We start from the raw sequence: 72,089 nt of genomic DNA, 5'->3' as shown, positions 1-72,089 counted from the left end.
TGAAGGTGGGAGGGAGAGAAGAATGGAAAGATGTAAGTGATAAGATAACTGTAGAGTTGTAATCTGAATAAATTAATTAAATTTAATTTAAACTTTAAAAAAAACACAAAATAAAAAAACAATTCTGAGATTCCATCTTACACCTGTCAGAATGGGTAAGTTGAAAATCTGAAGTGACAACACACACTAAGGAAGCTGTGGAGGAATGGCAAGACTCCTCCAATGCTGGTGTCAGTGCAAATTTGTGCAAAAACTTTGGAAATCAATCTGATGCTTTCTTATAAAACTGGGAATAGTTCTACCTCAGGACCCAGTTATGCCACTTTTGGATTTATACCCATAAGCTGCTCCAACTTACCCCAAGGACATTTGCGCAACTATGTTCATAGCAGATTTATTCATAATATTCAGAATGTAGAAACAACCTAGATGTTTCAAAATTGGAGAATGGATAAGGAAACTGTGATACATTAACTCAATGAAATACTACTCAGCTATTCAAAACAAAGAATCCATGAAATTTGCAGGCAAATGGATGGAACTTGAAATGACCATCCTGAGTAAAGTAATCCAGACCAAGAAAGACACAGTTTGTATGTACTCACTTATAAGTGGATTCTAATATACCATAAGGATTGCATACAATTCTGATTTTTGAGCAAAGGTATGTGGACTTTTGATCAACTTGCTTGTTTTGTCTGACTTACACCGTGTCGTACTCATCTTGTTTGCATCAGTATAGGCCTATTGTATACTTACATACCTCAACAAAAAGGTAAATCTAATACCAGCTGTAAAAGACACATTGATTGAATTACTCTGTTCACTGCTCTTACATCCTTTATCATCCTCCATTTCCCTAACTTTTTTATTTAATTAATTAATTCAGATTGCATCTCAATTGTTATCCACTTACTTGTATCCTCCCATTCCTCCGTTCCTCCTTCTTTCACCCTACTCACCCCCCCTGTGGCTGTGACAGAAGGGGACCTGCCCCTTCACTATATGGTCACAGCCTGTCATATCTCATCCTGGTATCCTGCTTTTCTTTTCTCTGAGTGCAGCCAGACTTCCTGACCAAGGGGAAGTGGTCAAATATGAGGCACCAGAGTTCTTGTCAGAGTCAGTCCACACTCTCCACACAGCTTTGGAGAATGTCCTGTCTATTGACTAGATCTGAATAGGGGTTCAATGTGTACTGCATGCATTGTCCTTGGTTGGTACAGTAGATTGAGCAGACCCCCTGGTTCCAGATCTGCCCATTATGATGTACTTCTTGTAGGTTTCTAGGACCTTCTGGAACCTTCTATTTCCCCATTCTCCCATACTTCTCTCAACTAGAGTCCCAATAGGAAATCCTCGCATCTATTGCAAACTCCTGGTAAGTGAAGATTTTCATGGGACATCCCTTTTGGGCTAGTATCCAGTTATAAATGAGTATTTACCATGTGTGTCTTTCTGGGTTTGGGCTAACTCACTTAGGATGTTCACTTCTACATCCATCCATTTGCCAGCAAATTTCAAGGTTTCCTTGTTTTTAAAAGCTGAGTAGTATTCCATAGTGAACATGTATCACAGGTTTTAATCCATTCTTCAGCTGAGGGACATATTGATTGTTTTTATGTTCTGGCTATTACAAATAAGTCTTCTATGAACATGGTTAAGCATATGTTCTTTTTATGTGGTGGAGCACCTTCTAGGTATATTCCAAGAGGTGGAGTAGCTAGATCTTGAGGGAGCCCTATTCCCGGTTTTTGGAGAAAATGCCAGATTGACATCCAAAGTGTTTGTACAGAGTTGTATACCCACCAGCAATGAAGGACTGTTCCCCCCTTTGCCCCATCATCACCAACATGTGCTGTCACTTGAATTTTTAGTCTTATCCATTCTGATGGGTGTAAGAAGGAATCTCAAAGTCATTTTAATTTGCAATTCTCTGATGACTAAGGACATTGTGCATTTCTCTAAGTGTTTCACAGATATTCAATATTCTGCTGTTGAGAACTTTTTTTTGAGCACTTACAAATTTTATTTTATTTTATTTTATTTTATTTTTTTCCCTTTATTAAATTATTCTTGTTACATCTCAATGGTTATCCTATCTCTTGTATCCTCCCATTCTTCCCTCCCTCCCATTTTCCCCTATGACTGTTCCTGAGGGGGATTACCTCCCCCAGTATATGCTCATAGGGTATCAAGTCTCTTCTTGGTAACCTGCTGTCCTTCCTCTGAGTGCCACCAGGTCTCCCCCTCCAGGGGACATGGTCAAATGTGAGGCACCAGAGTATGTGAGAAAGGAATATCCCACTCTCTACTCTACTGTGGAGAATGTTCTGTCCATTGGCTAGATCTGGGTAGGGGTTTAAGGTTTACCGCCTGTATTGTCCTTGGCTGGTGCCTTAGTTTGAGCGGAGATTCCATCTTACACCCATCAGGATGACTAAGATCAAAAATTCAAGCGACACCACATGCTGGCGAGGATGTGGGGAGAGAGGAACACTCCTTCATTGCTGGTGGGAATGCAAACTAGTACAGCCACTTTGGAAATCTATCTGGTGCTATCTCAGAAAAATTGGAATAGGGCTTCCTCAAGACCCAGCTATTCCACTCCTTGGAATATACCCAGAAGATGGTCCAGCACACAACAAGAAAATTTGCTCAACCATGTTCATAGCAGCCTTATTCATAATAGCCAGAACATGGAAACAGCCTAAGTGTCCATTAGTAGAAGAATGGATAGAGAACTCTTTAATTCTGAGACCCATTTCTGAATTGGGTTATTTGGTTTAGTGGTGTTTAACTTCTAGAGTTCTTTATATATTGTGGATGTTAGCCCTTTGTCAGATATAGGGTTGGTGAAGATCTTTTCCCAGTCTGTAGGCTGTCTCTCTGTTATGTTCACAGTGTCTTCTGCCTTACAGGAGCTTGTCAGCTTCATAAGGTTGCATTTATTAATTATTGACTTTAAGGCCTGGGCTGTTGGAGTTCTGTTCTGGATGTTGTCTCTCCTGTGCCAATGAGTCCCAGGCTCTTCCCTCCTTTTTCTTCTAACTGATTTAGTGTCTCTGGTTTTATGTTGAAGTTTTTAATCCATGTGGATTTGAGTTTTGTGATGGTGATAAATATGGGTTTACTTGCATTTTTCTACATGTAGACATCCAGTTAGACCAGCAATATTTGTTGAATGAAGATCCTATCCTTTTTCCATTGAATGGGTTTGGCTTCTTTGTCAAATATCAAGTGCCCATATGCTTGTGGAGTTATTTCTGGATCTTCTATCTGATTCCATTGATCAACCGTCCTATTGCTATGTCAGTACCATGCTGTTTTAATTACTGTTGCTCTATAGTACAGCTTGAGATCAGGTGTGCAGATTCCTCAGGATGATCTTTTATTGTACAGGATTGTTTTTGCTATTCTGGGTTTTTTGCTTTTCTATATGAAGTTGAGAATTGATCTTTCAATGTCTTTTAAAAATTGTGTAAAAATTTTGATAGGGATTGCATTGAATCTTTAAATTGCTTTTGTTAAGATGGCCAATTTAACTACGTTAATTTTTCCTGATCCACAAAAAAATGGAGATCTTTTCATCTTATGATGTCATTTTTAATCTCTTTCTTCACAGCTTTGAAGATTTTTTCAAACATGTCATTCACTTTCTTGGTTAAAGGTACTCCTAGATACTATATAAAGTTTATGGCTTTATGGGTATAGTTTCCCTAATTTCTTTTTTCTGCATGGCTGTCATTTGTATATAGGAAGGCTACTGACTTTTTTGAGTTAATTTTATGTCCAGCCATTTTGTTGAAGGTGTTTTTCAGCTGTAGAAGTTCTCTGGTGGAATTTTGGGGGTCACTTATGAACATTATCATATCATCTGCAAATAGGGATAATTTTACTTCCTCCTTTCCCATTTGGATCCCCTTGTATTCTTTTTGTTATCTTACTGCTCTAGCTAAAACTTCAAGAAGTATATTGAAGAAATATGGAGAAAGTTTGCACCCTTGCCTGGTCTCTGATTGTAGAGCAATTTCCTTAAGTAAATTGGTTTAATTTGATGTTGACTATTGTCTTGCTGTATATAGCCTTTATTATGTTTAGTTATGTGCCTTTTATCCCTGATCTCACCAAAACTTTAAACAAGAAGGGTGTTGGATTTTGTCAAATGCTTTTTCTGCCTCAAACCTGATGATCATGTGCTTTTTTTCTCTCAGTTTGTTTATTTGGTAGATTACATTGATGAATTTCCATATATTAACCCATGCCTGCGTGCCTGGAATGATGCATACTTGGTCATGTTGAATGATATCTTTGATGTGTTCTTGTATTCAGTTTGTGAGTATTTTATTGAGTATTTTTGCTTCAATGTTCATAAGAGAAATTGGTCTGGAATTCCCTTTCTTCTTTGGGTCTTTATGAATTTTCCTCTTAGCATTGCTTTCAATACAATACATTTTCATTGTATTTCAGGAAGTCCTTAATTTCTTTCTTTATTTCTTCCCTGACCCAGTGTCATTATGTAGAGAGTTGTTTAGTTTTCATGCATGTGTAGGCTTTTTGCGATTTCTGTTGTTGTTGAAATCAGCTTTAAACCATGGTGATCTGATAGGATACAAGGTATTATTTCAATCTTCTTGTATCTGCTGAAGCTTGCTTTTTACCCACTATATGATCAATTTTGGAGAAGGTTCCATTGGGTGATGAGAAGAAGGTATAACATTATGTTTGAGTGAAAAGTTCTGTAGACATCTGTTAGATCCATTTGATTCAAAAAATTGGTTAGTGTCATTATTTCCTGGTTTAGTTTCTGTTTCAATGACCTATCCTTTGATAAAAGTGGGGTGTTGAAGTCTCCAACTATTAGTGTGTGGGGATCGATGTGTGGTTTAAGCTTTGTTGATATTTGTTCTACAAATTCGGATGGCCTTGTATTGGGAGCATAAATGTTCAGCATTGTGAAGTCATCTTGGTTGACTTTACATTTGATGAGTATGAAGTGTCTGTCTTCATATATTTTTATTAATTTTGGTTGAAAGTCTATTTTATTAGATATTAAAATGGCTACAATAGTTTGTTTCTTGTGTCTGTTTTCTTGGAATACCTTTTTCCAGGCTTTTACCCTGAAGAAATGTCTATCTTTGTGAGTGACATGTGATTCTTGAATGCAGAAGAGTGTTGTGTCTTGTTTATGCATCCGTTTAATTAGTCTGTGTCTTTTTATTGGAGAATTGAGACCATTAATGTTGAGGGATATTAATGACCAGTGACTGCTAAGGCCCTTGATTTTGATGTTGGTTGCTGTATACTAGTTGTGTGGATATGTTTTTTAACAGTGAAGTTACCTCTTTCTTGTGTTATTTTGGGTGTAGTTTGTCATTTTGGGTTGGAACTTTCCTTCTAGTAATTTTTGTAGGGTGGGTTTTGTGGATAGGTACAGGTTGAATTTGTTTTTGTCATGGAATATCTTGTTTTCTCCATCAATGCTTATTGAAAGTTTCACTGGGTATAGTAATGTGGACTGGCATCTCTTGTCTCTTAGAGTTTACAGGACCTCTACCGAGGCCCTCTGGTTTTTATGGTCTCTGCAGAAAAGTCGGGTGTAAGTCTGATAGGTTTGCCATTATATGTTACTTGGTCTTTTTACCTTGCTGTTTTTAATATTTTTCTTTGTACTGTAAAAATTTTTATTATTATTATGTGGTGGTAAGATTTTCTTTTCTGGTCTATTCTATTTGATGTTTTGTAGGCCTATATTATTTTTATATGCATCTCCTTCTTTGAATTGGGAAAATTTTCTCCTATGATTTTGCTGAAAAATTTTTGTGGGCCTTGGAGTTGGCATCTTCTCTTTTTTCAATGTCTATTATCCTTAGGTTTTGTCCATTCATGGTGTCCATGATTTCTTAGATGTTTTATGTCAGGAATTTTTCAGATTTATGAATTTCTTCAGTGGTTGCTTCAAGTTATACAATTGTCTCTACTAGTCCTGAGATTCATTCCTCTATCTCTTGAATTCTGTTGGAGAAATTTTTCTGTCTATTGCTTGCTTTCTTCTCTAAGTTCTCTCATTCCTGCCATTCTTCTGTCTGTGCTTTTATCATTGTTTCCCTTTTCATCTCCATGTCTGGAACTGTTTTATTGACTTCCTTCATCTGATTGTATTTTCCTGAATTTCTTCTAGTGCTTCTATATTGGCCTCTTTAATGGCTTCAATCTGTTTAGCTGCATCTTCCTACATTTGCTTGCAAGTTTTATTTGTTTCCTCTATTATCGTATTCATTACTAAGGATTTGAGGTAATTTTCTTGAACTTTGTTTTTGCATTGTCAGGGTTGGATTCTCTGGTATAGCTCGTGTCTGGAGATGCCATATTGTTTTGGTTTTTGTTGTTTGTATTTTTATGCTGGCCTTTAGTCATTTTGCTATCTTTGATTTTGAGAGGTAGTTTCTGGTTATGGAAGAGAGATTAGATGTTTATGAAGATCTCACATGTCAAAAAGAAAAGTCAAGAAGGACAGCTGGTCCAGGAGCAATGTGACAAGGGCAAGAAGTGAGAGTGTGGGAAAGGCTCTGGTGTTTGTGCTTCTTTGGAGCTCACTGCACAGAAAATCTGAGGTTTCAATGTGTGAGAGGCCATACGAGGCCATTTTTTAAGTTGAAGTCTCACTTGCAGTGGAAAAGAAAGAACTAAAGAAGGCAATGACATAAGCTGATCCTTGGCACCAAAACCTACAATAAAAAGCCCTGAGGAAATCTGAGAGGATGGTATTCGAAAAGGTACAGCCACATTGCTCTCATTATACTCCCCCAGTTAATTGGAGAGATGGCAACATGGTATAAGAAGGTTCATAGTGAACCTGGAGTGATCAATGAGACATCCATCTTTTGCTCCTGATGATAGAGCCAGGAGTGACTATGGATAGAAAGCTAATGACCAAATTCCCTCTATGGCCTCAGTATAAGTTCCTGCCTAGAATTCAACATAAAATGAGACAAAAACATTTCATCCAAAGTTATTTTAGGTCGTATTACTTCACCATATTACTAAGGTAGTTAGTCTTGTGCTTGGGGAAGACTTTCTTATGACAATTGTCAGGCAATCCTTTCAATCAAGTTTGCAAGTGAGCATGTTAGAATCAATAGTATGGGCATGGTTCAAGTGGTATTCATTCTGTAAGAACAAAACAAGGAAGGCCAGTGCAACAGCATTAAAAATTTTTTGAAGTGTAGTGATGACACTGGAAGTAAAGAGTAAGAGAATCTCAGCAGTCAAACAGATGAGCAATCAAATTATATACAGTTTGGACTGGGTGGCCCAAAAAACCACAGGACTCTGAGATTCATGCAAAAACTAGTAGGGAACGTGGGTGCAGGAACCGCACTACCAGGGTTACATCAAAGGCAGCTGGCAAAAGCAGGTGAGCTTCTTTGGAGATCACCAGGCATACTTGGTGCATAATAGAATCATTCACAGAGGCCTCAGACTTCTCAGATGGTTAAGTGATGCTTGTTTTTTAGGTCGTGCTGCAGGAGAAGCAAGTGTAGCTTGTGCTAGAGAGGAGCAGAAGAGCTTGGTATTGGAGTGTGGGGATGGTGCTCTCAGATAAGATTATTTGGATGACACAGCCTGTTTTGAGTTTTGTGCATTTAGTGCTGGATGTATAAACCAAAAGTATGGAGGCCACAGTACTAGGGAATATGCTACAGACTGTGATGCACTGATAAATCCTCTGAGCTTATTGCACTAGTATTTAAATGTATCCAGATGGTACAGGCATTCCTGTTTCTGAAGAAAAAACCAGAGGAATATAGGATCGAAATGATTTGGTCACAGTTACAATTAGGAGTGAGGTCATGATCTTGGACAGTGCAAATAGTTAAATATTATTAGCCAAATCCTATACTTGAACTGCTTATCAATATTAATGTATATCGGAAAAGGAATGGGTGCTTCCCTGGGGATCCTGAAGTGAATTCAAACCAAGAAGCTGTATGACAAACTATATCTTAGGCTGTGGGGATAACGTCAGGATGCAAGGTTCTGTTCAAATTATCTTTAAATTTTCTTGAAGCAATTAATTGGATCTAGTCTCACAAGAGTAGACATAGGCAAGGCAGTTGGTTATGGGAAGATTCAGGAAAACACTGTACAGGAATTGACTTGTCCTAGGCTTGTGCATGATAGGATGAACTCGTGAGAGAATTATAGGGAATACTACGAAATAAAGCTGTTGAGAGATGGACAGTTCCAGAACTAAGGCTAACACTGCCCATGTAAGAATTTTTTCAAAGAACTTCCCAGGAACTACAGAGCATGAGTTGGGTGACCAGAAATAACAGGAGTATGATTAGTCCCTGTAGGAGGAAGTTCTGTGTGTCTCACCAGATAAATCCAAAGAGATTTTGCTCTTTCTTAGACATTCATGACTTTTTGCAGTTATGTCATGCAGGCTGTTGTCTGACATGACAGGGGAGGGGAACACTAGGAAGAGATAATGCCTGAATGACAGGACTATGAATAAGCCTGATAGTGTAAAATTCACAGATAACATGTAAATCATAATGGAAATAAGAAAACAGCAAGGCCTGGATAGCCAGTCCTAAGCAGAGGAAGATGGAAATGGCAGGGGCTCAAAAAGTTCAAGTATCTGTGCACATTAAGTGTGTCTGACATGAAAATTGGGAGTTGTATCTGGATTATATATTTGTTATGAAGAGGAAATGTTCACAGTTTTTTGTAAGGAAAGGACACTGTAGGGCCTGCTGTGCTTGGGCTAGTTCCAGAGTGTGACAAAGCTTCTAGCACATAATGCTTTATAGAACTCAAGTGGAAAGATGTTGTGTGATCAGCATACCCAGAGTTAGAGCATTATACAAGAGTGTGACAGGTGCTAGGCAGTTCCATCAGGGCCAGCCAAAATGTTCTCTGTACATCTTGAGGTAGGCATTGGATAGTTGAGATGGTGCAGGATTCTTTCTGGAAACATAACCAGAGTAATCTGTTACTGACCTAAGTCTCCACACCTAGGCCAGAGAATATGAGGAAGGAATTGGAACACTAGCATTGGTTGAGTGCAATAGGCCAAACATCTATTATATTCCTGAAATTCAGTGTGGAATTGAACTGTATATATTGAGGTGGGTTTATGTTTGAAGATAATCAACGGTAAAATCTGGTGTAGGACTTACATAACTATAAAGAGGGTTGTAAGTGTGATTCTGAGCCTGTAGGATGCCATTCTTCATGAATCACCAAAAATACCCAGTGTGTAATCTGCCTATCCAGATTTGGCAAGTACAGAGTCATGTCATAAGGAAAAGTGGTGTTTAATTCTTCACCATTGTCTGAGCCCCTCGCTAAAGAGTGTATATGTGTGAGTAGATCCTGGGAGCATGGGAGTGGATGTGACAGCCTAGTGTTTTTGCAGGAGGAAAACTAGCTAAACTTTCTGTGCAGTTACATGTAGGTATCAGCAAATGCAAGGCCTGTGGCAGAATGGGTTCTCATGGTACATGACAGGGAAAGTCAGAGAAGATGTTTCACCTGAGCAAAGCCAGGGAGTATGGAAATGATACTGGGCAGAAGAAGTTATATGGAATGTGTGGCTCTGCTAGTTTAGGTCAAAGTCTGTCTTCTCCAGATATCACCTCCAGTCTAAGAAGAAAGGACTCCTTTTCTCAGGGGCCCCTCACTCAATCTGATTCCATATTTTGTAAAGGGTATAACATAGTCCTAAAGGAAAAATACTGGCCAGACTTTTCCTGATTACAAGCACAGGTAATTACAGGAAGTACCCCACATCATGTTGAGATCGTAGCCTCCAGCTATGACCGTTAATTATACCTCAGTGCCATCCCTTTGCAAATAGGCTAATTAAGTACAACTTTTTCCTTCCTGTAGTAATGGCCCTATGTTACTGAGGCATTCTATCACTGCATGTAGTTGAGGTATCGTGCCACCTTTAACCCTGGTGATTCAGACACAGCCATCCTCACTGCCCAGAGTCTATAAATCCTTAACTCAAAAGTAAAGTTGCTCTTGATTCCTCACTCCACCATGACTGCCTGAGACTCCATTTATTTTGGGAAGAACCACACCTAGATGCCTGTAGGTCAAGCAGCAATGGAGAAACTACCTATGTAGTCAATAGGGCCAGCACAAGCATTGCAGATAGCAATATGCTGAACCCCACAGAAGCACTCACCAAGGTTGACCCTCACTGGACTTGTCTTCTGGCATCCCCATCTTCCCTAGAGAGGCTGGGAACCAGGCTCTGTGCTAAAGCTCTCTAGCCATCCCTCAGAGTAGGACTAGGCCACTGATCTTGAAGTTCACCAATTTCATCCAGAAGCAAGCAGCAGCTAGACCAACCTGCCTACCTGTACCTAAAGACTCTGACTCAGACAGGACCTGTGGTGAAGAGCAGGATGCTGAATTATAGAAGGATGACCCAATGGTGCTCCTGGACATAGGAATACAAGGGATCATCATCATTTATCATCATCCACAGAGAGGACTTGAGAGAACAGAGATGACAACATCATGCTTGTTTCTGATGGAACTGACAGGGAAAGCTGGTACAGGAACAATATGTCCAGAGCTACTATTGCAAGGGTTCAGAGAGTGTAGTCAGGTAACATGTGGTTGTGGTCATCAGGGAAATGCGATGAATGACCTGCTCTTACACAGCCAGGCCTTGAAGTATATTGATTTTTCAGGTAGGCATGAAATTCATGGGAATGCTTATATTCCTTGGTGTTTCCCCATGGCCTTGATGGATAAAGTTCTCTGCATCTAACTAGGAAACCAAAAATCTTTAGTAGTGTATGCTGTTAAATGAGGTATATTGAGCAAGATCGTGCAGGATGCATGTCGCGAGAGCTCCTTAGGAATATCCGGTGTCTAATGTAAATGTTCTTTTTTTTTTTCTTTTTTTTAAAATTAATTTATTCATATTACATCTTGATTGTTAGCCCTTCCCCTGTTTCCTCCCATTCCTCCCTCCCTCCCATTTCCCCCCTTCTCCCCTCCCCTATGTCTGTGATTGAGGGAGACTTCTTCCCCCTATGTATGCTCTAAGATTATCGAGTCTCTTCTTGGTAACTTGCTATCCTTCTTCTGAGTGCCACCAGGCCTCCCCATCCAGGGGACATGGTCAGAAAAGGGGCACCAGAGTTCACGTGAGAATCAGAACCTCACTCTCCACTCAACAGTGGAGAATATCGTGTTCGTCGGCTAGGTCTTGGTAGGGGTTCGAAGTTTATTGCCTATTTCTCCTTGGCTGGTGCCTTAGTTTGAGGAGGACCCCAGGACCCAGATCTGCCTGTCATAAAGTTCTTCTTGTAGGTTTCCAGGACCCTGTGGGTCCTATTATTTCCCCATTCTTCCATGCTACTCTCGCCTAAAGACTCAATAGGATGTCCTCTCCTCTGACCCACTTTCTTGGTAAGTAAGGTTTTTCATGGGACATACCCCTGGGACTAGTGTTTTGATATAAGTGAGTATATACCGTTTGTCTCTTTTTGCTTCTGGGTGAACTCACTCATTATGATAATTTCTAGGTCAATCCATTTGTCCACAAATTTCGGGAATTCCTCGTTTTTAATAGCTGAGTAATACTCCATAGTGTAAATGTACCATAGTTTCTTAGTCCATTCTTCTACTGAGGGACATTTAGGCTGTTTCCATGTTCTGGCTATTGTGTATAAAGCAGCTATGAACATGGTTGAGCATATGTCCCTGTTGTGTGTTAGGGCATTTTCTGGGTATATTCCAAGGAGTGGGATAGCTGGGTCTTGAGGAAGCCCTATTCCCATTTTTCTGAGAAAACGCCAGATAGCTTTCCAAAGTGGTTGTACTAGTTTGCATTCCCACCAGCAGTGAAGGAGTGTTCCTCTCTCTCCACATCCTCGCCAACATGTGGTGTCATTTGAGTTTTTGATCTTAGCCATTCTGATGGGTGTAAGATGGAATCTTAGTGTCGTTTTGATTTCCATTTCTCTGATGCCTAACGAGGATGAGCATTTCTTTAAGTGTTTCTCAGCCATTTGATATTCCTCTGTTGAGAATTCTCTGTTTAGTTCTAAGCCCCATTTTGCAATTGGGTTGTTTGGTTTTGTGGTGTTTAATTTCTTGAGTTCTTTATGTATTTTGGATATTAAACCTTTGTCAGATGAAGGGTTGGTGAATATCTTTTCCCAGTCAGTAGGCTGTCGCTTTGTTCTCTTGACAGTGTCTCCTGCCTTACAGAAGCTTCTCAGCCTCATAAGGTCCCATTTATTAATTATTGACATTAAGGCCTGGGCTGTGGGTGTACTGTTCAGGAAGTTGTTTCCTGTGCCTATATGTCCCAGGCTCTTCCCCACTTTTTCCTCTAACTGAGTTAATGTCTCTGGTTTTAAGTTGAGGTCTTTAATCCACTTGGACTTGAGTTTTGTGCATGGTGACAAATAAGGGTCTAATTGCATTTTTCTACATGTAGACATCCAGTTAGACCAGCACCATTTGTTGAAGATGCTATCATTTTTCCATTGAATAGATTTGGTTTCTTTGTCAAAAATCAAGTGAGCAAATGTGTGTGGATTCATCTCCGGGTCTTCAATTCGATTCCATTGATCCACCAGCCTATTACTTTGCCAGTACCATGCTGTTTTAATTACTGTTGCTCTGTAGTACAGCTTGAGATCAGGTATGGAGAGTCCTCCGGAGGATCTTTTATTGTATAGGATTGTTTTTGCTATTCTGGGTTTTTTATTTCTCCATATGAATTTGAGAATTAATCTTTCAATATCTTCAAAATATTTTGTAGGTATTTTGATAGGGATTGCATTGAATTTGTAAATTGCTTTTGGTAAGATGGCCATTTTTACTATGTTAATTCTCCCGATCCATGAACAAGGTAAATCCCTCCATCTTCTGATGTCATTTTCAATCTCTTTCTTCAAAGGTTTGAAGTTTTTTTCGAATAAGTCCTTCACTTGCTTGGTTAAAGTTATTCCTAGATATTTTATATTGTTTGTGGCTATCGTGAAGGGAGTAGTTTTCCTAATTTCTTCCTCTGCCTGTTTGTCATTTGTATACAGAAAGGCTACTGACTTTTTCGAGTTTATTTTGTATCCTGCCAATTTGCTGAAGGTGTTTATCAGCTGCAAGAGTTCTCTGGTGGAATTTTGGGGATCGCTTATGTACACTATCATATCATCTGCAAATAGGGATAATTTGACTTCTTCCTTTCCCATTTGGATCCCCATGATCTCCTTTTGATGTCTTATTGCTCTGGCTAGAACTTCAAGAACTATATTGAAGAGATATGGGGACAGAGGGCAGCCTTGTCTGGTTCCCGATTTTAGAGGGATTTCCTTGAGTATCTCTCCATTTAATTTAATGTTGGCTGTTGGTTTGCTGTATATAGCCTTTATTATGTTTAGATAAGTGCCTTGTATTCCCGATCTCTCCAGAACTTTAAACATAAATGGGTGTTGGATTTTGTCAAATGCTTTTTCTGCATCAAGAGAGATGATCATGTGGTTTTTCTCTTTCAGTTTGTTTATATGATGGATTACATTGATGGATTTCCGTATGTTAAACCATCCCTGCATGCCTGGAATGAATCCTACCTGGTCATGGTGGATGATGTCTTTGATATGCTGTTGTAATCGCTTTGCGAGTATTTTGTTGAGTATTTTTGCATCAATGTTCATAAGAGAAATTGGTCTGAAATTCTCTTTTTTTGTTGGGTCTTTGTGAGGTTTAGGTATCAATGTGATTGTGGCCTCATAGAAGGAATTTGGTAATGTTCCGTCCATTTCTATCTTTTGGAATAGCTTGAATAGTATCGGTTTAACTCCTCTTTGAAGGACTGGTAGAATTCTGCGCTGAAGCCATCTGGCCCTGGGCTTTTTTTGGTTGGGAGACTATCAATGGTTGCTTCTATTTCTATAGGTGAAATAGGGCTATTTAATTTGTTTATCTGGTCTTGGTTCAATTTTGGCAAATGGAATCGGTCGAGAAATTTGTCCATTTCCCTTAAATTTTCGAATTTTGTGGCATAAATGCCTTTAAAGTAGGTTCTTACGATTCTTTGTATTTCTTCAGTATCTGTTGTTATGTCTCCCTTTTCATTTCTGATTTTGTTAATTTGGGTAGTGTTTCTCTGTCTTTTCATTAGGTTAGCTAACGGTTTGTCTATCTTGTTAATTTTCTCAAAGAACCAGCTCTTGGTTTTGTTGATTCTTTGGATTGTTCTCTTTGTTTCTAATTTATTGATTTCAGCCCTGTGTTTGATTATTTCTAGGCGTCTACTCCTCTTGGGTGTTTCTGCTTCTTTTTTTTCTAGAGCTTCCAGATGTGTTGTTAAGTTGTTTATGTGGGATGATTCCATTTTCTTTTTAAAGGCACTTAGTGCTATGAATTTTCCTCTTAGCACTGCTTTCAATGTGTCCCACAAATTTGAATATGTTGTTCCATCATTTTCATTGAGTTTCAGGAAGTCTTTAATTTCTTCCCTTATTTCTTCCATGACCCATGTGTCATTAAGTAGAAAGTTGTTTAGTTTCTACGTGTTAGTATGCTTTTTGTTATTTCTGTTGTTGTTGAAGTCCAGCCTTAGACCATGGTGATCTGATAAGATACAAGGTATTATTTCAATCTTCTTGTATCTGTTGAGGTTTGCTTCGTGACCAACTATGTGATCAATTTTAGAGAATGTTCCATGGGGTGCTGAGAAAAAGGTATACTCCTTTGCGTTTGGGTGAAAGTTCTGTAGATATCTGTTAGATCCATTTGATTCATGACATTGGTTAATGAGGTTATTTCCTGGCTTAGTTTTTGAATCAAAGACCTATCCTTGAGTGAAAGTGGGGTATTGAAGTCGCCCACTATTAATGTGTGGGTATCAATAAGTGGGGCAAGCTTTGTTAATAAGTCTTTTACAAATGTGGGAGCCCTTGTATTTGGAGCATAGATGTTCAAAATCGTGATGTCTTCTTGGTTGACTTTACCTTTGACAAGTACGAAGTGTCCATCCTCATCCCTTTTGATTAATTTTGGTTGAAAGTCTATTTTATTAGATATTAGAATGGCTACCCCAGCTTGTTTCTTGTGACAATTTGCTTGGAATATTTTCCCCCAACCCTTTACTCTGAGGCAATGTCTGTCCTTGTGGTTGAGATGTGTTTCTTGAATGCAGAAGAATGTTGGGTCGTGTTTATGCAACCACTCCATTAGTCTGTGTCTTTTTATTGGAGAATTGAGACCATTGACATTGAGAGATATTAATGACCAGTGATTGGTAAGTCCCTTCATTTTTGGTATTTGTAACAGTCAAGATTTTGTGAGGTTGTGATTTTGCAATGGTATAGTTACCTATTTCCTATGTAGTTTTGGTTGTAGACCAGTTGGGGTGTAGTTTTCCTTCTAGTAACTTCTGTAAAGTCGGATTTGTGGCTAGGTACTGTTTGAATTTGTTTTTGTCATGGAATATCTTGTTTTCACCATCAATGGTTATTGATAATTTTGCTGGATATAGTAGTCTTGCCTGGTATCTGTGTTCTCTAAGGGTTTGCAGAACCCCTGTCCAGGCCCTTCTGGCTTTCATGGTCTCTGCTGAGAAGTCAGGAGTAATTCTGATAGGTTTGCCTTCATACGTTACTCGGCCTTTTTCTCTTGCCGCTTTTAATATTTTTTCCTTGTTCTGTATATTTTGCGTTGTTATTATTATGTGACGGGAAGATTTTCTTTTCAAGTCTATTCTGTTTGGTGTTCTGTAGGCCTCTTGTATGCTCGTATGCATCTCCTTCTTCAAATTGGGGAAATTTCCTTCTATTATTCGATTAAAGATATTTTCTGGACTGTGGAGTCGGTTGCCTTCTCTTTCCTCTATCCCTATTATTCTCAAGTTTCATCTTTTCATGTTATCTTTTATTTCATGAATGCTTTGTGTCAGGAGCTTTTCAGATTTAGCATTTTCCTGGATGGTTGATTCCAGTTCTGCGATTGTATCTTCAAGTCCCGATATTCGGTCTTCCATCTCTTGCAATCTGTTAGATAATGCCACCTCTGAGATCCTTGTTTTCTTCTTTGATGCCTCTTGATCACGTTTTTCTTCTGTGTGTTCCTGTATCATAGCTTCCATTTTTATCTTCATGTCTTGGACTGTTTTAATGATTTCCTTCATCTGGTTATTTATATTTTTCTGAAATTCTTCAAATGCCTCTTTATATGATTCTTTTAACTCTTCAGCCCTCTTGTTTGCCTCCTCCTGCAATTGTTTACAGATTTTAATTGTTTCTTCCTTTATCATTGTCTTTACTAGGGCTTTGAGGTCCTTTTCTTGACTATCCATTGCTGTTAGGTTCTCCAGGTTGTTTTCATTGGGAATGCTGGTATCTGGAGATGCCAAACTGTTTTGGTTTTTGTTAGCATTCTTTCGCTGTCCTCTTGTCATTTTGATGTCTCTGATGTTGGAAGATATTTTGTAGTGACCTTCGCTGGTTGAGAGTGGTTAATTGATGACTGATTATAGGTCAGGTGCTCTTGCCTGTGGGGATCAAGGAGTATTTCCGTGGAACAGGTAGTTGATCTGGTTTCCCTTCTGGTGATTTTCCTCTGCACCGTGGGCTCCAGGCTGAGTCATCCAAAGTAGATTTCTCTTTGGGTTTTACTGCTGTGATTCAGATCAGCAGTTTTGGGACCTAGATTAAGGTCCACACACAGATGTTCTGGTTGTGTAGGTTGATCTCTGCTGCCTGTCCTTCCTGTGGCTTTGTAGTCAAGATCCCAGGTAAATCAGATCTTCTGGAGGTGTAGCTGTCTTTTAGGTCTATCTCTATACCCTGTAGAGGTGTTCACCTTCTCCCAGAACTATATGCCTGGAGGGACCAAGGTCGCTCCTGGTCAGCAATTAGATACTGCAAGCAAGACCCACGTTTTGTCTCTTGATATTGTGAGATTGCCTGTCTTGTTTGGGCCAAGAGCCCCTGATAAGCTCTCTATTCCAGGGAGTGCAGGACCAGTGCCTTGTGACTGGGTGGGTAGACACAATAGCAGGAAAGCGGTGCAGAGCTCTGGAGAAAGCCCGCGGGTTGGAACCAGGTCTTCCCGCCAGGCTCTGATGCTCCACTAATGCTCTGGGTCAGCAATTAGACACTGCAAACATGACCCACCCAAGTCTCGACTCCCAATAATGTGAGAGTGCCTGCCTTGGTCGGGGCAAGGGCCCCGGATCGGCTCTCTAGTTCAGGGAGTGCAGGGCCAGTGCCTTGTGACTGGCTGGGTAGGCACAATAGCGGTGCCGAGCTCTGGAGGAAACCCGCGGGTCGGAACCAGGTCTTCCCGCCGGGCTCTGATGCTCCACTAATGCTCTGGGTCAGCAATTAGACACTGCAAACACGACCCACCCAAGTCTCGACTCCCGATAATGTGAGAGTGCCTGCCTTGGTCGGGGCAAGGGCCCCGGATCGGCTCTCTAGTTCAGGGAGTGCAGGGCCAGTGCCTTGTGACTGGCTGGGTAGGCACAATAGCGGTGGAGAGCTCTGGAGGAAACCCGCGGGTTGGAACCAGGTCTTCCCGCCGGGCTCTGACGCTCAGCTATCACTCTAGGCAAGACCCACGTCTCCTGATATGTCTGTGGAAGCAGTTCCAAGCTGACTTCTCACTGCCGCTGTTTGCAGGCTCAATCCACTGTGATTGGTGTTAGGTTGGGCCCTGGATGGCCAGTGAGCTGCAGTCCCTCCACCTGTTGGGACCTTCCGCCTGCGTTTCCACTCGCCCCAGGCGGGTGATCTCTGCAGTTTGGGGTGGTGTGGAAGGAGGAATCCTAGGGCAGATTCCCCCTCTTCATTGAGACTCCTGGCTAGGGTCTCCGGAAAATCCCCTCCCCAAACAGCGAGTCAGTGCTTTCTATGCAGCTGTAGTTTGCATGTGGATTCCGTTCTAGAGTTTGGGGAGTGCGTTTTGCACCTCCGGGATGTTTGTCCCCGGGGAGGGGGGTGGGCCCCCTGTTTGGACTGCAGTCTTTGGGGCCCCACTCACCTACAGTTCTCAAAGTCCAGCAATCTGTTTCTCTATTTATGTCCCTGGTCTTCTCGGAGTAGATCAGATACGCGGCTTATTGGTCGGCGCCATCTTGGAATCCTAATGTAAATGTTCAAACTTAAACCTTAAAGTACAGGGAAGGAACCCAGATTGTTGCAGTTATTTTACCAGTATGGCCTAATAATGTTTATTATCAAGCCTATAATTATTATTATGGCAGTATTTTCTACCCTGCTAGCAATCAATCAAAATACAGACACCAGTTATATTTTAAAATAGCCTTAGTTCACTATCTCAGAAAACTGGGAATAGGGCTTCCTCAGGACCCAGCTATTCCACTCCTTGGAATATACCCAGAAGATGCTCCAGCACACAACAAGAAAATTTGCTCAACCATGTTCATAGAAGCCTTATTCATAATAGCCAGATCATGGAAACAGGCTATGTCTCTCAGTAGAAGAATGGATAAAGAAACTGGGACATTTAGACTATGGAATGCTACTCAGCTATTAAAAACAAGGAATTTCCAAAATTTGTGGACAAATGGATTGAACTAGAAATGGTCATAATGAGCGAGCTAACCCAGAAGCAGAGAGACTCAAATAGTATATACTCACTTATAACTGGGCATGTCCCATGAAAGTCTTCACTTACCAGGAAAGTGGGATAGAGGTGAGGACATCCTAAGGTGAGAGAAATATAGGAGATAGGGAAATAGATGGATCCAAAGGATCCTAGAAACCTACAAGAACACTATGATGGGTGGATCTGGGCCCAGGGGTTCTGCTCGATCTGTGGCACCAACCAACGAAAATATGAGCAGTCATCATCAAACCCCTACCCAGATCTATCCAAGGGACAGGAAATTCTCCACAGTTAAGTAGAGACTGAGGGGGGCTGACTTTCACATGAACTCTGGTGCCCCATATTTGGCCATGTCCCCTTGATGGGGAGGCCCGATAGCACTCGGAGGAAGGATAGCAGACTACCAAGAAGAAACTTGATACCCTAGCATCATATTCAAGGGGAGGAGGTTCTCCTCAGTCACAGTCATAGGGAAGGGGCATGGGGTGAAAGCGGGAGGGAAGAAGGAATGGGAGGATGCACAGGATGGGATAGCAATTTCATGTAATCTGAATGATTCTATTTTTCCATAAAAAAATAAAATAAAATAGCCTTAGTTAACCTGCGGCAGGGCAGATGTTAATCCCCTAAATTACTTCCCATAGTGGGGTAGTATGGAATACCTGGCTCAATCCAATGCCATCTGGTTCTCATAATTTCTATCAAGCTACCTCCCATGCAAAATATCATACATTTGCTAATGTTCTTCATGTGGACCAAATCCCCCATCCATGCTTGATCTGTGTGACCAAAGCTAGATCTTGTGATATGGTAATGAACATTATGGGCCTGATTCTAAGGAAATTACTGCACAATATAGGTGTGCGAATTATGCATCCTGACATAGGCCTAGATTGTTGATTTGCCACAGTCAGGCTCAGTTCTGGCTCTATTTAAAAGGTAAGACAGCAATGGAAATTCACTACCAAATCAAAGGAGATAAGGGACACTGTTAGAAAAAGGATTCTAGTGATTAACAAAAAGACCACAAGAGATAGATAGCATTAGCCTGTTTGGTCCTGAGGGTGTTAGCCAGGAAAACTGAGTGAGAAAATTGCATGAAAAAATAGCTAGGGCACAAATTGAGATGACTCCAACTGAAATGTTCTGAAGGTATCATCTAGGAACTATTAGGGATGAGCTATAAATCTCATGTTAAATCTTTATGTGCAGATGTGAGCCATGTGCTTGATTCAGAGGGTGTGTATTCTCATGAGAGGAAGTCAGAGCAGGAGCTTAACAATCAATCACTGAGAGACTTTAGCACAACAATCAGGAAGGAAGAATCCTAAGGCAGGATCAGATATAGCAATCATGGAGGAACTCTGGTTACTGGCTTGATTCCTATGGATACCTCAATTCTTTTATAACCCAGGACCATGTGTGGTTCCTCCCATAGAGACCTGGATGATCTCACAATCAGTAATCTATAGAATTGTATACAGGCTTTTCTACAGGTCAACTTTTTTTTTTTACAGGTCAACTTTAGGAAGGCATTTCCTCTATTGAGATTCCCTCTTCTCATGTGACTCTCGATTTGGTAGTCACAAAAAATAATAAATAAATAAATAAATAAATAAATAAATAAATAAATAAATAAAATCTAGCATAGTCAGGCTCCATATCATCCTGGATGAAGAACTTGTCAGCAAAATCCTATGGTACTAAATCTGTAGAATGGAAAGAGGGAAAATGATCATTTAGTCAATGATTCAGAGTTTGATTCCCCGTAAGGGTGCCCAGAAAGGCTGCTTTATGTAGCTATAAAGAAGTCAAAGCTATAGTTGGGCACATTTTGATAATAATATAGGAAACATAAGTTACCTCTCATGTAAAGCTGCAGGTGTGTAGTACAGAGTGCTCAAGAAAGAGAATGCTTACTGCTGCTGGCACTGGTAAAGGCCATTTGAAGACTAATGGCTACTTCATATTAGTAGAGGAGAGGTATGGAGATGCTGCATTCAGAGTTTTCCCTCATGGAATTAGGCATTTTTCTTTTACCTTTTCCCTTGCAGTGTCTCCTTCCCTCCTTGTAGATTGCAAATATTTACTGTGTCATTTTATGTTAGAAATATGTAAATCAGTTTATGATTGCCCAAGTTCTCACAGTTGATAAACTAAACTGAGTCACAATATAGTCTTGGACCTAAGTAAGAAATGTGGGACTGGTAAGATGTTTGATAATTTTAACAACTATGATAAATTAGTTTTTCAAATCTAATGGCTTTTAATCTATGGGGACTTATGAATCAAATTGGCATATTTAGTGTTAGGAAGACTGGCCATTACACAATTGTGTTTGCCACAACATAAATGTGATATGGAACACAGTTATTCCTGAAGCTAATACAAGAAGAGTTATAGAAGAAGCTGTCCACTGATATCTACACACTTGTTCCATCAGAACACACTGGGAATCCGTGGGAATTTGTGATATTCACAAGCATGGAGATGGGACATACCCACTTCCCAGGGTACAAAATAGCCATCCAGGAAATGGCACATTCTTTCCACAGGGCCAGCACTAGGTAGTTCATCTTTGCTCTCATGTGGAAGTACCTAAGGGTCTCCATACAAGAATGTGGTTGTTTCCTTTGTTTGGGTGTCAGCATCATTATGAAATACTTTCTCACAGTGTTTATTGTGTTATGTTTACTACAAAAGATCACCAGTACATTTTCCTGCTACTGCTTCTTGGCAAATAATGAGCACCTCATCACAGCCATCAGAGTTTAGATGTGAAAACATTTAAAGGGAAGAATACATTAGACAGAATATAAAGTAGGTTTTCACACACAGGGAGAACAAAATTGGTGCTTTACTTCAAAGACATTTATTCAGAACGAGTTGAGGACTACATGAATTTTGTCCATGAATAGGACATTTTCCTCAAGGAACTTTTTGACAGATGTTGCAAATGAAGGAGTCCTCACTTCAGGCTTCTTGAGAGGCCACTTTGGAAGCACACTTGGCCTTCACCTGACTTTCTTGTTTCAAATAGATTATATCAGAAAGGAACATGATCACACCAAAGAGTGACATGGTGGCTATCAGGATCCCTACTGGGAATACTGCTGTAAGGTGTTTGGATTTCAAGTCTTCTTTCTGGACAGGAAAGTCAGCAGGGAAGTCCAGAGTAGATCGTCCATAAAGATCGTCTAGGTAGTTCACACTCACAGAAGAAAAAGTGAAGAGGCTACTTACAAACAAAACTAAGGCAGCCATCTTTTGGCAGTATATCTGCATCTCGACAAATGGGTCTTTCATGCAGCTGACCTTAATGGCAGTTGTGCTGAAAGCAAGAACTACAGGCTTTATCAAAATGGCACAAACTATCAGGTTCTGGACATACAGGAATTCAGGTGGAATGGTCCATGTTGAATCGATAGGAGTGTTCACCAGGATCTTGTTTAGGGAACCAGAAACATTAACTTCTTGATGGTAGTAAGCTTCCCATAGTCCAAAGGACACAAACGGAACTACTGTGCTGTTGAATTCCCACAGGCGCCAGCATGAGCTGCATGCAAGGACTATTTCAAACAGGAAAGTCGTTAGGCTGCTAAGCAACCCACTCAGTTTGTAGATGCACTCCCTTGCATCTGTAAATCTGAAGATGAGATAGAACAATTATATAGTCAACCAGGACCCAGGGAAGATGGAGAAACAAAATACTTCACATACTTGTTATTAAATATTTTATGTGTTAATGTTTAAGGTGTTACAATATTCGAGAGCTAGAAATCTATGACAATTTCAGAAACACCCTCTTCAAGTTGTTCTACTTGTTCTACTTAACAATCTCCCTGTATCTGCCAAGTGTTGCAATGTGTGTATTTGTTAACTAAGAATTCTAGTACTTGGAATTAATATTTCTAAAAAACATGTAATATCATCTGTAAAGTGATATTCACTTCAGCTGTGTTTGCAATGCATAAATATTATATTATCATAAATAACTTAACTAAAAGTCATAAGTAGAAGAGTATGACTACTGCATACTGATGTCTGTGAAAGAACAAGCAAACTGAAAATGGTCTACATGCTATAACCAATTAAATCAAAATTCCATACACAAACTATTTTTATTCTTTTATAAGTAAAAATGCAGTCAGTCACACTCATACAGGGAGAGAGAGACACACAATGAGATAGAAACATAAAAAACACATGTCATGGATTTCTTTAGAAGTAAGCAAGGAGGCAAATTTTATAGTCACAGGCACTTGAAATTTTCATTTCCACTGCACACTTAGAAATATTGAAGGGCCTAAACATAGGAGATCATTCCCAGGAAAAAATTATTTTTCAGCTACCTACTCATTGACAGCCTGTGTATAATATACTTTCTAATTTTGAGAAAAAAATTAGCAGTATTCTTTGTAAAGTTACATCAACAAGATGGGGTTTCAGTTGATGGTGGTCTGAATTAATATCCTGCTCACACACTGTCTTCTTTACTGAGGCATATCTGAGGCCATAGACTATAGGAGCAGTGGGTTTTGAAATGTAACTCAAAACAGAGTGGAGAATGGTGTTAAGCCAGAAAACTGAGATAGCCTGGCAGGATCTGGTTCAGCCTATGTATGAATCCCAACAAGTAGATGCATGTTTTGCATAAAGACCATATTTGAAAACCTCCATGTAATTTATTTGAATTTGTTTACCTTCGCGTATCAAGGAGATGATCCATTTGAAAGATGCCAAGATCATAAATTTCACCCAAGTAGTAGGAAATGTTGACACAGAAGGGAGTCACAGAAAAGGTGAATAACCTTCAGTAAAAGAAGATCCGTTAGGCAGGTATTTCAGTTTAGAACAATGTCTACCCAACCAACCCTTGTCTCATTCACAAGTTCCATTCCCTTCCTGTGCTTTGCTTTATTGGAGACCCATTTATACACCTTAGCATGATTGGCCCACCTGGGGTTCGTGACCCTGCCAAAGTGATCTACACAGGCATATCCCCCATCGTATGGATAGGAGAACATAAAGTCTATTTCACCTACTCAACTGCAAGAAAGTACACAGTTATCAGTGTCAGTGCAAGCTTCCCAGCCATGAGGGAGAAACAAAAATATCCTGCGTTTAAAGTATTCAGCAGGATTTGTTCAAATGGAAATGATGTCAACAAATAGCTGAATCTATGTCTGTGGATTCTTTGGCCTTCTTTGTCTTGTGAAACAGAAAGTTCTTAATAAGTCTACATAGTTAATCTAAAATACTTGCCTTTTTATCTCTTCTATGAAGCCCAAATGTTAGTGACTGTCATGTGTAAGGGAGTGGCTTTAAATAATCTTCTGTTTTTATGGCCACCAGAGATAAATGGCACATTATGAGCAAAGAGCCAGAGCCAAGACATGATGTAGTCTTAAAGGGCAAGTATAGCTAATACCCTTCTCATATGTGGGAAAGTTTAAGGCAATAATTAATTTATTTTATATTTTAATTTAGAAGGATTCTCCAACCAGTATAAGTAGATTCTGGCTTTTCCTTTTGCTATAGTTTATGAGATCCTTCCTCCTAAAATACAAGGTTTTTTCTATGCCTCACCTAGCTCCCTAATAAATCTTTATAATTATTAAAAGCTTCAGGCACTATAGTTGGGGAAATACTCAGCTCTTCTAACCGAATAATACTGGTCTGGCCTACTTCCAAGCCAGGTGGCCCATTACTTGTCATCTTAATCTTGACCTGACTAGTTATATTTCATCTATGTTCCAAAGGGACTCTTTCCCTCTGTTCTCCACCTGAGACCCTCTCCCTCAGCTCAGAAGTCCTGTCTTATTTTCTCCTGCCCAGAAACTGGCTCTCCAGTTCTTTATTAGAATGTGATTGAGAACAACATTTACAGATTACTAAGACAGGGGATGCTTCATAATAATAATGCAAAAATCCTGCCTGTTATCAGATCTCTGGGTACAGAAATCATTGCTTAAATAATACAAGAATAATCTTTACACAGTGTATAAAAACATCATTCCAACTCTCCCCAATTTGTATACTCACTCAGGACCCTGAAACCATAAAAAGAAATCTTAAAGCCTACTAAATTCTAAAAGGACAAAGTGAAAAAACAAAACAACACAAAACAAAGATTCTAGGGTTTAAAGTCTAATGGTGTCTGTTTTGTTTTGGCCAACTACTCCTCTATTCAGCTTGTTCTAGAATATAGTGGATAATCCCACTAAGTCTCCATTTGGAAAAAAACTGACTTTTTCCCCTGAAGGTATCAAATGCAAATAGTGTCCTGTTTAGTAGTGATTAGTTGTGTTCAATACCTGGTTACAGTACTGGCATATTGTCTGTTTTGACCCTGCGTGTATGTTGTCATAATCTCTCTATGAGTCAAGGAGAGGGTCTTGATGAGTACATGTCATTTAGGACCAAATCCTTCATAGTCTCTCATACTATGCACATTGTCAAGTTGTGGATCTCATTGTTAATTGTCATATACTGCCAGAAAAAGTTTTATGAGGTGGGTTAATTGACCCAGTAATCTATAAGTGTAATAATATTTTTAAGTGTCATTTTTGTCTCACCATGTTTATATCAGATTATTGGGGGTAGGGTTCCCATAAACATGTGAACTATCTAATATCTGGTCCCAGTCCACTTTAACAGTGTTGTGTACTGGTTCCATCTCTTGATGTACACCCAGAATGCAGTGAAAAGGTTGCTGGACATTTCTGCCACCTATATTGGTGTAAATACCATTCAGGTCACTGAAATATAGTCCTAAAACTTGCACTTTCAAGCTGGCAAACATAAAATAGGATGGTTTTCTTAATATATTCCACTTGGTAAGTTGAGATAATATCAAGTAATTTAAACAGAATCATAATCTCTTGTGAAATAAAATCAGTAATCAAAATTCTTATAAGTAAAACAAACTGGCATTTTAAGTGAAGTTTTCTACTTGTGTAATAAAGAAAAGTTAATGCCAATTTTCTACAAATTTTCCATAAAATAGAACCTGAAGGAACATATTTTAATTCTTTTTACCATGCCATTATTATCCCAATATCCAAAACACACAAAGAACTAAAAATAATATATAGACAAAGATTTCTACAAGTATAATCACAGATTTGTTTATTAAACACTCTGTAAATGAATATAAGAACAGAGGAAATTATTATCTATACTTCTCATATTGGCTTCATCACATAGATGTAGGGATGTTTTCACATATGATAAAAGTCCTGAAGAGACCAGTGAGGCAAGGAACATTCCTCAACTTAATACAAGCAATTGCATTAAGCCCAAAACTAACATGTACGTAAATGCAAAATAACTCAAAGCATTTTCACTAAAATAAAGATGAGGACAATATCTTATTTCTCCAAGCCTCTACAATATAGTCCTTTAAGTATTCACTAAAGCAATGAGTCAACTGACAGAGATCAAGTGATACAAAAAGAAAAGAAAGTAGGCAATGAATATTTATTTGAAGATAATATGATGTTATTCAAAAAAAAATCTAAATTCCACACCTGGAAACTTCTATAGGTGATAAATACTTTCAGAAAAGGAACAGGATACAACATTAGCATACAAAAATCAGTAGTCTCTCTTAGAAATATGAAACTGATAGAGAATAAAATCAGTACTATGGTACCATTCATAATAGCCAAACAATATATGTATACAACTCTAAGCAAGCAAGTGAAAGATTAGTATAGTAAATCTTGTAAATCTTGTAGAACATTGAAGAAGACATTGGAAGTTGGAAAGATCTCCTACGCTCATGACTGAGTGGATTAGTGTAGTGGAAATTTCTAGGTCCTGCTACAAGGCACGACTGGCATGGCCTGCCTGCTACCTAAGGGTGGCACTTCCCTTCTCACAGAGATTCACTATATGAACCAGGCATTTTGGTTCCAGGGTCTCTCTAGCTCTCTCTCTCCCTCCCTCTCACACCACCCTACCCTCTCTCCTTTCCTCTGTCCCTCCCCCATGTCCAGCATGTATTTCCCCCTCCCTTCCACCTACTGTGCCACTTCTCATAGACCTGCATTTATAATATAGTTTCACTGCCAATTAGCTCATTTGGTTTGTTTAATCAATCATCTGGTGCCTGTGACTTGGGGGAAGCTGGACTCCACACAGCCTAGCAGGCAGGACTTGTGGGGCCACTCCCTATAGCTCATCCTTCTTCACTTGCTCTGATTAGACCATCTTTAAATCTAGGAGAAGTTGAGTACCCAGCCAGGTGACTCAGGGCTATGTGGCCATGGCTTCTCTCTTACATCCCCCTCTGCCTCAGGCTAGTTTGCTCATCTCAGCTGCTGCCTAGAGGTCCTCAGGATCCAATTTGTGGTATCCAGGACTCTCCTGGACTCAGTGCTGTGAAGACTTGGCCATGGGAAGACGAGTCCTCCTGAACAAAACCAGACCTTTGTTTCAAGGTAATCATACATTCCAGAGACATCTGTTCATGGATTTATCTCACCAAACTTAAGCAATCACAGGATATCAAATTGGGACACCTCTTCCATAGTCTTGTGATTTGGCAAAGGTTGGGAAACAGGATTGCCACTGGGTGTCTGCCTGAAATTTTTTCCAAACTGCATCTGTCTAGTTTTTTTAAGAAAACAAGCTCTCACTCCTACCTCTCCCCTACATAGCCCACTAACTTTCACTCCCTCTCCAACCCTGCCCCTCCAAGGGAAACCTATACATTTCTGGCATTCCTAAAGACTGCCCCATCCCCTTCAACTGGAGCAAACTTTTGTTTAGATCAGCTACATTTTTATATGATGGTCCTCAAACATGTCAGAGAAACTGTAGAATAAGTACATTTAAATGCTTAATAAAAAAGCTTAATGTGACAGAGACTCCCAGCTTCTATCAGTGATCCCAAGGCCCCCAAGAAGACTCAATGAAGCCAGATATGACTCAGCCTGGACTGTGCTACAGAGCAAATCAGCCGCAACTGGCCCATTGGCATTCCTGGCAGTCAGAAGGACTGTCCTAACCCCCTCACCTTGGGCCACCAGTTCTCTAAGTCCAGCAGGCGGCAGACATATCTTCTTCCTACATCAACTTCTTCACCTGCAATCCTTAAAAACCATGCCTACTTCTGGCCTTGCCTCCTGAGGCTGCTGAACTCAAAGAAAATCACCTCTTAATTTTGCTGATTCTTTGAATTGTCTCTTTTTTCATACTTTATTTATTTTAGCCCAGAGTTTCATGAATTCCATCTGTCTATTCCTCTTTCATGTGTCTTTTTCTTTTTTATTCTGGAGCTTTCAGGTATACTATTAAGTTGCTAGTATGAGTTTTTTCTAATTTCCTTATAAAGGCACTTAGAGCTATGAACTTTCCTCTTAGCATGCTTTCAGTTTGTCCCATAAGTTTGGGTATGTTTTGCCTTCAGTTTCATTGAATTCTAGGAAATTTTTCATTTCTTTTTTATTTTTTTCTTGACCAAATAGCATTGAGCTAGGAGTTGTTTAGTTTGCATGAGTTTATAGGCTTTCTGTTGTTGAGTTCCAGCTTTAAACCATTGAGGTCTTATAAGATTCAAGGGACTATTTAGATCTTTTTGTATCTGTTGAAGTTTGTTTTGTGAGCAAGTATATGGTTGTATTTGGAGAAGGTTCCGTGAGGTGCTGAGGAGTGAATACTTTTGTGTTTGAGTGAAAAGCTCTGCATACATCAAGAAACACATGATCATCTCTTTAGATTTAGAAAAGCATTTGATAAGATTCAATAACTATCCTTGTTTAAAGTCTTGAAAAGAATACAAATACAAGGCACATATCTCAACATCATAAAGGGAATACACAGTAAACCTATAGTCAATTTCAAACTAAATCGAGATAAACATAAATCAATTCCACTGAAATCAGGGACAAGAAAAGACTGTCCACTCTCCTCATACCTCTTCAATATAGCACCTGAAATACTAGCTTTCTTGGGCTATAGAAGTTGACTTTCATTGGAAGTTGTTTATAAGTTATTAATGCTTTTATTCAGAGAGAAAACAAGGATGGACTCAGGGGTGCCTCATTTTTCTTTCTTAGGTTTGGAGATAGGGGTTGAAAAGAAAGAAGGAGAGCCTATAAAAATATGTAGATATGATAGGACAAAAAGTAGATTATTGAATCTATTCCTCAAATTAATGCCTAAATTGTTACTCACAATGTTATTTTTTAATTCACTGATATAGAAATTTGTATATTGATTAAAAAGTTTAATTTTGATATATTAGTATAGAATTCAAATTTAAAATTATTATTCACACATGTTATATATATTTCTACTCTAATATGAATACAAGGCTTACTCCAAATATTTTGAAAGTTATATTGCAGGCTACTAAAGATAATTAAGCAATACAAATTAATTGTTAGTTGACCAAATCATAGTTACGTCAATTACTAGTCTATTTCTATCACAAGAATATACATCCTAGGTTTAACGGGTAAATATGATTCTATATAGAGAGAAAGTAAAATAGATAAGGTCTTGCAAAACCTTAGAGGCCTATGGAGTATGGCATTTAAAGATGTTTCTTTTGGTTTAAAGATTCTTTGACAACAAGACATGTTAACACAGGGCGAAAGCCAGCCTACCTCAAAGAAGATCATGAGCATCAATGAACCTCCTTATGGAAATGGCTTCAAATGTGGCAAACCAGCCACTGGGAAAAATGTCCCTTTTTATGCCACAGAAAGAATTCTGCCTAAAAATTGGAAAGCTTGGATGCAGGCAGAGTTGACAGACAAGCTCTGCTAAGACAGGATATGCAAGTCCTCAATAGTTCCTGCTTCACAAATATGTCTGACAGATATAATGGGCCAAACAGCTGAAGATGATGCTCCATGTTTATAGAGAGTTTTGGGTGACTGTTCAGGAAACAAACTATCCCTGTCATTTTTCTAATTTTGGAAGCTGCCTAACTGCACTTCCTTTCTACTCAGATAATTAATTTTACTCCTTCTCAAGTCTCTGATGCAGTTAAAGACCAGAGAGTTTAGTTGTACAATTAAGCTTAGTTGTTTAGGGGTTAATATGTTTTTAAGTCTAGATAGAAGTTTTAAATGGATAGAGATGAGATATGATAGATATTGATTTACATTCAGAAGTTTAGACTAACCAAGATAGAAAGATGTGTTCTTCAATGCTGTCAAATACAAATAGCCAAAACACTATGAATGTAACAATTACATAATTTCCTGATTGTTTTGTGGTTATTCTTGCTGTAGGCAGTTTATTGTATATATGTATGATAATATAAATTTAAAAAACAAAGTAAAGAAAGAAATACCTCTCTGGAACAAAGATAGATATTACCTGAAAGTAAAGGGCTCAAAAAATATTCTCCTCTACAAAGCGAGTCCAGGACAGCCAAGGCTACACAGAGAAACCCTGTCTCAAAAAACAAAAAACAACAAAAAAAATATTCTCCAAGCAAACAGATCCAAGAAGCAAGCTGGAAAGGCCATTCAAATGTGTAATAAAATAGTCCAAAGAATCAACAAAACAAAGAGCTGGTTCTTTGAGAAAGTCAACAAGATAGACAGACCATTAGCCAAACTAACTAAAAGGCAGATTGACAGTATTGAAATCAACAAAATCAGAAATGAAAAGGGAGACATAACAACAGACACTGAAGAAATACAAAGAATCATAAGATCCTACTTTGAAGGCATATATGCAACAAAATTTGAAAATCTAAGGGAAATGGGGAAATGGACGATTTTCTTGATCAATTTCACTTGCCAAAGTTGATTGAAGAACAGATAAACAAGCTAAATAGTCCCATTTCCCCTACAGAAATTGAAGCAATCATTGATAGTCTCCCAACCAAAAAAAGCCCAGGGCCAGATGGTTTCAGTGCAGAATTCTACCAGACCTTCAAGGGCGAGCTAATACCGATACTCTTCAAGCTACTCCAAAAGATAGAAAGGGGTGTAATAAAATAGACTTCCAATTAAAATTAATCAAGAAAAATGAGTAAGGACACTTCATTCTCATCAAAGAAAAAAATCCACCAAGAGGATATCACAATCCTGAATATCTATGCACTAAATACAAGGTCATCCTCATTTGTAAAGGAAATACTTTTAAAGCTTAAGTCACACATCAATCCCAACACATTAATAGTGGAAGACCTCAGCACCCCACCTCACCACTGGACAAATCATTGAGGCACAAACTAAATAGATAAATAATGAAGCTAACAGAGGTCTTGAATCAAAGATCTAACAAATACCTAAAGAACTTTTCAACAAAACACAAAATAATGTACTTTCTTCATAGTGTCACACAGAACCTTCTTGGAAATTGACCATATAACCAGCCACAACACAAGTCTCAACAGATTAAAAAAATAAAATAATCCCTTGCTTCTTATAAGACCACCTTGGTCTAAAGCTCACTTCAACAACAGTAGAATTAACAAAATGCCTACAAACACATAGACACTGATCAATGAGATACTCAGTGAAAATTTGGCCAGGGATGAAATAAAGAAATTAAAGACTTTCTAAGCTTCCATGGAAATGAAGACACAACATATCCAAACCTTTGGGACACAATGAAAGCATTGCTATGAGGAAAGCACAAAGTACCTTCATAAAGGAATTGGAGACATCACATACAATCAACTTAATGAATCACCTGAAAATACTAGGGAAAAAAGAAGAGACATACCCAAGAGGAGTAGATGGATGGACATAATCAAATTCATGGCTGAAGTCAATGAAATGGAAACAAAGAAAACAATTCAAAGATCAATGGAACCAAGAGCTGGTTCTTTGAGAAATTCAACAAGATACACAAACCCTTAACCAAACTAACTAAAAGGCAAAAGCAGAGTATTGAAATCAACAAAATCAGAAATGAAAAGGGGGACATAACAGCTACAAAGGAAATTGCAGGAATCATTAGGTCTTACTTTAAAAGCTTATATGACACACATTTTGAAAATCCAAATGATATGAAAACTTTTCATACTAAATTCAACTTACAGAAGTTAAATTATGATCAGGCAAACAAATTAAATCATCCTATATTCCCTAAGGAAAGAGAAGCAGTCATCAAAAGTCTCACAATGAAAGAGCCATATGGACTCAGCACATAATTCTACCAGACATTCAATGAAGAACTAATACCAATACTCCTCAAACTATTCCACTAAATGGAACCAGAAGGCTCATGACTAACTCATTCTATAAAGCCAGTCATCTAAATACTTAAGCCACACAACGACCCAACAAAAAAATGAGAATTTCAGATGAATTTCTCTTATGAACATTGATACAAAAATACTCAATAAAATACTTGCAAACCAAATCCAAGAACACACTAAAGACTTCATCTGCTTGAACAAGTAGGCTTCATCCAGGTGTGCAAGGATGGTTCAATGTCCAGAAATCCATGAATGCAATCAACCATCTAACCAAACTAAAGGTAAAAAAGCAAATGACCATCTCCTTAGAGGCTGAAAATTCATGACAAAATCCAATATACATTCATGTTAAAAGTCTTAGAGAAGGTAAAGTGAATAAATAAAATATAGTCTTAAAATATCTAGACAAAGGAGAGGTTCCTGCAGAGACTGATGCACCAACCAAGGGCCATACGTGGGGAGGACCTAGACACTCAGCTCAATTGAGTACATAGGCAGCACAGTCTCCTTGTAGATGCCACAATATGAGGAGTAGGGACTACTTCTGACATGGACTCTGGTCTCTCAATGTGGATCACTTCCCCTCATCTGCGTGGACTTTCCAGGCCACAGGAGAAAAGGATACAGGTAGTACAGATGAGATTTGATGAACTGAAATCAGATATTAGGGGAGGTTAGGCCCCTTTCTGAGGGCTAGATGAGGGAGGGAGAGGCCATGAGGGAGAAAAGAAGAGGGTATGAGGGAGGGAGGGCGGGATCAGGAGGTGATGAGGTAGGGGACTACAATTAGGATGTAAAGAAATCTTAAATCTGCAGAACAAGCAGGTAATTTATATTCCTAATCCCACAACATGGGAATATCTCTGAGACAGGCTGAGACATGAATGTCTATGCATAGTCAATGCTTCATATTTGTTACAGAATACATGTGACATAGGACTAGATGCCATTCTCCATTAGGCATTAATGAATGTTTATAGATGTCTTTCTTCTGCTCATGCAAAGAGCAGAGAACTAGCCTTAATTGCTACGTTTACTTTGTCCACTTCATACACTTATAAATTTAGGATGGTATAATGCTTGTGAGAAAGTATGTTTTCAGAACAAAAGAACCATGTTTGAAGCTGAACCAGACCTGATAGGATTCATTTCTCTCAGCATGCTGGACACTGTATTTCTACATCCTTCGTGCTTCAGCACCAAGTGCTTCAGTTGTTACTCCATGAAAACAGGACAGCTCCAAAGAAAACTTCAAAGAAAGGTTCTCGCTCCAATTGGTACAGCATTTCAGACTGTCATACACAGGACTATTATTAAGCCTGGAAGTTCTCAGCATTTAGAAACTCAACCACAAATGATATTCCTACCTTGTTTATCCAATTTTTCCCAGTTGTATTCATGCCCCTACAAAAGTATTATTTGTCCCAAATCCCTGGAAGAAGCCCTAAGAGAATGACACTCCATTTCATTTAAGAGGGTGAGTGGGTAGGTTTTTAGTTGTTTTCTTTGGCTTTAGATGTTTATTTTCATTGGGAGTTGGTCATAAGGTTACTATTTGTCTTATCCAGAGAGAAAACAAGATTGAACTCAGGGATTTCTCTCTTTTCCTTTTTCGTTTTTAGGTTTGGAGATAGGTGCTGAAAAGAAAGAAAGGGGAATATAGAAATATATAGGGATGATAGGATAAAAAATAGATTATTGTGTTGACTCCACAACTTAAGGCCTTAACTGTTCTGAAATGGTTATTTTTAATTCATTGGTATAGAAATTTGTATATTGATGCAAAATAAGTTTAATTTTGATGCATTGATATAGATTTCAAATTTAAGATATTCTTCACACACATTATATATATTTCTACTCTATTATGAAGTACTGTACCCATACCACTCAAGTAGAACACAAGGTTTACCTCCAATACTTTGAAAATCCTACTGCAGACTGTGTAGGATAAGTAAGTTAGACAAGTCAATTGTCACTTGATCAAATCATGGTCATTTCGATTACTAATCTATTTCACAAGAATATACATCCTAGATGTAACTGATAGGTATGGTTCTATAGACAGATAAGGTAAAATAGTTAGATAAGGTCTTCAAAACCCTCAGAGAACTACAGAATATGGCATTTAAAGAAGTTTATACTGTTTTAATGATTCTTTGACTACAAGACAGGTTAACTCCTAGCAACATCCAGCCTACCTCAACAGTGATGATGAACATCAGTGAACTTCCTTATGGAGATAGCTTCAAATATGGCAAATAAGCCACTGAGGAAAAGGTCCTTGTTTCAACCACTTACAGAACTCTGCCTAAAACTTGGCAAGCTTGGATGCAGGCAGAGTCAATAGCCAATCTCTCCCCAGACAGGGAAAGCATGTTCCCAATAGTTCCTGCCTCACAAATATGTCTGTTAGATATACTAGGCCATAAGGATGAAGATGATGCTTCAAAGTTTTAGAGAGCTACGGGTGACTGATCAGGCAGCAAACTGTCTCTGTCTTTTTTTTTTTTTTTTTTGAAGCTGCTAACGTGCACTTCCTGTTTACTCAGATAATTAATTTTACTCTTTCTCATGTCTCTGGTGGGGTTGAAGACCAGATAGTTTAGTTTCACAATTAAGTTTAGTTGTTTAGGGATTAAGATGTTTCTAGGTCTAAGTGGATGTTTTAAGTTGATAGAGATGAGATATGATACCTATTGACTTACATTCAGAATTTTAGATGAACTAAGATAGGAAAATGTTTTCTTCGAGGTTGCAAAATACAAACAGCCAAAACACTATGAATGTAACATGAATATAATTCCTGTTGTGGGGGAGATAATCCCCCTCAGGAACAGTCATAGGGGAGGGGAATAAGGGGAAAATGGGAGGGAGGGAAGAATGGGAGGATACAAGGGATGGGATAACCATTGAGATGTAACAAGAATAAATTAATAAAAACAAATTAAATTTAAAAAAATAATAATTCCTGGTTGTCTTGTGGTTCTTCTTGCTGTATGTATTTTATATATTATATATATGTATTTTATATATTTTAATGATATAAATGTATATATAAAATAAAGAAATAAAAAGTCTTAGATCAGGGAAACAAAGCATATTACCCAAACATAGTAAATGCAATATAGAGCAAACCTATAGCCAATATCAGACTAAATGGAGAGAAACCTAAATCAATTCCACTGAAGTCAGGGACACAACAAAGCTGTCCACTCTCTCCTTATCTCTTCAATACAGCACTTAAAATCCTAACTAGAGCAATGAGACAACTGAAGGAGATCAAGGGGATACAAATAGGAAAGGAAGAAGTCAAAGTATCATTATTTGCAGATGATATGATAGTATACATAAGTGACACCAAATATGCTACCAAGGAACTCCTTCATCTGAAAAACACCTTCAGTAACGTGACTGAATACAAAATCAACTCAAAAAAGTCAGTAGCCCCCCTACTTATGGATCGGAAGCATCAACAGTGTAAAAATGGCCATCTTACCAAAAGCAATCTACAGATTTAATGCAATCCCTATCAAAATACCTACACAATCTTTTACAGACCTTGAAACATCAATTTTCAATTTCATATGGAAAAACAAAAAACTCAGAATAGTTAAGACAATCCTATACAATAAAAGATCTTTGGGAGGAATATCCATCCCTGATCTCAAGTTGTAATATGGAGCAACAGTAATGAAAACAGCATGTTACTGGCATAGAAATAGGTCAATTGATCAATGGAATTGAATTAAAGATTCAGAAATAAACTCACACACGTACAGACACTTGAATTTTGACAAACAGTCCAAATCTATTCAATGAGGAAAAAAACAGTATCTTCAACAAATAGTGCTGGTCCAACTGTATGTCTCCAAGTAGAAAACTGCAAATTGATTTATATTTGTCATTCTGCACAAAACTGAAGACCAAGTGGCTTAAAGACATCAACATAAAACCAGATACAATATGTTAGAAGAAAAATGCAGAAGAGCCTAGAACTCATTGGCACTGGAGACAACTTCCTGAACATAAAACAATAGGTCACACAAACTCTGGTGCCCCATCTCTGCCCATGTCCCCTGGATGGGGAGGCATGGTGGCATTCAGAGGAAGGATAGCAAGTTACCAAGAAGTGACTCGATATGATACCCTAAGAGCATATATTGGGGGGGAGGTCCCCCTCAGTCACAGACATAGGGGAGGGGAGTAGGGGGGAAGTAGGAGGGAGGGAGGAATGGGAGAAAACAAGGGATGGGCTAACAACTGAGATGTAATATGAATAAATTAATAAAAAATAAATAAAATAAAATAAAACAATAGGTCAAGCTCTAAGACAAACAATTAATAAATGGGACCTCATGAAACTGAAAAGCTTCTGTAAGGTAAAGCATACTGACAACAGAACGAAGAGACAGCCTACAGACTGGGAAAACATCTTCAATAACCCTATATCCAACACAGGGCTAATATCTAAAATACATAAAGATCTCAAGAAATTAAACACCCCTAAACCAAATAATCCAGTTTTTAAAATGGGATACAAAGCTAAACAGAGAATTCTCAACAAAGGATTAGAAATGCTCAAGGTCTCTAGTCATCAGGAAATGCAAATCAAAATTACTCTGAGATTCCATCTTACATCCTTCAGAATGGCTAATATCAAAAATTCAAGTGTCACCATGTACTGGTGAGGGTGGGAGTGCGATCTTGTACAAGCACTTTTGAAATCAATCTGTCACTTCCTCAGAAAAGTGGGAACTGTGCTACCTCAAGACCCAGCAATACCACTCCTGGGCATATACCCAAATAACGCTCCAACATACAAAAAGGATATTTGCTCAGTTATGTTCATAGCAGCTTCATTTGTAATTGCCAAAGTCTAGAAACAACCTAGATGTCCCTCAACCAAAGAATAGATAAAGAAACTGTGGTACATTTACACTACTGAATACTATTCAGCTATTAAAAACAAAGAAGAGGTCCTCCTCAGACACAGACTTAGGGGAGGGGAGGGGAGTAGGGGGGAAGTGGGAGGAAGGGAGGAATGGGAGGATACATGGGATGGGCTAACAACTGAGATGTAATACGAATAAATTAATTAAAAATAAATAAATTTTTAAAAGATAAAAAAAAACAAAAACAAAGAAATATTGAAATTTGCAGGCATACATAGGGAACTAGAAATGATCATCCTGAGTGAGTTAATACAGACTCAGAAATACATGCTTTGTATATACTCACATATAAGTGGATTTCTTCTGCATAGATTTCTTCTGAGAGACTCCAGCCAATGGTGAATGTGACATATACTGGGACCCTAAGCCGGATTCTAGGCCAAGCCCTGAGGGTTGTAGGAAAGAGTGTGAGGGATAGAAAGTCCAGGAGGGAGCAGGAGCTTTGCAGGGAGACCATCAAAGCCTGCAGATCTGAAAAAAGAGGCCTGCACAAACTGATGCACCAGCCAAGGACAATGCATGCAGAGAACCAAGACCTCCTGATCAGACGTAACCAATGGAATGCCTATTCTCCACATCGGGTACAAAGGGGGAAATGCTGCTTAACTTTTGACATGCACTCTGGTGCCCACGATTTGGTCACTGCCCCTTAGCAAGATGACCTACTGGGTACACAGAGGAAGGGGATGCAGGCCTAATAGGCTGTTGACAGACAGGGTAGGAAGGCACCCCAGTAGAGGTCTAGGGGAAGGAAATAGGCAGAAGAGGAAGGGAGGGTGGGAATAAGAAGAGGCAGGATAACAATTGGGATGTAATGTGAATAGATTATAATAAATAAAATATACATTAAAAAGAAAATATAATACTTTATATCTAAAATTTCTATTGGTTGCTGTGTCAACTCATTATAAACATGACCACCATTGTTAGTAGGCATATATTGCACAAAAGCTGAAGCTACCTGTGTAACCCCAGGCAAATCCTCTTGTGGTGCACTTGGCTGAAGACTGTTGTCTCTGTATGGACTCCTGCACTTCCTGGCCCCTTGTCTCACAGAGGGACTCTGGGCTCCTGGAACTGAAAGTGCCTACAGAAGGGCAAGGCAACGGTCTGCCTTCCAGTCTAGTTTGTATCCCTCTTTTATCCTGCCGTATACTCCTACTTTCAGATACCAATCATGAACCCTGTCATTCTCCTCCCACTGTCTTGTTTTGCTTTCAAAGGACTTCAAATCTATCTGCGAACTCTCTCTATATAGCCTGCTCTGTACTCCTTTCTAACATGAAGGAATCCAGTGAAACTTCTGAGTTTTCAGATTTTCTTCCATTCTTTTTCAAAATGGAATATATGAAGACTACAAAACAAAACCATAAAACCCCCTTAGGGAGCAGAGCAGAGAAAACCAAGCATCAATAGCTGCTATTTTGCCAACCTCCTTAAACAACATTGTCAACCCATCAATTCTTCTAGTATATTAGAGAAGAACTTGTCCACTATGCCTAATCCATGGCTAGGCACTACCTATAAGCTTGGATTCTTCTAAACCTACTTTATTTAGGGTTCTTAAACACTTCTACCTCCCTTCTAACACATCAACATGATATAAGGAAGAAGATTAATAGAAAAAGGGGATTATGGACCTGCTTAGTAGTAGTTCCTTGGGCCAATTCCACTTTGCATTGTCAGGATACCAGCAGCCCAGTCTAATAGCAAATACCAAATAGCAGCATGAATCTGTATCAGTGGCATGACCCAGGAGAAACATCAAAGCTCTGCGAAATTGGCATAAAACAAAGGAAGCAACCTGAATCACCTAGAATACCAAGATAGTTTCTCTTACCCATTTCTCTCTACAAAGTGAAGAGCAGAGCAGAGCAGTGAAGACAGGCAAAGACCAATGAAGAGCAGGGAAGCATTGCAAAACATAGAAATTCAAAAGTGTTGGCTCACTGTTTGTGGGGTGCTATTTATAGTCTTTCTAAATATCATGCCCCATTTCAGGTGTCTGCTTTCAGCAAAGTATCACATGCCCTAATGGAAGACAGAGTCCAGAAAACAACACATGACACAACTGAGTTTTTAAAGAAACCGGAAACTTCCACTTCAGAGGGACTCCAGCAGAGACTCCTAGTAGCAGGATCCATAGGGACTGAAGAGCACATGCTTTCACTAGACAAGACACCTAGTAGAAGGAGGAGAGCACCAACCCACACACAAAACATTTGTCCCAATATTTAACCTGCCTTCAAAATGTTCAGAGATAAAAAAAGAGCAGTTAGAGAAAAAGTAGAGAAAATGGTCAAAAAATGCTTGGCCCAAACAGGGTCACATATCATGGGAGAGACTCAACATCTCACTCTGATAATATTATGTTGTACTTCCAGCAGGAACCTCTAGCACAATTGTCCTCTGAGAGGCTTCACGCAGCAGCAGTTTGTAACAGAAGCTTAAGCTCACAGCTAAACAATTTGTGATGCATAGGAATGTTGTGGAAAAGTAGAGAGAAGAAGAAAAGAACCTGGAGCTGACAAGAGCCCCACACACATATATATCCAATGGGCAGCTCCAGCTTCATTTGGATCCTCTAATAAGGAAAGCAGGGACTATTTTAGACATGTTACCAGATTTTTTAATCACTTCCACTGGCAGAATGCCTTGCCAGGCCACTGGGGGGGAGCACACTCAGTCCTGATGATGATTGATGATCTGGGTGGGAAGGGAAGAAAGGGCTTCTTTTCTTAAGAATAGGGGAGAGGGTGGGCAGAGAGGGAGGGTAGGGAAGAGGCTGGAACACATAGGCACAAGAGACAACTTCCTGAACAGAACACCAACAGCCCAAGCCTTAGAGTCAAAAATCCATAATTGGGACCCATGAGGCTGAGAAGCTTCGGTAAGGTTGAAGACACTGTCAATAAAACAAAGCAACAGCCCACAGAATGGGAAAAGATCATCACCAACCCTACACCTTACAAAGTGATAATATCCAAAATATATAAAGAACTCAAGAAACTAAACACCACCAAATCAAATAACCCAATTGAGAAATGGGGCTCAGAGCTAAACAGAAAATTCCCAACAGAGGAATATCGAATGGCTGAGAAACACTTAAAGAAATACTCAATGTCCTTAGTCATCAGGGAAAAGCAAATCAAAACAGCTCTGAGATTCCATCTTACACCCATCAGAATGGCTAAGATCAAAAATTCAAGTGACACCACGTGCTGGTGAGGAGGTGGAGAGAGAGGAACACTCCTTCATTGCTGATGGGAATGCAAACTAGTACAACCACTTTGGAAATCTAGCTGGCACTATATTAGAAAACTGGGAATAGGGCTTCCTCAGGACCCCGCTATTCCACTCTTTGTAATATACCCAGAAGATGCTCCAGCACAGAACAAAGACATATGCTCAACCATGTTCATAGAGGCCTTATTCATAATAGCCAGAACATGGAAACAGCCTAAGTGTCCTTCAGTAGAAGAATGGATAAAAAAAACTGTGGTACATTTACACTATGAAATACTATTCAGCTATTAAAAACAAGGAACTCCTGAAATTTGTGGACAAATGGATTGAACTAGAAATGATCATAATGAGTGAGTTAACCCAGAAGCAGAAAGAGTCATATGGTATACACTCACTTATATCTGGACACTAGCCTAAGGGGCATGTCCCATGAAAGTCTTCACTTACCAGAAACAGAGGGGAGGACTTCCTATTGGGACTCTAGGTGAAAGAAGCATGAAAGAATGGGGAAATAGAAGGATCCAGAGGGTCCTAGAAACCTATAAGAAGAACATAATGATGGGCGGATCTGGGCCCAGGGGTCCTGCGCAAACTATGGCACCAGCCAAGGACAATACAGGTGGTAAACTTTAAACCCCTACCCAGATCTAGCCAATGGACAGGACATTCTCCACAGTTGAGTGGAGAGTGGAGATTGACTTTCACAAGAACTCTGGTGCCCCATATTTGGCCATGTCCCCTGGAGGGGGAGACCTGGTGGCACTCAGAGGAAGGAAAGCAGGTTACCAAGAAGAGACTTGATACCCTATGAGCATATACAGGGGGAAGAGGTCCCCCTCAGTCACAGTCATAGGGGAGGAGAGTAAGGGGAAAATAGGAGGGAGAGAGGAACTGGAGGATACAAGGGATGGGATAACAATTGAGATGTAATATGAATAAATTAACAAAATATATTTTTAAAAGAAAAATGGTGCTGACCATCAACAGGAAAACCAGAGCCATATTTGGACTTCTAGAGATGAACCTGAGACTGTGGAGGTCTTACAAGCATGATTGTTTCTGGAAACGCTCTCTATGGAAAAATATATGCAAGAGATGCACAATAGGATCTAGGCCTAGAAGTATGGAGATGGTTCTAACAGGAAATGATATTGTAATTTCACAACAAAGTCATCATTCTCCAGAAATAGGGTTCTTGGGATGGCAAATAAGAACTTGTTCTTGTGAAACTGAGCAGAAAATTCCAGTACAGTAACTGTATGACAGAAAATATGCCTGGGAGTGTGGGAATGTCCCTGATAAGTGAGATTCTTTGGAGCTCACTAGGGAAAGCCAGTACTCATTACTTATTAAATATATCCAGACATAATGCAAGAGAGTGGACATGGAAAGGACAGGTGAGGTAGTCTGAGAACTGTCTGTTAGCTCATTTGTTTTAATGCTTTGTTATCATTTTGTTGAAGTGTTCAAGAAGGTATAGCTTTTATGGAAGAGGCATATGCCTCAGGGAGGGCTTTGAGGTTTATAAAAAAACCTACATGACTGTAAGAAGGGTCAAGAAGGACTTCTGGTCCAGAAGCAATATGACAAGTGCAAAAACTGCAGTGTGGAAAAGCCTCTGGAGGATGTGATCCTTTGGAGCTCACCATACAGAGCATCATGGGTTTTATTCTGTAAGAGGCCATAAGAAACCATGGTTGACAGAGAATTCTCAACAGAGTAATATCAAATGGCTGAAAAACACTTAAAGAAATGCTCGACCTCCTTAGTCATCAGAGAAATGCAAATCAAAACGACACTGAGATTCCATCTTACACCCATCAGAATGGCTAAGATCAATAACTCAACTGATACCACATGCTGGCGAGGGTGTGGAGAAAGAGGAACACTACTTCATTGCTGGTGGGAATACAAACTAGTACAACCACTTTGGAAATCTATCTGGCGCTATCTCAGAAAAATGGGAATAGGGCTTCCTCAAGACCCAGCTATTCCTCTCCTTGGAATATACCCAGAAGATGCACTACCACACAACAGGGACATATGCTCAACCATGTTCATAGCTGCCTTATTCATAATAGCCAGAACTTGGAAACAACCTACATGTCTCTCAGTAGAAGAATAGATAAAGAAACTGTGGTACATCTACACTATGGAATACTACTCAGCTATTAAAAACAAGGAATTTCCAAAATTTGTGGACAAATGGATTGAACTAGAAATTGTCATAATGAGTGAGTTCACTCAGAAGCAAAAAGAGCTAAATGGTATATACTCACTTATATCAAGACACTAGTCCAAGGTGTACATCCCCATGAAAAATTGTACCTACCAGGAAAGTGGGTAAGAGGGGAGGATGTCCTATTGAGATTTTAGGTGTGAGAAGCCTGGGAAAAAGAGGAAATAGAAGGATCCAGGGGGTCCTGGAAAACTACAGGCGAGTCTGGGCCCTGGGGTCCTCCGCAAACTATGGCAACAGCCAAGGAAAATATAGGCAGTAAACCTCGAACCCCTACCTGGACTAGCCGATGGACAGGACATTCTCCACTGTTGAGTGGAGAAGGAAATCTGACTTTCACACAAACTCTGGTGCCCCATATTTGAACATGTCCCTTGGATGCAGATGCCTGGTGGCGCTCAGAGGAAGGATCATAGGTCACCAAGGAGAGACTTGATACCCTATAAGCACATACAGGGGGAGGAGGTCCCCCTCAGACACAGACATAGGGGAGGGGAGTAGGGGGGACGTGGGAGGAAGGGAAGAATGGGAGGATACAACGGACGAGCTAACAACTGAGATGTAATATGAATAAATTAATAAGAAAAGAAAAGAAAAGAAAAATTTAAAAAACATGTTTGAAAGTATAGCCTTACATGCAGTGGGAGGGAAAGAATAAAGAAGTCAAGCACATACACTAATATTTGACACCATAAAATACAATAAGAAGTCTTGAGGAAATCTGAGAATATTCTATTAGACACTATTCTCTCTCAGTAAAGTGGAAAAAAACAAAACAACATATGACCATAAAGGGCAGCAGCAAGTTCAGAGTGAACCTGGAGTGTACAGTGAGACATACATATGTATATATTCTGCTGATGATGACACAGCCAGGACTACCTAAGCTCTCAGAAGCCATGATTTTTGTAAATCCCCTTCACTGGACATGAGTTGTTTACCCTGCTGTAGTTTTATTTGTTCATGATGCTGCCCTTATTCTTTCTATTAAACTAAGACAGTATTTAAACTGTGTTAATTTTGTTGTTGTTGTTCTTTTGTTTTGTTTTTTTGTTTTTGTTTTACAGGATCCAAGAGATAAGAAACTATGGACTTCTGAAGAGACTTTAATCATTTCAAAGAGACAGAAAATTTCAAGTGTTTAAACTTTCTAAAATTTGAAAGCTTTCAAAATTATCTATATTAAAGTAATTCCAAGATAAGTTAAAACAAAGGGAAAAATCAAGAAGCATTATGGAGTCATACTGATGAATTTATTTAAAGTTAAGTTTAAAGTTCAAAGTTAATTGTGTTGATTAGTAATTTCCAAACTGGAAACTAGCTAGAATCGCCTGGAAACAGGTAACTTTAATTGAGAAAATGCTTCTAATGGATTGGCCTGTTGGCAAGATTGTGGATGCTGTTCTTGATTAGTGCTTAATGTGTGAGAGCCAAACTCACTAGACTGGTATCACACATGTACAGGTTATACTGAGTTATATTTTATAAAGCAAGCTTAGTGACCCATGGATAGAAAGCAAGTGACCAAATTCCCTCTGTGGGCTCAATGTTAAGTTCCTGCCTTAAAATTCAGGCCTGGAACCCAACAATATAAGGTGAAACAAAACCTTTATTCCAAAGTTGTTTTTGGTTATATTACTTCATCACATTACTAAAGGAGTTGGTCACATGCTTGGGGAAATTTTCTGATAAGCATTATCAGGCAATCGTTTCAATGAAGTGTGTGAGTGAGAATGTTAAATCCTAGAGTATGGACATTATCCAGGTGGTATTGGCTTCATGGGAATTGAATAAGGAAGGCCAGTTCAGCATCCTCAAGTTTAGGTAAGACCTTGAGGTGTTGTGATAACACTGGAAGTAAAGATTAAGAGAAGCTCAGCAGTTGAACAGGTGAGCAATAAAATTATATACAGATTGGACTGGGTGGCTAGAGAACCCACGGGACTGCTAGATTCAGGAAGAAATCAGTAGGAAATGTGGGTGCAGAAACTACATATCAAAGTTACTTTGAGGAGGGTGTGAATGTCAAAAGCAGGTGAGTTTATATCAAAATCACCAGGCATACTTGGTGCATGATAGGCAAACCCAATGCGTAGTCTGCCTATCCAGATTTGGCAAGTACAGAGTGGTGTCATAAGAAAAAGTGATATCTCATTCTGCACCATTGTCTGGGCCCCTAACTGTGAAGATTTTACAGGTGTAAGTGGTTTGGGGACACTCACCAGGCAATGCAGATATATAACTGCATGACCATGAGTAGGCCTGGGAGCCTGGGGTTAGATGTAACAGCCTAGTGCTTTTGCAGGAGGAAAACTGGCTTGCCTTGACAGGTAAGTATAAGCAAATGCAAGGCCTGGGGAGGAATGAGTTCTCATGGCACATGACAGAGAAAACCAGATAAAATGTGTCACAATAGCAAAGTCTTGCACTATGGGAATATCCCTGGGCAGAAGAGGTTATGGGGAGTGTGCTAATTAAGGTCAAAGTCCACCTTCTCCTGTACCCAACCCTGTGCTGACATCACAGCCTACAGGAAATGGCCTTTTTTAAAAAAAATTTTTTTTATTAATTTATTTTTGGTACATCTCAATGGTTATCCCATCCCCTGTATCCTCCCATTCTTCCCTCCTTCCCATTTTCCCCTTATTCCCCTCCCCTATGATTGTTCCTGAGGGGGATTACCTCCCCCTGTATATGCTCATAGGGTGTCAAATCTCTTCTTGGTAGCCTGCTATCCTTCCTCTGAATGCCACCAGGTCTCCCCCTCCAGGGGACATGGTCAAATATGAGGCACCAGAGTTCGTGTGAAAGTCCTACCCCACTCTCCACTCAACTGTGGAGAATGTTCTGTCCATTGGCTAGATCTGGATAGGGGTCTAAAGTTTACCACCTGGGAATAGGACTTCCTCAAGACCCAGCTATTCCACTCCTTGGAATATACCCAGAAGATGCTCCAGCACACTACAAGAAAATCTGCTCAACCATGTTCATAGCAGCCGTTTTCATAATAGCCAGAACATGGAAACAGCCTAAGTGTCCCTCAGTAGAAGAATAGATAAAGAAACTGTGGTACATTTACACTATGGAATACTACTCAGCTATTAAAAACAAGGAATTCCTGAAATTTGGGGACAAATGGATTGAGCTAGAAATGATCGTAATGAGTGAGTTAACCCAGAAGCAGAAAGACTCAAATGGTATATACTCACTTATATCTCCATACTAGCCCAAGGGGCATGTCCCACGAAAGCCTTCACTTACCAGGAAACTGGGACAGAGGGGAGGACATCCTATTTGAACTCTAGATGAGAGAAGCATGGGAGAATAGCAAAGTAGAAGGATCCAGAGGGTCCTAGAAACCTACAAGAAGAACATTATGATAGGCAGATTTGGGCCCAGGGGTCCTGCTCAAACTAAGCCACCAGCCAAGGACAATACAGGCAGTAAACTTTAAACCCTTACTCAGATCTATGAATATGAATATGAATATGAATATATGAATGATTTTATTTTTCAATTAAAAAAAATCTTATCCATCATGACTAAGTAGGCTTCATCCCAGGCATGCAGGTGTGGTTAAATTTATGGAAACCAATCAATGTAATCAACTGTATAAGCAAACTGAAGGGAAAAAGCACATGATCATCTCTTTAGATGCTGAAAAAGCATTTGACAAAATCCAATACCCTTTCATGTTAAAAAGTCTTAGAGATATTGGGGATACAAGGCACACATCTAAACATAGTAAAGGCAATATACAGCAAGCCTAGAGCCAACATCAAACTAAATGGAGAGAAACATAAAGCTACCCCACTGAAATCAGGAACACAACAAGGCTGTCCACTCTGTCTGTTTCTCTTCAATATAGTACTTGATGTCCTAGATAGAGCAATAAGACAGCTAAAGAAGACCAAGAGGATACAAATAAGAAAGGAAGAAGTTAAAGTTTCTCTATTATCAGATGATATGAGAGTATACATCATTGACCCCCAAAATTCTACCAAGGAACTCCTACAGCTGATAAACAATTTCAGCAAAGTGGCAGGATACAAAAAAAAAACTCCAAAAAAGTCAGATATTAGGGAAAACATATCCTTTACTATAGCCACAAATAATATAAAGTATCTTGGTATAAATGTAACCAAGCAAGTGAAAGACTTATATGAAAAAAAACTTGAAGTCTTTGCAGAAGAAAATTGAATAAGATATCAGAAAATGGAAAGACCTCCCATGCTCATGGATTGGGAGAATCAAAATAGTAAAAATGGCCATCCTACCAAAAACAATCTATAGATTCAATGCAACCCCTATGAAAATACCTACACAATATTTTATGGAACTGGAAAGATCAATTCTCAATTTCATATGGAAAACACAAAAACTCGGGATAACAAACAATCCTGTACAATAAAAAATCTTCCATTAGAATCTTCATTCCTGATCTCAAGTTGTACTATAGAGCAATAGTAATAAAACTGGCATGGTACTGGCATAGAAACAGGCCAGTTGAACAATCAAATCAATTTGAAGACCCAGAAATAAATCCACACATCTATGGCCATTTGATATTGGACAAAGAAGTCAAAACCATAAAAATGGATAAAAGACAATACCTACAAAAATGGGGCTGGTCTAACTGGATGTCAATTTGTTAAAAATTGTGTACAAAATTCACATTCAAATGGCTCGAAGACCTCAACATAAAACCAAACACACTAAATCTGTTAGAAGAAAAAGTAGTAAAGAGCCTAGAACTCATTGGCACAGGAGACATTTTCCTGAACAGAACACCAACAGATCAGGCTTTAAGATCAACAATTAATAAATTGGACCTCATGAAACTGAAAAGCTTCTGTAAGATAAAAGACACTGTCAACAGAACAAAGCAACAGCCTACAAATTGGGAAAATCTCTTTACCCACCCTACATCCAACAAAGGGGTAATACGTAAAATATATAAAGACCTCAAGAAATTAAACACGGCCAAACTAAATAATCCAATTTAAAAATGGGGTACAGAACTAAACAGAGAATTCTGAACAGAGCAATATAGAATGATGGAAAAACACTTAGAGAAATGCTAAACATCCTTAGGCATCAGGGAAATGCAAATCAAAATGAGTTTGACATTCTGTCTTATACCTATCTGAATGGCAAAGATCAATAACTCAAGTGACAACAGATGAAGGCAAGGATGTAGAAAAAGGAAACACTCCTCCACTGCTGATGAGAGTGCAAACTTGTACAATCACTTTGGAGAGCAATCTGGTGCTTTCTCAGAAAATGTAGCAATAGTTCTACCTCAAGACCCAGCTAAATCACTCCTAGGCATCTACCTGAAAGATGCTCCACCATACAGCAAGGACTCAACTATGTTCTTAGCAGCTTTATTCATAATATCCCGAGTCTAGAAACAACCTAGATGTTCCTCGACTGAAGAATGGATAAAGAAACTATGGTACACCTACACAATAGAATACTACTCAGCTATTAAAAACAAGGTAATCTTGAAATTTGCAGGCAAATGGAAGGAACTAGAAATGATCATCCTAAGTGAGATTACCCAGACCCAAAAAGACATCCATGGAATTTACTCACTTATAGGTGGACTTTAGCCCAACATGGATGTCCTCATGAATGTCTTGACCCAGCAGTGGATAGGGACAGTTATTGAGACTTGAAGCTGGACTCTGGGCAGTGTGCTGAGAGTTGAAGGTAAGAGCGGGGGGACGGAAGGTTTGGGAGGGTCCTGTGGATTGAGGCATGGGAGGTATTGCATAAACTGAGGCTCCAGTCAAGAAGAATACATGCAGAGAACCAAGACCCCTTTCTCAGATGTAGCCAATGAACTGTGGATTCTCTGCATGAGAGAAGGTTGAGACTGCTGCTGAAAAAGAAAGAGTTGCTTTGTTCAATGGAGTCTAAGCTGTTATAAAAAGAACTCTGAAATGTAGGCCCCATGCCCAGCAGTGGGTGACCGACTCAACAATGGTCTTGTCAATTAATTTTGCTTCATTTTGCTTAGTGCATGTATCTTTTGTTTTAATATTATGTTTCTGCTTTTGTGTTTTTGTAGATTTACCTCTCTCTGTCTCTGTCTCTCTCCCTGTCTCTGTCTCTCTCTGTCTCCTTGTCTCTCTTCTTATCTCTGTGTGTGTATATATATTTCTGGGTGTGTATGTATTTCTTGTGGTTTATATGTTTTGTTTTGTATATATTCCATTTTCCTTTTATTTTCTGTTTGCTTTAAAAAGAGAAAAATAATTAAGGTATGGAGTTGAATGGATGGCTTGGGAGATGGGGGAATACCTGGAAGCAGATGTGGAAGGAGAAAGAGTACTCAGAAAATATATCGTGAATTTTTTAAAAGAAAAAACAAAAACATCACAGTCCAGAACCTGCATGACAGAATCTTAGCATTATAGAATACAGACTGTGATGACAGTTAAGGTGGTGTGGAGCTCAATAAAGAATGTATACACTCTGATACTATGGGATTAGGCAGGCCTTGATGTGTAGAGACAGCCTGAATAGGATTGTCTACAGGAGTACAGTGGAAGGCATGTGTAGGATCTTTGTGACTCAACATGGGGAGTATAATATAGGATATATCTGTAGGTAAAATTCTGGGAGTAGTCATCAAGAAAGCAAGAGTTTGATAAATAATCCATGAGCATAAACAGTACAGTCATTCATGGATTCTGTAAAACTGAATGGGGAATGTAGGTACATGAGCTTCATGGAATTACATAGGCCTAGAAGTTTGAGGGTTAGAAATAAGGATGAGTCTTGGAGAATTCACCAGGTAAAGGCAGCCCTGATGTAGAAATGTCAAAACTAATACCACAGGTACAGGAGTTATGCTGTCAGGATAGAGTCTGGACATTACACCTGATAAATAAATATAAAATTTTGGTAAACCTTACAGTAGAGATTTGGCAGAAGTGGACATGATACTGGGAATACTAGCTATGAAAACCCAGTGCAAGAGTTTCAGACACCGAGCATGTGAGGATGTGGGTAATTTTGGAAGGCCATTTTCTGTTCTGTCCAGGTTCTAAGAAGAATATGAACAAAACCCAGTGACTATGTTGCACAACTGGGAATGAGGCCTGGGAATGAGGACATGGATCTGATGAAGTTGGTATTGGAAGAACACAGTAGGGAAAGTCAGTTCAGGAGCTTCTATGGCTCGCTTGGATATGGTGTTAGTGGATGAGGTTCTTTGGTGCATCATCAGGCAAAAATCAAGTGTAATATGAGTATCTACAGGTAGGACTTGGGATGTGGTGTTAGCATAGGTGGTCTTACATTGAGGGGGAGTATTCAGGGAAAACAGTAAAGGAGGTAGATGAGCATAGCTAGATATTGAATTGGGCCTAGGATAGAAGCGATGGGATAACAATTGGGATGTAATATTAATGAATTAATGAATAAATAAGTTTTAAAAAAGAATGTAATGAAAAAAAAGAAATATAGTGATGGAACTAATCATCCAGAGTTAGGATACAGGGTATAGAGATGAAAAGAATGGTGCTGACCATCACCAGGAAAACCAGTGCAATATTGGGACTCTAGAGCTAGACGTGGGATTATGGAGATGTTAACATCATGATTATTTCTGGAAACACCCTCCATGGAAAATATGGACAAGAGATGTATGACAGGATCTAGGCCAAGACGTATGGAGATTGTTCTAAGAGGCAATAAGATTGTCATTTCAAAATAGTCATCACACCCATGAATATCTGGAACTAGGATTCTGGGGAGGGCAAGTAAGAGCCTATTCTTGTGAAACTGACCAGAAAATTCCAGGATTGTAGCAGTATGACAGAAGATATGCCTGCAAGTGTGGGAATTTCCCAGAGAAGTGAGATACTTTGGAGCTCACTAGGGAAAGCCAGTACTCATTACTTATTAAATATATTCAGAGGTAATCCAGGAGAGTGGCCATGGAAAGGACAAGTGAGGCACTATAAGTGAGAATGGCCCCATTAGCTCATTTGTTTGAATGGTTTGTCTTCATTTTGCAGAAGTGTTCTGGAAGGAATAGCTTTTATGGAAAAGGTGTATCACTCAGGGTGGCCTTTGAGGTTTATAAAGATCATACATGACTCAAAGAAAGGTCAAAAAGGACAGCTGGTCCACGGGAAATGTGATGAGTACAAGAAATGAGAGTGTGGGAAAGGCTCTGGTGGCTCTCATTCTTTTGAGCTCACTGTATAGAGCATCTGGGGTTTCACTCTGTGAGAGGCCACAAGTGGCCATTTTTGCAGTGGATCCATTTGCAGTGGAAGGGAAAGAATTAAAAAAGGCTTGGATATAAGCTAAGCCTTGGCATCATGAGGTAGAATCAGAAGCCCTGAAGAAATCTCAGGAGATGCTATTAGAAAAGGTATAGCCAAATTTGATCTCACGATACTCTCGCAGTACAGTGGAGTGAACAAAACAGGGTATGAACACAAAGGGAAGCAGCAGGTTCTGAATGCACATGGAGTGAGCAATGAGATATCCATCTTGTGCTGCTGATGACAGAGCCAAGACTACCTAAGCTTTCTGAAGCCAAGAAAAATGCTAATGAATCCCAGACATTGGGTATGAGTTGGTTTTCATCATAATGCTCTGTCACCCCTCTCCAATGGAGTCTAAGTGACAATTACTACACAAACCTGAGAACTAAGACCCCCTGATACACAAACCACACAAAGACTCAAAATGAAAGAGAATTTCAAACAATTTTGATTCATGAACATTGATGCAAATATACTCAATAAAATACTTGAAACTGAATCCAAGAAGACATCAGATATGTCATCCACCACGATAAAGCATGCTTCATCCTAGGGAGGCAGGAATGGTTCAACACACTAAAACCCACCGATATAATCCACCATATAAACAAGCTGGAAAAAAGTCACATTATCATCTCATTACATGCAGAAAAAAGCATTTAACAAAATACAAATATCTTTCAAGATAAAAGACTTTGAGAGATCATAGATACAAGGCCCATAAATAAACATAATAAAAAGTATATGCAACAATCTGATACCTAACATCAAATTAACTGGAGAAAAACTCAAAGCAATTCCACTAAAATCAAGGGCAAGACAAGGTTGCTCACTCTCTCCATATCTCTGCAATATACTACTTGGAGTTCTAGTGTAAAGGAAGAAGTCACTGTATTGCTATTCACAGAGGAAAAGGTAATATACATATGTGATCATGAAAATTTTACCAGATAACTTCTACAGATGACAAAGACCTTTAGAAAAGTAATTGGATAAAAGATTAGTTTTTAAAATCTAACATTCCTTCTTACATCTGTCATAATGACTAAGATCAAAAACTCAAGTAACAGTACATGCTGTCAAGAATGAGGAGTGCAAACTTGTACAATCACATTGGAAATTAATCTGGCACTTTCTCAGAAAACTCAAAATAATGACACCTCAAGACCCAACTATACCACTCCTGGGAATATAACCAAAAGGTGCTCCATCTTACAAGGACATTTATTCAACTACGTTCATAGCAGGTTTATTTGTAAGAGCCAGAATCAGGAAACAACCGAGATGTCTCTCAAGCAAATAATTCATGAAGAAAATTGTGGTACATTTACACAATGGAATACTACTCAGCTTTTTTAAATGAGGAAATTTTGAAATTTGCAGGCAAATGCATAGAACTAGATATAATCATCCTGAGTGACCCAGAAAGATGTACATGGTATATACTCACTTATATATAGATATTAGCCTTTTAATACAGGATAACAACACTACAATCCACAGACCTAAAGAAGCCAAATAATGAGGACCATAGGGATGATGCTTAATTCTCATTCAGAAGAGCAAATCAAACATATATTGGTAGTAGTTGAAGAGAGGGTAGAGGATGGAAGCCTACCATACAGATCCTCTGAAAGACTCCACTCAGCATGGGATATATGCAGATGCTGAGTCTTGCAGCTAAACTTTGGGGCAGAGCACAGAGAGTCTTATGGAAGAATTGCAGGATAGGAAGATGTCAGCAGTCCTGATGAGACTTGATAGGCTGGGGTTAGATGGTAGGAGAGGAAGGCTTCCCCTTTCTGAGGACTGGGGGTTGGGGAAAAGGGAAACATGGAGGAAGTGTAGGACCTTGAGGAGACAAGGGAGGGGGCTACAATCTGGATGTAAAGTAAGTGAATTTTTTAAAAATTAAATGAATAAAAGACCATGTTGGACAGAGGAGAAAGTAAGCTTTCCTGTACCCAGAGAACCAAGCTGCTGCTTTATTTCCAAAAATTTTAATTATAATGAGATGATGACTACATGACTTTTGTGTGTGAATAGGAAATTTTGTTCAAGGAACCCTCTGACAGATGTTGCAAATGCAGGAACCCTCACTTCAGGCCTTTTGAGGGGCCACTTTGGAAGCACACTTGGCATTTGCCCAACTTTCTAGTTTCAAATAGCTAATCTCAGACAGAAAACTTGTCACACCAAAGGCTTCTGGTGGATATCAGGAGCCCTATTGGGAAAACAGCTGTAAAATGTTTGATTATCAAGACTTCTTTCCTAACAGGAGAATCAGGTGGAAATTCCACACTAGTTTGGCCATAAAGATCTACCACGTGATTCAAGCTCACAGAAATAAATGTAAAGAGGCTACTTACACACAAAACTAAGGCAGCCATCTTGTAGCAGTATATCTGCATCTCAAAAAATGGGTCTTTCATGCAGCTGATCTTAATGGTCATTACACTGAAAAGAAGAACTACAGGCTTCGTCAAATTGTCCAAATTATCAGTTTCTGGGCATACCAGAATTAAGGTAAAAGAGACCAAGTTGAATTGGTATGAGTGTGTACCAGCATCTGGACCAGGGTCCTGGAGACATTAAACGCTTGGTTGTAATAGGCTTCCCATAGTTCGAAGGACACAAACTATACTACTTTGTTGTGGAATTCCTATAGCCAACAGCATGAGCTGCTTGCAGAAACTATTTCAAGCACAAAAGATGATAGGCTGCTAAAGAGTCCACTCAGGTTGTAGATGCCATCCTTGACATCTGTAAATCTGAAGATGAGATAGAACAATCATACAGTCGATCAAGGACACAAGACAAGAATGGAAAACAAAATAAGTGATGGTCTATAAAGCACTAAGTTCTCATACTTTGATCCTGTTGTCATAGACTTGTTATTAAGTATTCTGTGTATTAATGATTAGCATACTACAACTAATTATGTCACCAAAATCCTCTACAAGTTGTTTCATTTAGTAATTTCAAAAGATCTGTCAAAAGTACTAAATGTAAGAGTATAAGAGGCCTGGAAATCCATGACAATGGCAGCACTACCTTCAACAAGTTGTTTTATTTAGCAGGTTCACTGGATCTGTCAAGTATTAAAATATGCATATTTGTTAACTAAGAATTTTAGTACTTATAATTAATATTTTTAAAAGAATTTGTAATTTCAGATGTAAAGTGATATTTATTTCAGCTGTGTTTGCAATGCATAAATATTATATTATCACAATTAACATGCATGAGAGTAATAAGCACAAGTATATTTAAATATCATTTCTAAATTTTGTTATGGAAATATATGACTATTGCAAACTGATTGCTTCTGAAATAACAAAAATGGAAAAATGTTCACATCGTATAACCATTCATATTAAAGTTCCCTGCATGAAGCATATATATGCATAGTCAATAACAGACACACAATACACACACACACACACACACACAAAGAAAGGAATATTAAAGATACATGCCATAGGGTACTTGACAAATAAGCAAGGACCATTTTTTCAGACACCAGGCACATGGAAAATTTCATGGCCACTGTCCATTCACAAGTGACAAGGAGAATTTAAAAAAAGGATATCCATTCCAGGCAAAATTCCCTCCCAGCTACCCACTCCTTGACAGTCTATGTGGAATGTGTTTCCTAATTTGGAGAAGATATTAGCTATACTACTTGAAATGTTATGGCAGTATGATGGGGTTTCAGCTGATGGTGGCATAAGTAACACCCTGCTAACACTGTCTTCCTTGCGAAGGCATATCTGAGGCCATAAACTGCAGTACCTTTGGGTTTTGAAGCAAAACTGAAAACGGAGTGGAGAATTCTGTTAATCTAGAACACCATCCTGACAGGATCAGGTTTTAGTCTGAGTCTCTGTATTTCATAAAGACCTATTTGAAAGCCTCTGTGTAACTTATTTTAAGATTTTACCTTCATGTATCAGGGGGAGATCTATTTGAAAGATGATGAGATTATAAATATCTTCCAAGTAACAGGAAATGTTGAGGAGAGGGAGTCACACAAGGGGAGAATCACCTTCAGTAAAAGAAGTGCTATTAGGCAGGTATTTCAGTTCAGAATATTGTCTTCCCAACCAAACCTTGTCTCATGTGCACCTTTTCATTCCCCTCCTATGCTTTAAGTGGAGACTCATTTATACACCTCAAGGGGATTTTTCCACTTGATGTATCCAACCCTTCAATGAGAAGATCCACACTCATTGTACCCATCTTATGCATAGGATAACATAAAGTCTAAATCACATATTCAACTTCTAGAAACTACACAGGTATAAGCATCAGTGCAGGTTTCACAGCCCTCATTGACAAAGAAAAGTTCCCAGCACTTAAGATATTCAGCAGGGTTTGCTCACATGAAAATGATATCAACATATACCTGAATTAATTTCAATGCCTACTTTGGCCTTCTTTGTCTTTTAAAAAGAAAAGTTCTTAATAAAAATACATAGTTAATATAAAATACTTGCCTTTTTAACTCTTCTATGAAGCCCAAATGTTACGGGCTGCCAAGTGTAAGAAAGTAACTTTTAAAAGTATTCTGTTTCCATGACCACCAAACATGAATGACACATTATGAGCAATGAACCAGAGCCAAGACATAATATAGTCTTAAAGGACCAGAGTGGCTTATGCCCTTCTAATATGTGAGAAGGTTTAAGGGAATAACTAATTTATTTAATATTTTAATTTAAAAAGATTCCTCATACATTATAATTTGATTATGGCTTCCCCCTTCACTATCATTTTTGAGATACTCCCCTGTAAACTAAAAGTGTTTTCTATGCTTGCCTTAGCTATTTATAACAACACATAGACCTTTATATTTAATAAAAGCTTAAGACACCATATCTGAGAATATGTTCTGCTATTCTAACCTGATAGTAGTGGTCTGGACTATTTACCAGCCACATCTGTTCCTTCCTCATCCAGGTTCTAAAGGCAACCTTTCTCTCTGGTCTCCATCTAAGACCCTCTCCCTTGGCTCAGAGGCCCTGCCTTATTCCCTCCTGCCCAGCAACTGTATGTCCAAATCTATTTAACCAATCAGAATGTGATGGAGAGCAATGCTTATGTACTAAGACAGGAGATGCTTCATAATAATGATGCAAAAATCTGGCCTATAATCAGAAGTCTAGGTACAGAAATCATTTTTAACTAATACAAGGATAAACTTTAAGTAGTGAAGAAAATAATCATTCCAACTCTTCCCAAGCTGCATACTATTGTACTACATGTACAATGTTCCTGACCGTCACACCACGAAAAGTTTCTTGGCTAGTAGTGACTCACTGTCTTCACTACCCTCTGTCACAGTGCTAGCATATTGTCTGTTTTTGACCTGTGTGCATGTTGTCACAGTCTATCTGTGTCAAGGAGAGGGGCTTGATGAAGACATAATATTTAGGACTGAATACGTCAAAGTCTTTTACACTCTGCACACTTCCCAGTTGTGGGTCTCTTGTTAGTTTTCATATACTGCAAGAAAAAGATTTTTTGATGTGGATTGAGTGATGCAGTAATCTATAAGTGTAATAATATTCTCTAAAAGTCATTTTATTTCAATGCTTGTGTATCAAATTATTAGTAGTACATTTCTCATTAGCCTGTGAACTATCTAATATTTGGTGCCTGTCCACTTTAGCAGTGTCATATATGGGTTCAATCTCTTGATGTACACGCTGAATGCAATGAAAATGTAGCTAGTTACTCCCATAACCTATACCTGGTTAACCTATATGAAGGTCACTATAGTTATAAGGATTTAGGGCAATGTGGTTTTGGTGGGTTATGTTTCTCCTCTCATAACTAGTCCAGTCTCTTCAAGCACCATGATCACTGGTAAGTAGAGGTGCAAAGGAGTCAATGTCAAAATTACACTGCTTCAGAGACCTACATAGAAAACCACAACCATTGGCTAGATCTGGGTAGGGGTTTAAAGTTTTACAGCCTGTATTGTCCTTGGCTGGTGCCTTAGTTTGAGCGGGACCCCTGGGCCCAAATCTGCCTATCATAATGTTCTACTTGTAGGTTTCTAGGACCCTCTGGGTCCTTCTACTTTGCCTTTCTCCCATGCTTCTCTCATCTAGAGTCCCATTAGGATGTCCTCCCCTCTGTCCCAGCTTCCTGGTAAGTGAAGGTTTTCATGGGACATGCCCCTTGGGCTAATATGCAGATATAAGTGAGTATATACCATTTGAGTCTTTCTGCTTCTGGGTTAACTCACTCATTATGATCATTCTCCACAGTAGAGTGGAGAGTGGGATATGACTTTCTCACATACTCTGGTGTCTCACCTTTGACCATGTCCCCTGGAGAGGGAGACCTGGTGGCACTCAGAGGAAGGACAGCAGGTTACCAAGAAGAGACTTGATACCCTATGAGCATATATAGAGGGAGGTAATCCCCCTCAGGAACAGTCATAGGGGAGAGGAATAAGGGGAAAATGGGAGGGAGGGAAGAATGGGAGGATACAAGGGATGGGATAACTATTGAGATGTAACAAGAATAAATTAATAAAATTTTTTAAAAAATAAAAATAAAACACTTTGTAAATTAATCTATGAAGACAGGAAAATACTATCTACCCTTCTCATGTTGGCTTCATCACATCGATGTAGAGATGGTTCCACATATGATAAAAGCCTTGAAGAGACTATATATGCAAAGGACATAACTCAGCATAATACAGGCAATTACGTTAAGCCAACAACTAACATCTGCCTAAATGAAAAAATAAATCAAAGAATTTTCACTAAAATCAAGATGAGTAAAAGAGTGTTTAACCTCTCCAAGCCTATTCAATACAGTACTTTAAGTGTTAGCTAGAGCAATGAGCCAACTGACAAAGATGAAGGGATACAAATCGTAAAATAGTCAATGAATATTTATTTGCATATGATATAACTTTATACAAAAAGTTCCTAAAATCCACAACTGTAAAGTTCTATAGATGATACATACTTTCTGTATAGGAACAGGGTAAAAATTAACACACAAAAATCAATAGTCTATACATATATATGTCAAATGGACAGAAAATGAGATCAGCAACATAACACCATTCATAATAGCCAAAAATATATATCTTATGAGAACTCTAATCAAGGAAGTGAAAGTCTTGTATAATAAAACCTGTAGGACATTGAAGAAGATACCAGAGGATGGAAATATCTCCCAAGCTCATTATTGATAGGATTAGTATAGTGGAAATGGCCAGGAACAAAAAGTAATCTACAGATAAAATCTGCTTATAACTGATTATATATCATGTCTATCTTTATGCATTTGTGTTACAATGCTCTGGATGATCTTTTCTAGTTTCATTTTTTAGCTGCAAATTTCATTATTCCCTTCTTTTAATACCTGAGTAGTATCTCATTGTGTAAATGTACCAGAATTTCTTTATCCTTTGTGTGTGTGTGTGTGTGTGTGTGTGTGTGTGTGTGTGTGTGTGTGTGTGTGTTTGGGTTGAGGAACATCTAGGTTGTTTCCAGATTCTGGCTATTACAAATAAAGCTACTCTGAACATCGTCAAGCAAATGTCCTTTTTGCATGGTGGCGCATCCTTTGGGTGTATGCCCAAGCTCAGTCTTGAGGTAAAGCTATTCCTAGTTTTCTGAGAGAGCGCCAAATTGATTTTTAAAATGGCTGTGCTAGTTTGCACTCCCACCTGAAATAGAGGAGTATTCCTCTTTCTCCACATCTTTGCAACCATGTGCTGTCACTGTTCGGACAGGTATAAGATGGAATCTCAGAGTCTTTTTTATTTGCTTTTACCTGATGCATAAGGATGTTGAGCATTTCTTTAACTGCTTCTCAGCCATTCAGCTTTTTCTGTCAAGAATTCTGTTTAGCTCTGTGCCCCATGTTTTTAATTTAAATTTTTTAATAATTTTATTCACTTTACACCACAATCATAGCCCCCTCACTCGTCTCCTTCAGGTTCCATCGTCCTTCCCTCTTCCCTACTATGCCCACCCCCTTGTTCTAAGAAAAGGGGAGTACTTCTCCCTTATCAACTGACCCTAGCCTAACCAGTCTTAGCAGGACTACAAGCATCTTCTTTCTCTGTGACCTAGTAAGGTATCCTGTCAGGGAGAAGTGATCAAAAAGCAGGCAACAGATTCCATGGCGGGGGCAGGATCTGTTCCACTTACTAGGGGACTCCTATAGAGACTGAGCTGCCTATTGCTTACATCTGAGTAAGGGAGTCAAGGTCCTCTCCATGCATAGTCCTTGTTCGGTACCCCATACTCCTCCAGCCCCCTTGGGCCCAGATTTGTTGGCTTTGTTTGTCATCTTGTGGAGCTCCTGTCCCCTCCATGTCCTCCTAGTCACCCACTCTGCCATAAGATTCCCTGCCCTCTGCTCAAAGTTTGGCTGTGAGACTTGGTTTCTGCTTTATTCCACTGATGGATGGAGTCTTTCAATTGGCTTATATAGTAGGCTTCCATCCTGCTCTGTTCTATTTGCCCTTCTGAATGAAAATTAAGCATCCTCACAAGGGTCCTGCTTGTTAGTTAGCTTCTTTTGGTCTGTTGTCTCTAATATAAATATCCTATGTTATGTGGCTAATATCCACTTATAACAGAATATACACCATGTGTCCCCTTCTGGATCTGGATTACATCACTCAGGAAAAAGACTTTGTTTTTGATAGCTGAATAATATTCCATTGTCTTCATGTACCACAGATTTTATTTTTTTTTCATGCATTCTTTGGTTGAGGGGCATCTAGGTTGTTTCCAGTTTCTATCTATTACAAATAACACCAGTATTCACATAATTGAGCAAATGTCCTTGATGTATGGTGGAGCATCTTTTGGGTATAGCAGGGTCTTGAGGTAGAGCTGTTCCCAACTTTCTGAGAAAGTGTTATATTGATTTCAAAAGTGGTTGCAAAAGTGTATGCTCCCACCAGCAATGGAGGAGTTTCTCCAAATCCTTGCCAGCATGAGCTGTCATTTAAGTTTCTGATCTTAGCCATTCTGATAGGTTTAAGATGGAATCTCAGAGACAGTTTTATTTGCATTTCCCTTATGACTAAGGCATTGAGCATTTCTTTAAGTGTTCCTCAGTTATTTGATATTCTGCTGTTGAGAAATCTCTGTTTAGCTCTATACTCCATTTTTAAATTGGATTATTTGGTTTGTTGGTGTTTAATTTCTAGAGTTCTTTATATATAATATATATATTATATGTATATTTATATATATAATTAATATAATATTAATCCTCTGTTGCATGTAGGGTTGGTGAAGACCTTTTCCAAGTCTATAGGCTATCATTTTTAAATGACAGTATCCTTTGCTTTATAGAAGCTTTTCAGTTTCATGAGGTCCCATTTAATAATTGTTTATCTTAGAGCTTGAGCTGTTAGTGTTCTGCTCAGGAAGTTGTCTCCTGTGCCAATGAGTTCAAAGCTCATAACAAAAAGTCTAAGCATGCCTAGAAACTGGGCCACTTTCTACCAAATGAAAACTGTTTCAGGGAAGAAATAAAGAAAGATTTAAAGACTTGCTAAAATGTAGTAAAAATGAAGGCAAAACATACCCAAACTTATGTGACACAATGAAAGCAGTGCTAAGAGAAAAGTTCATAACACTAAGTGCCTTCATAAAGAAATAGTGATATCTCATTCAAACAACTTCATGACACACCTGAAGGTCCTAAAAATAAAAGAAGCAGACACACACAAGAGGAGTAGCAGAATAGAAATAATTGATCTAGGGGATGAAACCAACAAAATACATACAAAGATAGCAACTCAAGGAATCAATGAAACCAAGATATGGTTCTTTGTGTCACACTTTTTAATTGCATCATTTTGTTTGTTTGTGTTTAATGTTTTGACTTCTTTATATATTCTGGATATTGGCCCTTTGTTGGGGAAGATTTTCCAAATCTGTAGACTGCCATTTCTTTCTATTGCCTTGCAGAAAGTTTTCAGTTTCAAGAGATGTCATTTGTTATTGATCTTAGGAACAAAATTGTTGGTGGTTTGTTCAGGAAGTTGTCTTCTGTGCCAAAGAGTTCAAGTCTCTTTCCCTTTTCTCTTCTAATAGATGTAGTATATCTGGTTTTATGTGGAGGGCTTTGATACACTTGGCCTTGAGTTTTTGGCAGGGTGAAATATGGATCTACATATAGACATTCAGTTAGACCAACACAATTAGTTGAATATGCTTTCCTTTTCCATTCTATGGTTTTAGCACCTTTGTAAAAAAAAAATTGTCCATATGTGTGTGTGATTATTTCTGGGTCTTCTATTTGATTCCGTTGATCATCCCATCTATTTCTATGCCAGTACCATGCAGGTTCTATTATTCTTGCTCTGTAGTATGTCTTGAAGTCAGGGATGGAAATAACTCCAGAAGTTCTATTATTGTATAGTATTGTTTTAGCTATTCATGTTTTTTCCATATGAAGTTTAGAATTGTTCTTTTAAAGTCTGTAAATAATTGTGTATGGGTCTTGTATCCCTGATCTCTCTAAGACATTTATCCTGAAAGGTATTGGATTTTGTCAGACTTTTGCTGTATCTAATGAGATGATCATGTAATTTTTTTCACTTTATTATATGGTTGATTATTTTCATGTATTTTTTTAATGCTATACCATCCATGAATCCCTGAGTTAAATCCTCCTTAATCATGGATGATGTATTTTATGTGTTCTTGGATTCATTTTGAAGTATTTTATTTAAGTATTGAGTATTTTTGTATCGATATTCATGAGTGAAATTGGTCTGAAATTCTCAATCTTTGTTGAATCTTTGTGTGGTTTATATCTCAGGGTGACTGGGGCTTCTTGGAATGAGTTTGGCAAAGTTCCTTCTGTTTATATTTTGTGGAATAGTTTGAGGAGTATTGGTATTAGTTTTTCTTTGAAAATTTGAAATAATTATATGCTAAAACCATCTGGCCCTGTGACTTCTGGGGACGGGGGGTTGGGAGAATTTTGATGAGTGCTTCTATTTCCATAGAGATCACAGGACAATTTAAATTATTTACCTGATCTTGATTTAACTTTGGTAAGTAAGAATAATGTCCATTCCCTTTAGATTTTCATATTTTGTTGAATATAGGCTTTTGAAGTCAGATTTAATGATGGAATTTCCTCAATATCTTGGATATGCCTCCATTTTCATGTCTGATTTATTAATTTGGGCACTATCTCTCTGCCTTTTAGCTTTTTGAATAGGAGTTTGCCTGTCATGCTGATTAATTGATTCTTTATATTGTTCTCTTTGCTTCTAATTTATTGATTTGAACCCCCAGGTTGATTATTTCCTAACGTCAACTACTCTGGGTTATGTTTGTTTGTTTTTTTTCCTAAAACTTTCAGGTAAGCTATTAAGATCTAGCATGAGATATCTCCAATTTCTGTATGAAGGCATTTTGTGCTATGAACATTGCTATTAGCACTGCTTTCCTGGTGTCCCATAAGGTTGGGTATATTATGACTTCATTTCTATTGGATTGGAGGAAGTCATTAATTTTTTTCTTTAATTATTCCCAGACCCGGTGGTAAATGATCAAGGAGTTGTTCATTTTCCATTAGTGTGTAGGGTTTTTTTGTTATTTCTGTTGTGGTTGGGGTATAGCTTTAATAGGGGTTATATGATTTAAAATTGGATTAATTCAATTTTATTATATCAGTTGTGGTTTGCTTTATGACAGACTATATGGTTAATTTGAAAAGGGTTCCCTGTAGTGTTGAGAAGGCATATTCTTGTATGTTCTATAGACAATTATTATATCTATTTGATTCATGTCTGGTTGGTGGAATGGAATACCCATGGAACTAGAGATCCACATTCCGGTAGGCAGAAAACACAGGGCACATTGAGCCAAGAACCTAACACAAGTCCAGGACCATGAAGACAACCATAGGATAGGTGGCACTGTGCTTCCCCTGGAAACACTGAAGTTGGTTTTTTGGAGGCAACCACCAAGTTACTCAGTGGATCTGCAGTCTCTGATCTTCTGCCACTCAGAGACAGTATGTCCTCTCTGCTGCCATCTTGGAAGATCTTGGAGTATAGACTTTTAAAGTATTCCTTGATAAATATTTCAATTTTGTAATGTGTTTTGTCACAGGTTCTTGATTGTACCTGATTTTGTTGATTGTAGTCTTTCTTGGATATTATATTAATTATGGAGAGGATTTATAAGATATCATAAGATAGAAAGATCTCCCATTCTCATGGAACAGTAGGATTAACAAGGTGAAAATGCCATCTTAGCAAAAACAATATACAAATTCAGTGCAATTCCCATCAACACTCTAACACAATTCTTTTTTTAAGGGATAAAACCGTTTATTCAAATCTTCTGCATGGTAATTTTTAAGGCTGAGCAAGCCAGTAAGCACCATTCTTCCATGGCTTCTGTAGGTTCTTTAAGCAGTTCCACAAACTAGAGACCAAGTCTTTGAATATTTGAGACTATAAAGTTTAAACCAAACTTAGCAATAATGTTATCCAAACATAGTATTTCATACCAGTAATTATATTATTCAGGAGGCTGATATATGTAAATTATAGTGACTTATAAGACATCTTGAACTATATAATGATATTTAGGCTATCTTACAGAACATCACAATATCTACTTTTTAAAAAAGACTTTCCAGAGCTAAATTTTATTAAAGATGAGTGGATTGCATTTTTTAAAATGACTTTTTAAATTTTTATTAGTTTATTCAGATTACAACTCAATGGTTATCCCATCACTTGTATCCTCCCATTCCTCCCTCCCTCCTGCTTTCATCCTATTCCCCTCCCCTAGGTCTATGACTGAAGGGGACCTCCTCCCTCACTATATGGTCATAGGCTATCAAGTCTCATCTTGGTAGCCTGTTTATTCTTTCTTTGAGTGCCACCAGGCCTCCCCACCAAGGGGAGGTGGTCAAATATGGAGCACCAGAATATCCACTTCTAAGTGATTATATACCATGCCTGTCTTGCTTGGTCTGGGTTACCTCACTCAAGAAGATCTTTTCTAGTTCCATTCATTTCTTGCTAATTTCATGATGTCCTTCTTTGTATTAGCTGATTATTATTCATTTGTGTAAATGTATCTCATTTTCTCTTTTTATTCTCTGGTTTAGGGACACCTAGCTTATTTCCAGTGTCTGACTATTATGAATACAGCTGCTATCAACATAGTTGAGCTAGATTCCTTGTGGTATGGTAGAGCATCTTTCAGGTATATATACCCAGGAGTAATATAGCTGAGTCTTGAGATAGAAAGATTCTCAATTTTCTGAGAAACTACCATACTGCTTTCCAAGTAATAGTACATTTTGCACTCCTACCAGCAATGTAGGAATGTTTCCCTTGCTTGACACTTTTGACAACGTATTCTGTCACTTAAGTTTTTGACCTGAGATTTTTAAGGGGGTAAAATGAAATATTAGATTCCATTTTACTTGAATTGCCCTGATGACTAAGAACATTGAACATTTCTTTAAGTGATTATTGGCCACTAGATATTTATCTATAGAGAATTCTCTGCTTAGCTCTGTACTCCCTTTTTAATGAGGTTACTTAGTTTGTTGGTGTTTAATTTCTTGAGATCTTTATTTACTTTGGATATTTAACCCTCTGTCAGATGTAAGGTTGGTGAAGAGCTTTTCCCACTCTGTAGGCTGTCATTTAGTCCTATTGAAGGTGCCTTTGCCTTACAAAAGCTTTTCAGTTTCAAGAGGTAACATTTATTAATTGTTGATCTTGCCTGAGCCATTGGTGTTCTGTGCAGGAAGTTATCTTCTGTATCAGTACATTCAAGGTGACTTCCTATTTTCTCTTCTTTTAGGTGTAGTGCATCTGGTTTTATGTTTAGGTCTTTGAGCCACTTGAACTTAAGTTTTGTGCAGGATGATAGATATGGTCCTATTTGCATTCTTGTACATGCCTGAATCCAATTGGACTTGCTCCATTAGTTGAAGATGATTTCTTTATCCATTATATTGTTTTGGCTGCTTTGTTAAAAATCAAGTGTCTGTATGTAGGTGTGTGGTTTCATTTCTGGGTCTTCCATTCTTTTCCATTAATCAACTTGTAGGTTTCTATGCAAATACCATGCCGTTTTATTACTATTTCTCTGTAATGCAGCTTGAAATCAGGGATGATGATATCTCCAGAAGTTCTTTTATTGTAGAGGATTGTTACAACCATCTTGGGGTTTTCGTTTTTCCATATGAAATAGATAATTGCTATATCCAGGTCTGTAAAAAATTGTGTTATGATCCTACTTTAAAGGCATATATGCCACAAAATTTGAAAATCTAAGGGAAATGGACAATTTTCTAGATAGATTCCACTTGCCAAAATTGAATCAAGATCAGATAAACAAATTAAATAGCCCTATTTCTCTTACAGAAATAGAAGCAATCATTGATAGTCTCCCAATCAAAAAAAAAGCCCAAGGCCAGATTGTTTCAGCACTTAATTCTACTAGACCTTCAAAGAAGAGCTAATACCAATACTCTTCAAGCTACTCCACAAGATAGAAACAGATGAAACATTACCAAATTCATTTTATGAAGCCACAGTCATGTTGATACATAAACTCCACAAAGACCCAACCAAAAAAAGAGAGAATTTCAGACCAATTTATCTTATGAACATTGACACAAAAATACTCAATAAAATACTTGTAAAAGGAATACAAGAACATATCAAAAATATCATTCAACATGACCAGGTAGGCTTCATTCCAGGCATGCAGGGATGGCTTAATATAGGGAAATCCATCAATGTAATCTACCATATAAACAAACTGAAAGAAAAAATCCATATGATCATCTCCTTAGATGCAGAAAAAGCATTTGGCAAAATCCAACACCCATTCATGTTTGAAGTTTTGGAGAGATCAGGAATACAAGGCACACACCTAAACATAATAAAGGCTATATAGAGCAAACCAATAACCAACATCAAATTAAATGGAGAGATACTCAAGGAAATTCCTCTAAAACCGGTGACCAGACAAGGCTGCCCATTTTCTCCATATCTCTTCAATATAGTTCTTGAAGTTCTAGGCAGAGCAATAAGACATCCAAAAGGAGATCAAGGGGAACCAAATGGGAAAAGAGGAAGTAAAATTATCCCTATTTGCAGATGATATGATAGTGTACATAAATGTCCCCCAAAATTCCACCAGAGAACTCCTAAAGCTGATAATCACCTTCAGCATATTGGCTGGATAAAAAATTAACTCAAAAAAGTCAGGAGCCTTCTTACATACAAATAACAAACATGCAGAGGAAGAAATTAGGAAAACTACACTCTTCATGATAGCCACAAACAATATAAAATATCTAGGAGTAACTCTAACCAAGCAAGTGAAGGACTTGTTTGAAGAAAACTTTAAACCTCTGAAGAAAGAGATTGAACATGACATCAGAAGATGAAGGGATCTCCCTTGCTCGTGGATCAAGAGAATTAACATAGTAAAAACGGCTGTCTTACCAAAAGCAATTTACAGATTCAATGCAATCCCTATCGCAATACCTATACAATATTTTAAAGACATTGAAAGATCAATTCTCAACTTCATATGGAAAAACAAAAAACCCAGAATAGGAAAAACAATCCTATGCAAAAAATATCCTCTGGAAGAATTTCCATACCCAATCTCAAGCTGTACTATACATCAAAAGTAATTAAAATAGCATAGTACTGGCACAGCAATAGGCTGGTTTATCAATGGAGTCGAATCAAAAATCCAGAAATGAATCCACACACATATGGTCACTTGATTTTTGACAAAGAATCTAAATCTATCCAATGGAAATAGGATAGCATATTCAACAAATGGTGCTGGTCTAACTGGATGTCTACACGTAGAAAAATGCAATTGGACCCATATTTGTCACCATGCACAAAACTCAAGTCCAAGTGGATTAAAGACCTCAACATAAAATCAGAGACACTAAATCAGTTAGAAGAAAAAAATGAGGAAGAGCCTGGAACACGTTACCACAGGAAACAACTTCTTGAACAGAATACCAACAGCCCAGGCCTTAAGGTCAACAATTAGTAAATGGGACCTCATGAGGCTGACAAGCTTCTGTAACACAGGGGACACTATCAACAGAACAAAGTGACAGCCTACAGACTGGGATAAGATCTTCACCAACCCTACATCTGACAAAGGTCTAATACCCAAAATATATGAAGAAATCAAGAAATTAAACACCACCAAATTAATTAACCCAATTGAGAAATGGGGTTCAGAACTAAACAGAGAATTCTCAACAGAGGAATATCAAATGGCTGAGAAACACTTAAAAAATGCTCAACGTTCTTAGTCATCAGGGAAATGCACATCAAAACAAGTGAGATTCCATCTTATGCTCATCAGAATGGCTAAGATCAAAAATTCAAGTGACACCACATGCTGGCGAGGATGTGGAGAAAGAGAAACACTCCTTCGTTGCTGGTGGAAATGCAAACTTGTAAAACCACTTTGGAAATCTATCTGGCACTATCTCAGAAAACTAGGAATAGGGCTTCCTCAAGACCCAGCTATTCCACTCCTTGGAATATACCCAGAAAACGCTCCACCACACAACAAGGACATATGCTCAACCATGTTCATAGCAACGTTGTTCATAATAGCCAGAACCTAGAAACAGCCTAAATGTCCCTCAGTAGAAGAATGGATAAAGAAACTGTGGTACATTTACACTATGGAGTACTACACAGCTATTAAAAACAAGGAAATCCCGAAATTTGTGGACAAATTGATGGGACTAGAAATGATCATAATGAGTGAGTTAACCCAGAAGCAGAAAGGCTCACATGGTATATACTCACTTATAATTGGGCACTTGCCCAAAAAGCACATCCCACAAAAGTCTTCACTTACCAGGAGATTGGGATAGATGTGAGGACATCCTACTGAGACTCTAGGTAAAAGAAATATAGGAGATGGGGAAATAGAAAGACCCAGAGGGTCCTAGAAACCTATTAGAAGAACATCATGATGCATGGATCGGGGCCCAGGGGGTTCTGCTCAAACTATTGCACTAACCAAGGACAATACAAGCAGTAAGCATCGAACTCCTACTCTGATCTACCCAATGGACAGGACATTCTCCACAGTAATGTGGAGAGTGGGGACTGACTTTGCCATGAGGTCTGATGCTCCATATTTGACCACTCCCCTTGGTGGGGAGGCCTGGTGGCACTCAAAGAAAGGACAAGCAGGCTACCAAGATGAGACTTGATAGCCTATGACCACATAGTAGGGGAGGAGGTCCCCCTCGGTCATAGACCTGGACAGGGGGATAGGGTGAAAGCAGGAGGGAGGGAGGAATGGGAGGATACAAGTGATGGGATAACCATTGAGTTGTAATCTGAATAAATTAATAAAATTAAAATTAAAAATTAAAAAAATAATAAGGTGTATTATTGTGTAATTCAAGCCCTGATTTCTGTACCCTGCATATCTGGATGTAAGCCTTATTTTGAGAATCTCCTGTCTGGATATTATATAAATTTCTCTCCCCAATTGTCCCCTTGTATGCCAATAAAGCAGCTTAAAGCTAATCACTGAGCAGTGGAGGGAATATGGCTGGACATCCTGCCAGACAGGTGAGAAAGTCTTATTAGAGGAAGGAGAGGATTCAGCCACAGGCAGAGGTGAAGAAGAGATGAAGATGATTTAGGTGAAGCAAACAAAGAACTAAAAGTCAAGTAACTTGGGTGTTTTACCAAAGATGGAGTCAGGAACATAGAGGGTTAAGAACAGGCTTAAACTGCTCAAGGTTGTGTTTAAAGCCATATAAACAAATATAAAAGAATTTATGTGATAGCTGAGTTACAAGAAAAACTAATATGAACAAACACAATTTTATAAAAATTACATTAACAACATACCAAGTGTGTATTTCTGGAACTTATTTTTCCAATTTTTCTGAGAAAGCGCCAGACTGATTTCCAGAGTGATTGTATAAGTTTGCACTCACGCCAGCAATGGAGGAGTTTTCCCCTTTCTCCACATCATTGCCAGCATGTGCTGCCACTTGAGTTTTTCATCTTAGCCATTCTGATAGGTGTAAGATGGAATCTCGGTGTCGTTTTGTTTTACATTTCCCTGATGACAAAGGACATCGAGCATTTCTTTAAACGTTTCTCTGCTGTTCGATATTCCTTTCTTGAGAATTCTGTTTAGCTCTATACCCCTTTTTTAATTGGATTATTTGGCTTGGTGGTGTTTAATTTTTTGAGTTATTTATATATTCTGGATATTAGCCACCTTGTTAGATGTAAGGTTGGTGAAGATCTTTTCCCAGTCTGTAGGCTGTTATTTTGTTCTATTGAGAGAAGTCCCTCAACCGAATGAATAAATAAACTCTGGTACATCTACACAATGGAATACTATTAAGCTTTTAAAAACAAGGACATCATGAAATTTTCAGGCAAATAGATGGATCTGGAAAAGATCATTCTGAGTGAGGTAATCCAGACCCAGAAAAACATGCATGGTATATACTCACTTATAAGTAGATATTAGCCATCCAGTACAGGATAATCACACTACAATCCGCAGACCTAAAGAAATTAAATAACAATGAGTACCCTAGGGAAGATAAGATATTTAATTCTAATTCATAAGGGCAAATAGAATAGAAAACAGAAGCAGTAGAAGAAAGAGAACAAGATGGGAGCCTTCCATGGATGTCCTCTGAAAAGCTCCACCCCGCAGGAGATCCAAGCAGATGCTGAGACTCACAGCCAAAGTTTGAGCAGAGTGCAAAGAGTCTTTTGGAAGAGTGGAAGGCTAAAAGAACCCAGAGGGGACAAGCTCCACAGGAATACCAACAGGGCCAACAAATCTGGGCCCAGGGGTCCCTGCAGAACTGATGCACCAACCAAGGACCAGTCATGATGAGGACCCAGACCCCGTGCTCAGAGGTAGCCAACAGGAAACTCAGTCTTCATGTACATCACCTAGTAAGGGGACCAGAGGTTATCTCCAATATGAACTCTGTTGCCTGTACTTCGATCACATCCTCAGAGTGAGGAGCCCTTGCCAGACCACAAGGAAGAGGAATCAGGTACTCCTGAAGAGATTTGATAGACTGGGATCAGTTGGTAAGGGAGGAGGGCTTCCCCTTTCTGAAGACTGGGAGACAGGGATAAGGAGAAGAGGGAGGAAGGAAGGATAGGGCCAGGAGAAAAGGGAAGTACAATCAGGATGTAAAGTGAATAAATTAAATTTTTAAAAAGAAAAAAACTGTGCCACCAAAACCAAAATATTTTTCCAGATGTCCACTAGATGGCAGCACAACTACACTCAATGATAGTATTGACCAAAAAAAAAAAAAAAAAAAAAATTTCAGTTATTCTGCATTTATAAAGCATTCTTCCATTTGGCCATGAGGTGGCAGGACAATATTACATACAGTGTACATATAGCCACTTGGAGTAAAATCGAGCATGGCTATTAAATGATAAATTTATTTTTATATAAATTGCTCATTAGATTGTTTTATTTTCTAGGGAGATGACTATAAATGCTCATGGTAAACTTTGTATACAGAATTAAACATATATTTTGCATAACTAAGCTCTAGCCAAGCTTAATAACCCAACTAAGTTATCTTCATGTGTGTGATGCACCAAAAAATTTGAAGGGTACACCTTTCTATAAAAAGTGTATCCCCATGCTGTTAATATTCTTTTCAACTCAGAGGAAGGATAGCAGGCTACCAAGAAGAACACTTAATACCCTATGAGCATATATAGGGAGAGGAGGTCCCCCTCAGTTACAGTCATAGGAGAGGGGAGTAGGGGGAAAGCGGGAGGGAGGGAGGAATGGGAGGATACAAGGGATGGGATAACAATTTAGATGTAATATGAATAAATTAATAAAATATATTTTTAAAAATATTCTTTTCATGTCACATGTACCTTGTAACCAAAATTTAAAAAAAATAAAAATAAAAAAATCTAGGCATGATGGCATTCACCTTTAATCGCAGCACTCCAGAGGTAGAGGCAGGCCATTCTGGTCTACAAAGGGAATCCAGGACAGACAGGTCTACACAGAAAAACCCTGTCTCAACAAACCAAAGAAAACAAACAAAAAGTAATATATCTTGGGGTTTTCCTCTCAATTATTTGTTATAATCATTTTTAAAAGGCACCAGGTGTTTCTTCAACCTGTGGATTTACCATAATGTACTCAATTGATTTACAATAGTAATTTAAGTTTTTTAACTGACTTTAAATTATAGAAGATTTTCCATGTACAAACTATGTGAGAAAACAGTACTGTAACTAAATTAATCAATATGCAAACATGATGCATAGTGAATTTTGCTTTCTTCACTTCTAACACATACAAATGCTGACAGAGGGACTCCTGTCCTCAAACTCCCTATGTAAAGGATGCATTTTAGGGCCTGGAGAGGTGGCTAATCTATTAAAAGCACGTACTGGTTGCTCTTCCAAGGACCTAGGTTCAGTTTTTTGAAAGTTTTTTTCCATTTATTTACTTAATCACTTTACAACCTGATCCCTGCCCCCTCTTTCCTCCCCTCCTAGTTCCACCCTCATGCCCCTTTCCCCCATTCCCTCTCTCTCCTTTTTCTCAGAGAAGAGTAGTCCCCTAAAAGGTACCAACCCACCCTCACATCTCATATCACAGCAAGACTAAATATCTTTCCCCACTGTGGCTTGACAAGGCAGCCCACCTAGGGGAAAGGTATCCAAAGGCAGACAACAGAGTCAGGGATGGCTCCTACTCCCATTGTTAGGGGACCAACATGTTGACCAGGCTGCACATCTGCCACATATATGTAGGTGGTCTAGGCCCAGGCCACATCCTCTTTGATTGGTGGCCCAGGTTACTTGACTCTGTAGGTCTTCTTGTGGTGTACTTGACTCCTCCAGATCCCTCAGTCCTTCCGATCCACTTACCAATAAGCTCCACTTATTGTTTGGCTGTGGGTCTCTGCATCTGTTTCCATCAGCTTCTGGATGAAGCCTCTCAGAAGACAGTTATGCTAGAGTCCTATCTGCAAGCATTGCAGAATAACGTTAATAGTGTTAGGATTTAGCTCTCTTCTGTGGGATAGGTGTCAAGTCAAGTCGGGCCAGTCATTGATATGTCCTTCGCTCGATCTCTGCTCCATCTTTATCCACACACTTCTTGTAGACAAGACAGAATATGGGTCAAAGCTTTCATGAGTGGGTTGGTGTCTCCCTCCCTCCACTGGAAGCTTCACCTGGCTATAGGACACAGTAATTTTAGGCTCTTTAATCCCATTTTCCACCCTGCTGCTAGGAATCTCAGCTAGGGTCTCCAGAGATACCCCCCACCAATTTCTGTTCTCTTTCCCAGTCCTCCCCCACTCTGATCATGCCCCACTTCTGTTACCCTTCCCACCCAATAAAAAGGCACAGCCTAGGTTCAGTTCTTAGCATCTGTATGGTGACTCACAACCACTAGTAATTCCAGTTCCAGGGAACATAACACCTTCTTATGGCATCCCTGGACACCAGG

The 72,089-nt window shown here is 38.7% G+C and overlaps 1 protein-coding gene across 4 annotated transcripts; it reads right to left on the bottom strand.

The window, feature by feature from the left end:
• Nucleotides 1-21,499: 21,499 nt before the first annotated feature.
• Nucleotides 21,500-71,573, bottom strand: LOC311602469 (uncharacterized protein). Of its 4 annotated transcripts, none has more exons than XM_084790596.1 (3): nucleotides 71,504-71,573; nucleotides 23,322-23,429; nucleotides 21,500-22,264 (listed from the first exon to the last, which is right to left on the bottom strand). In XM_084790596.1, exons 1-3 carry the CDS (start codon nucleotides 71,551-71,553, stop codon nucleotides 21,592-21,594), a joined length of 831 nt encoding a protein of 276 aa, XP_084646722.1. In that variant the 5' UTR covers nucleotides 71,554-71,573; the 3' UTR covers nucleotides 21,500-21,591. The 4 variants fall into 4 exon arrangements, with proteins under 4 accessions (XP_084646722.1, XP_084646725.1, XP_084646723.1 ...); XM_084790599.1 differs by lacking the exon at nucleotides 71,504-71,573 and adding an exon at nucleotides 54,473-54,568; XM_084790597.1 differs by lacking the exon at nucleotides 71,504-71,573 and adding an exon at nucleotides 37,040-37,103.
• Between the last annotated feature and the right edge of the window lie 516 nt (nucleotides 71,574-72,089).

Source organism: Acomys minous (genome assembly GCF_964271855.1).
Source record: "Acomys minous genome assembly, chromosome: 7".
NCBI classification, from domain to species: Eukaryota; Metazoa; Chordata; class Mammalia; order Rodentia; family Muridae; genus Acomys; species Acomys minous.
The sequence above is the reverse complement of the archived record's forward strand: the minus strand, read 5'-3'. Positions and strand labels throughout refer to the sequence as shown.

Bases quoted from the DNA above. Each gene is read 5' to 3' on its own strand.
- LOC311602469 (XM_084790596.1), bottom strand. From the start codon at position 71,553: ATGGAAACAGATGCAGAGACCCACAGCCAAACAATAAGTGGAGCTTAT. The intron at 23,430-71,503 runs GTAAGTGGATCG...CTTTTACTGAAG, and splicing joins ACAATAAGTGGAGCTTATTG to GTTATTCACCTTTTCTGTGA. The intron at 22,265-23,321 runs GTAAACAAATTC...TCTCATCTTCAG, and splicing joins CATCTCCTTGATACGCGAAG to ATTTACAGATGCAAGGGAGT.